At 38.2% G+C, this 72,089-nt stretch overlaps 3 protein-coding genes across 5 annotated transcripts; 2 read left to right on the top strand and 1 right to left on the bottom strand.

Annotated features, from left to right (window-relative positions):
* Positions 1–16,616: 16,616 nt before the first annotated feature.
* LOC107779866 (glycerol-3-phosphate dehydrogenase [NAD(+)] 2, chloroplastic) lies at positions 16,617–21,609 on the top strand. 2 transcript variants are annotated; one of them, XM_016600361.2, is made up of 9 exons: positions 16,617–16,974; positions 18,336–18,472; positions 18,779–18,884; positions 19,082–19,283; positions 19,354–19,441; positions 20,177–20,324; positions 20,628–20,777; positions 20,854–21,003; positions 21,124–21,609. In XM_016600361.2, exons 1-9 carry the CDS (start codon positions 16,684–16,686, stop codon positions 21,136–21,138), a joined length of 1,287 nt encoding a protein of 428 aa, XP_016455847.1. In that variant the 5' UTR covers positions 16,617–16,683; the 3' UTR covers positions 21,139–21,609. The 2 variants fall into 2 exon arrangements, with proteins under 2 accessions (XP_016455847.1, XP_016455848.1); XM_016600362.2 differs by having other exon boundaries at positions 16,638–16,974; positions 18,340–18,472.
* An 892-nt stretch (positions 21,610–22,501) lies between these two features.
* On the top strand, positions 22,502–25,921 carry LOC107779867 (pentatricopeptide repeat-containing protein At2g40720-like). The gene has a single exon (XM_016600363.2). It carries the CDS (start codon positions 22,667–22,669, stop codon positions 25,223–25,225), a length of 2,559 nt encoding a protein of 852 aa, XP_016455849.2. The 5' UTR covers positions 22,502–22,666; the 3' UTR covers positions 25,226–25,921.
* Positions 25,922–28,062: 2,141 nt separating this feature from the next.
* LOC107779868 (uncharacterized) lies at positions 28,063–45,659 on the bottom strand. Of its 2 annotated transcripts, none has more exons than XM_016600364.2 (21): positions 45,299–45,659; positions 41,827–41,925; positions 41,556–41,707; positions 37,882–37,954; positions 37,198–37,320; positions 36,757–36,865; positions 36,295–36,374; positions 36,117–36,198; positions 34,737–34,876; positions 34,538–34,648; positions 34,294–34,410; positions 34,051–34,140; positions 32,813–32,866; positions 32,644–32,718; positions 32,358–32,433; positions 32,088–32,187; positions 30,691–30,760; positions 29,931–30,001; positions 29,456–29,562; positions 29,052–29,300; positions 28,063–28,707 (listed from the first exon to the last, which is right to left on the bottom strand). In XM_016600364.2, the coding sequence occupies exons 1-21, from the start codon at positions 45,422–45,424 to the stop codon at positions 28,352–28,354; spliced, it is 2,460 nt and encodes an 819-aa protein (XP_016455850.1). In that variant the 5' UTR covers positions 45,425–45,659; the 3' UTR covers positions 28,063–28,351. The 2 variants fall into 2 exon arrangements, with proteins under 2 accessions (XP_016455850.1, XP_016455851.1); XM_016600365.2 differs by having other exon boundaries at positions 29,052–29,294.
* Positions 45,660–72,089: the final 26,430 nt, after the last annotated feature.

Genomic DNA, 72,089 nt, shown 5'->3' with positions numbered 1-72,089 from the left:
TCCGGGTGATTAACGAATTGGATTTTAGACTTAAGGAAAAACTGGAAGTTCTGGATGCTGGTGTTTTTGCACCTACGCAGGAAGGACCGCAGGTGCGGTTCCGCAGGAGAAGGCAGTGGCTCGCAGGAGAAGGCAGTGGCTCGTAGAAGTGACCTAGGTAAGACTGGACTGAGGTCGCAGGTGCAAAGATGTATTCCACATATGCGTGATTGCGGAAGCGGAATTGAAGGCGCAAAAGTGGAAGTGGGAAACTGGGACATTTTCACAGAAGCGGAGGGACCGGCGCAGGTGCGCCTCCTTAGGTGCGAATTTATGTCCACATATGCGGATGAGAGAGGCCTTAGGAGAACCTTAGAAGCAGAATTTTTGGCTGCACCTGCGAAACCGCAGTAGCGATCACAAGTGCGATGAACGCTGGGCAGAGGGCTTGTTTAAGTACATGGGTTTGTCTCATTTGCATTTCTTCCATGGGAGCCAGCCTTGGAGCGATTTTGGAGCGCCATTTTCATTGTCAATCATTAGTTTCAAAAATTTTGGCTTGGAGTTGAGTGTTTGAGTGGCGTTGGAGTCGGTTATGGAACATCGGAGCGAGGTCAGTCTCCTATCTAACTTTGTGAAGGGGAAACTACCCCCTAGGTGATGTAATTATTATGTGATAATAGTTTTGGGTGCTACGTACGCACGAGATGACGAGAGTCCGTACGTAGCTAAAGCATGTTTATATCCTAGTAGACTTAGGACTTCACCATGTAATATTTGAAATATTTGAACTCGTTATGCCGGCTTAATTAATTGAAATTTTAATTGAACTTGATTTAGAAATACATGTGTATATATTAGGCAGATCTTTATTACCTTGAGTTGTTGGCAAGTTATTTTAGAAATGGTAAAGGTTATACTTACCTTGTCTTCATAAACTGTATCATAAGCCCGTGTCTCGTAATTCGATAATTCCTTTCCTTTCTTGTGGAGCGGGTCGAACGCCTTGGCATGATTATGTACCACACTATCATGGGAGCGGGCCGTTCGCTTCGGTGGTATAATAGATGCATCTATGGTTTATGTCGCTCGACCCTCGACAGTGTACATGTTATGATGGGATCGGGCTGATCGCCTCGGCAGTATGTATCATACTCTTTCTGAGTTCTGGCCGTACTACCTCGGCATAATTGTGCGTCATATCACTAGCAATCTGAATATTTGCGAGATTTTCCTTCCGCTGATGCCTTGCATTTTATATGGTATTTCTTATCCATTTGTTATTGACACTTGATATTTTTGCAAGTTGTTGAGATAGAATACAAGATTGAGAAATTAATATCGCTAAAATAAATTTTGGAAGATTGTGTTAGTTACAGTTTTACCTCACTACTACTGTTGTGCCTCTTATCTGTTTATGATTTACCATGTTGATTTATAAGACCACTAGTAAGTGTTGACGTCGACCCCCGTCACTACTTCTCCGGGGTAGGCTAGATACTTACTAGGTACGCATTAATTTATGTACTCAAGCAGCACTTTTGCACTAAATATGCAGGATTTGGCAAGTTCATTTGTTGATTATCTTGGCGCGTAGGCGCAGCTGTTGAGGAGACTTTATGTTAGATACACTCCAGGCTACGCATCGTAGTGCATGGAGTCTCCATCGTATTCTTTAATTTATCATGTCTCATTTACATTTTAGACAGATATTGTATTATTATTGCACTCCTTAGTAAATGCTCATGTACTTGTGACACCAGGTTTTGGGGTATACTAGTTGATACTTATGGTTTTGTATATTATCACCGTCTTTTATTTCTCTTATAAACTACAAATTTTGTACATCCCCGTGGATTTAAAAGTGTAAATTCCCTTTCTTATTAAAATTTGTGATTTCGAAGGCAATAAAATGAGTAATTAAATTGATCAATCACCGTTGGCTTGTCTGACGGTGGCGTTAGGCGTCATCACGACCTATAGTGGATTCTGGGCCGTGATAGCTTGGTATCAGATCTCTAGGTTCACTTGGGTCTCACGAGTCATGAACAAGTCTAGTAGAGTCTTGCGGATCAGTACGGAGATGTTTGTACTTATCTTCGAGAGGCTACAGGGCTGTTTAGACCACTTCCCTTTTTGATTCTTCATTGTGCAATTTGATTCCCTTGAGGCTTGTGCCTTTATTTCCTTCTTACTCAATCTTTTGCGACGTGAAGTGCTTGTTATCTATTAGGCATCGAGGAGTTGTAGTAGTATTGCAGACGTTGTGCAGGATGTTTTTCCCTGCATGTTCGGGCAGGCTATTATCGTCACCTTGTGGAAGGATGTTCTATCATTTTAGCTCAGTATCGGTATTTCCTATGGTTTTGAGGCTATGCATAGATTGCTATGATGTACATGTTTTATTGTCACACAGTGTTGGTATAATAGTAGGGTTCTTATCTATGTGTCAAGCCAGTGAATGACACGAAAGAAGGATCTCTCAGTGCGCGGTTTAGGGGTTCGACATTTAATTCTAGCGGAGGGGGGAAGACAATTGGTCTATGGATGTTCAGGCTTTGGTTGTTGGTAGCGAGACTTGATATTTTTTAGCGTGGTGGAATTCCTATTTGTGACGTAGTGCTGTCGTCCGTGTTTGAACGCATTAAGGTTCACTGGTGTCATGGTCTTCTTCGATTTGCCTTCGGGGCAGGGTGTTGTAGAGTGGTGTCTAAGAAGTGGTTGTCACAGATAGCGGAGTGTAGCGGTTTCAAAATCGAATTGGTGTTTCTAATGTTGATGGATCGAGAAAGATGATCTTATAGGAGGTTTAGAGTTTGTAGCAATTTATTAGTTCAGGTGCTACAGGTATGGACTAGATTTGAGACAATATTTGGGCAGCGAAGTATGAGGAAGGACATGGTGGGAGGTGTCTCGTGGTGGTTTAATTACTAGCAAGTCAATTATGAAAAGTAGAGGTCGAGAAGTTGCTTAATGGAGATGGCTTAACCAAAGTAAGAGTGGCAGATTAGCATATGGATTCTGTGGTAGGATAGCCACGTGCCTTGAGAAAAGTCTAGAATGATTTGGGAATCGTGGTGGGAAGTGACTAGGTCCACAATATTTTATTTAAGATGGAGGCTATTGCACTGAGGAAGATTGAGTATGGCAAAGAGTAGTTTGCTTGCAATGAAGAGGGGTGTAAAAACTTGATTACTGTTTTTGGATGCAACGTAACTTCGAGTTTGGAACGTATTGTCGAACGTTCAGTTGATGTCAATGGGGAATGAACAGACTTGTACTGCTAATGGACGAGTATAGGCTCAGGGGGTTTACTAAATTCGTGGTAGTTGTACCCAGTGCAACTTCATTGGAAGATGTCGGTATGGAATTCCACAGGTGGGTTATCTCTTGTGAGCAGGTTAGTGGTTGTGTAATGTTGATGAAGTTTCTATGAAAAGTTCTACTTACTACCTAACAGGAAATCGAGTGTGCGATTGTGGCCGATAATTCGAAATATTTTATGAAAAGCTTAAGAAAAGATTTCGAGAAATTTGGTGGGTTAACAGTGAGAGATCATGGTAATTGAGAAGGAGGAATTGTTGTGGGCTCTACATTATGTGATGGTAGCTTAAAGCCAAGAGGGGGAGCCCACTGTCTACGATTGGATCGCGTGGTTGTCTGCTTGTGCGGTTTCTGGTTATCGGTGCATTGGTGGATTATTTACGACTAAGAAAAGGAAATATTAGGGGTAATTTGGGCAAAGAACTTGATGAATGTGTGCTATATTTGGCCTTATCGATTCATGTTTACGTTTTTGGGAAGACTCGGAGTTTATTCTTCATGTGGATGTGATGTACAAGGAAATGAATTCAGCTAGTTGCTTCTTTGAGAGTGTGTTCATGTGCTAACAGATCATTGGAGTTTGATTATATTCGGGACCAGGTCAGAGTCGGTGACTCTCAATAGTGGTTTTAATGGGTTTAAGGATGTAGGCGCGGTGTCTAAGAATTTTGGTTTTGTTGTGTGGCTGAAGACCAGAATTTTACAGCAGAGTGTGAAGAATACTTGGAGAATTTTCTATGTTATCATCAGGTCGGTGGAGTAGTATTAGGGGAATGGGAGAAATAGCTTCGGATTCACGGAAGGTCATTCAAAATGGGTATACTGGTTGGAGATGCTATTGTGCGCATAAGGAGGGTATGAGATGGTTCATGAGTATTGAGACGATGTGGTCTTGTGATTTAGGTCACTCAGGATGAGTGTTGATCGAGTTCGTTATGTTTTGAATGGAGCTATTATTATTTCTAAGGCAAGTCAAGATTAAATTGGAAGAGGTTGGGTCGACTAGTAATGATTTGAATCAGCGTGATAGTTGCAATGATCAGTTCATTCGGTATGTAAGCTATACATGTGATTCGTGGTTGAAAGTACGGGCTTGACATCCACCATAAATTGATTGATTTGGAGTTATTTGATTATAATGGCCTTGTTATCTGTAGATAGATCCCGAAAGAGTTATAACGGTTTAGACCACAACTTGAGGTTTGTATTTTCTGTGATCATAGGAATTCGGTTGCGTGTTGCCATCACTCCTCTGAAATGTGTGGAGTGAAAGGGTTCTATACGGTGAATTATTTATTCTAATGGTGGTTCAGGAGTTATGATGAAATTCTTGAATTCTCGCGTAGTGGCATGATAGGTGCAGTGCACGGCATGGGAATTGACAGTTGAGGATCAAGGTTGCGGTTCGGCGTTGACAAGAATGTCTCTAGCTCGGATGAGCAGGGAAAATTTTAGATGTTTAGAGGAAGCTGGCACTATCTTAGTGTCGCCTGATAATGGTGTCCGGGGTAAGAGGCAACATGTATTGATTTGCGGATTCCTGGTTGGCTTTACAGAATTAGTATGGTTGGTGGTGTGGAGGTGAAGACTTTGCTACCTGGTGCGGAAGGTTGTGGGAGTGTATCCCACATGAAATTTTGTATAAGTGTGACATGTTAGTCACTTGATTGTTAAGGATTGAAAGCAAGTATGGAGATTACGGTATTGTCGCTAATGTGAGAATTTATGCCTAAAGGCGCTTTATTCCTTTGGTTGTGGACTGTGGGAGTTTGTTTTGGATTGGACAGTTGTTCGTGTATGTCATGGATAGGGTTATTGTGGACCCTTGAAATGTTATTATCCCAGTATGGCATGATCAGAATCAGCTTGAGGTCCATTGTGGGTCTAATGTGAATGTGTGCTCTACATCAGGTCGGATGTGTTTATTCGGCATATCATTGCTTACGGAAGAGCCTTAAGGCATTGGATGTTATTCCCGTCGTCAGTTGTCCCATGTAAGAAATCTATTGTGCCATATGGGTTGTGAAACGACTTGATTATCCGCACATGTGTTGTGATCCCAAGTAGCTTGTGGTATTATGTGAGCAGGATGGCTCTCGAGATGCAGGTTATTTATTGCACCTTAGTCGTGCTTGGGTTTTATAGCGTATGGCATTATCCATCTCCCCAGGGTTGTATTTTTGCACTTGGCGTGCTGGTGGTCGATATCCGGGTATTTCGTAGGTATGAGTATTATGGCTTGATGGGCAATTCCTTAGTTACTGCTATGTGTGGATCGGGTGGCACGCCGCCACAGGTATGTTGTTTGGATCAGGTTGCACGCCGCAACAGTATTATGTTGTTTGGATCAAGTTATACGTAACAATGGTATCATGCATGGATCAGGTTGCACGTCGCAACAACGAGATGTTGAGTACGGTTTCCTATATCTATTCTTGTGCATTTTATTTCTCATTCTCTCAGAAAGGTTCGTAGCATCTTTTCGGTTGTTTTATTCGTTACAGGGGCTGGGTAGTTATTTTCCAGAGTTCGTTCTTTCTTATGTGTCATATTCGAGTTGTAGCTTGTTGGCGCTTTGATGGCATTGCATGAGATTTTAGACAGTGTGTGAGGTGGCTTATTGCTCGAGCAGCTTATACTAGGTGAGACGAGGTTATTGGACCTGAGGTCATTTTGATTGAATTTATGTAGGGTATATTAAAGAGAAAATATCGTTATTCAATTCAGAATGAGGTAATGATACTTGTCAGGAGGAGAGACTCCATGATTTGTTGATTCGGCAGGTGGTTATGAGTTTATACACATCTCTTCCATCATGGCAGTAGTGCGAGAGTTGGAATCAGGTCTTGTAGAGAAATTCGGAGGTAGGAATTTGGTTCTAAGGCTTATTGACCAAATAGATGGGAGAATCTTCAGTCTGGCTCGAGCTAATGTGCACAACTGGGTTCAGTGGCAGACCCAGGATTTTGTGCAAGCGTGTTTAATATTAGAAGTATATAAATTTAGTGGTAAAATAGTAGTTGTCAAGTGAGTTCAAATAAAATATTTATGCAAAATTTACACAGTATTAATCCTAATTTATACATATACACAGTATTATTTTTTGTGAAGCGGGTTCAGTTGAACCCGCTAGCCACCAATTGGGTCCGCCACTGACTAGGTTGTGGTGGCATGGGTAGGTGCACGAGGTGTTGAACAGTGATTTTGGACAACTCCGGAGCAGTTCTTGGCACGTTTGAGGACGAATGTATGTTTAAGTGGGGGAGAATGTAATGACCCGACTGGTCGTTTTGAGCTTTAGCACGTCGTTCGTCGGTTTGAGGCCTCAAGTAGCTCCACTTCATGTATTACGACTTGAAGATTCTAATTTCGGGAAGTTCAGAGTTGATTCGGATGGAAAATTCTAATTTCAGAAGCTTTAAGTTGGATGAATCGACTAAGGTTTGAATTTTGAGAAACCGACCTCGGAATCAGGATTTGAAGGTTCCAATAGGTTGTATGATGATTTCAAACTTGGGAATATGTTCGGGTTAAGTATCGGGTGGTCCTGAAGCATTTCGGCGCTTATTATGGAAAGTTGGCATTTTGGAAGTTCTGGAATTTCATAGGTTTGGTTTGAAGTGGATTTAGATGGTATCGATGTCCGTTTGGAGTTCTGAGCCTTGGAATATGTTCGTATCATGATTTGTGGCTTGTGCGTAAAGTTTGGCATCATTCTGGAATGTTTAAATGTAATTCGGACGCGTTCGGCGAAGTTTGGAAGTTGGAAAGTTGAAAGGAAGGTTTTGGCCATTGATTTGTAGTTTTGATGTTGTTAAGCCTAATTTGAGGCTTTGACTAAGTTCGTATCATAATTGGGGACGCCTTGGTATATTTGGTTGAGGTCCCGGGGGGCGCGGGGTGGATTCTAGGTGATCAACGGATTGGATTTTTGACTTAAGGAAAAACTGGAAGTTCTGGATGATGGTGTTTTCGCACCTGCACAAGAAGGACCGCAGGAGCGAGGCAGTGGCTCGTAGAAGCGACCTGGTAAGGTATGGACTGAGGTCGTAGGTGCGAAAATATTTTTCGCACCTGCATGATCGCGGAAGCGGAATTGAAGGCGCGGAAGTGAAAGCGGGCAGCTAGGACATTTCCACAGAAGCAGAGGGACGGGCGCAAGTGCGCCTTCGTAGGTGCGAATTCGTGTCCGCAGATGCGGATGTGGGAGGCCTTAGGAGAATCACAAAAGCGGAATTTTGGCCGCACTTGACGAACCGCAGAAGCGGTCAAGTGATCGCAGGTGCGATGATCACTAGGCAGAGGGCTCGTTTAAGTACGTGGGTTTGGCTCATTTTCATTTCATTTCTTCCATGGGAGCCAGCCTTGGAGCGATTTTGGAGTGTCATTTTCATCGTCAATCATGAGTTTCTGATCGTTTGGCTTGGATTTGAGTGTTTGAGTGGCATTGGAGCCGGTTATGGAACTTCGGAGCGAGATATGTCTCCTGTCTAACTTTGTGAGGGGGAAACAACCCCCTAGGTGATGTAATTGTTATGTGTTAATAGTTGTGGGTGCTACGTACGCACGAGGTGAAGAGAGTCCGTACATAGCTAAAGCATGTTTATTTCCTTGTAGACTTAGGACTTCACCATGTAATATTTGAAATATTTGAACTCGTTATACCGGCTTAATTAATTGAAATTTTAATTGAACTTGATTTAGAAATACATGCATATATATTAGGCCGAGCTTTATTACCTTGAGTTGTTGGAAAGTTATTTGAGAAACGGTAAAGGTTATACTCACTTTGTGTTCATATACTGTATCGTAAGCTCGTGTCTCGTAAATCGATAATTCCTTTTCTTTCTTGTGGAGCGGGCCAAATGCCTCAGCAAGATTATGTACCACGCTCTCATGGGAGCGGGCCATTTGCCTCGGTAGTATAATAGATGCATCTATGGTTCATGCCGCTCGACCCTCAGCAGTGTACACGTTATGATGGGATCGGGCTGATCGCCTCGGCAGTATTATACTCTTTCTGAGATCTGGCCGTACTACCTCGGCATAATCATGCGTCATATCGCTAGCAATCCGAATATTCGCGAGATTTTCCTTCCACTGATGCCTTGCATTTTATATGGTATTTCTTATCCTTTTTTTATTGACACTTGATATTTCCAAGGTGTTGAGATAGAATACAAGATTGAGAAATTGATATCGTTAAAAGAAATTTTGAAAGATTGTGTTAGTTACAGTTTTACCTCACTACTACTGTTGTGCCTCTTATATGTTTATGTTTTACCATGTTAATTTATTGGACCACTAGTAAGTGTCGACGTCGATCCCTCATCACTACTTCTCCGGGGTTAGGCTAGATACTTACTAGGTACGTGTTGATTTACGTACTCATGCTGCACTTCTATACTAAATGTGCAGGATTTGACAGATTCATTTGGTGATTATCTTGGCGCGTAAGCGCTGCTGTTGAGGAGACTTTATTGTGAGCTACATTCCAGGCTACGCATCGTAGTCCATGGAGACTCCATCGTATTATATAATTTATCCTGTCTCATTTATATTCTAAACAGATGTTGTATTATTATTGCACTCCTTAGTAAATGCTCATGTACTTGTGACACCGAGTTTTGGGGTATACTAGTTTATGCTTATGGTTCTGTATATTATCATCGCCTTTCATTTCTCTTATAAACTACAAATTTTGTACATCCTCGTGGATTTAAAAGTGTAAATTCCCTTTCTTATTAAAATTTGTGATTTCGAAGGTAATAAAATGAGTAATTAAATTGATCAATCATCGTTGGCTTGTCTGACGACAACGTTAGGCGTCATCACAACCTATAGTGGATTTTGGGTCGTGACAAAACGGGTCCTTATCCTCTATAAGATAAGATAAAGGTTCTGTAATATAGCCGCTTTCAAAATAGTAACCGAAAAATGTATATTTTTTGAATATATATATATATATATACATTATGTATGTTATATATGAAAATTATACAAATTGTATACACTCTTTTGACTACCAAATGTTAATAATTTCTGGCGTGAGCTGAAAGTGATATTTGTCCTAAATAATATCCCGTAGCAAATATTTAAATACTTTAACAACAAATGACCTCCTTCATATAAATTATTTTTCAATTTCAGTATACCATATAAAAGTCTTTGTGTCTGTAAGTGCGTGTATAAATTCAACATAACTTCAAAAAAAATCCTTTCAAGTACATGCTAATTTTGAAAGAAAAAGTACCCATCGGTAGGATTTTGCATATTTGGTTTTAGTTGAGAAAAAGAAGCTCATTTTCTACAATAAAGATTTTTTGGGGTCCATTTTCTTAGTGGAACTCATCAATTGGTATTCAAATTGAAATTGTCAATCAATAAATTTTGAAGGTGTTTGACTCTTCACCATTGACAGCCATTAAAAATCTTTAAAGTTTTGAATTCGAATTTTGGTTTTCAAAAACCATTATTTGTTTGAATTGGGTGTTGTTGTAAATTATTGAAAATATTGTTTGGAGTTTTTATCTTAATTTTGAGGGCTGAATTTCATAGGGAGAAGAAGAAGAAGAAGAAGAAGAAGAAGAAGAAGAAGACATAACATACAATATACTTGTGAAATTGTATAAAGTTGTATTATAATTGTATGTAAATTGTATTTAAGTTGCGTTGTAGTTATATATTTTTTTATTTGAATGTTGTATAAAAGTTAAAAAATAGTTGTATAATATATGAATCATTGTATGAAACTTGTATTTAAGTTATAAATACTATATTTTTACATAAAGTTGTTGATATGTATCAAAATTGTATTAAGAGAGAAAATTTTGATTGAAATTTCAGAGAGGAAGAAGAATACATCGCATACAAAATATATACAAATCATATACAAAATACATACAAAAGACATATTGTATAAAATTTGTATGAAATTTATATTTAAGTTGTATGATGTTGTAGTTATATTTAACTGGGTAAAAATAATGTATGAAAGTTGTAGATAAGTTATAAATTAGTTTTATACTATGTAATTAGTTAAATAAAATTTGTTTTTGGTTTACATATTGTTGTACATGTATCAAATTTATACGAAATTTATTTTTAATTTGTATGTTGTTGTACCATTACAAATTTATATGCTGCTGCTATCACTTAATCCTAGACAACTAACAGGGTCAATTTTATTTCCTGTATGCGGTAATACTGGACTTGTTTCAGGATAAACATGTATTCATGATGTTAGGTGATGGTCATTGCTCTTCTTTCCCTTTAGCTTTATAGTAAGGAGCAAATAACTGGCGAAACTAAAAGGAGTACACGCCCAAAAAGTAGGTTCCAGCAATTACATTGCTTGATCAATCTACAACTAAGAAAATGTTACAAGCAATTAAGGCGGCAGAAAAATAAGGAAAGAGGAGAGGAGAAAACTAAATCAATGATGTAACTAAATCCCCTAATTTAAGGCACTAATAATGGATTGTATATAATTTGTAAGTAATCTTTGTTTAGGGCGAGTAATATACAAAACTAAGATAATTTTGGTAAATAAGTTTCAAAAATTGTATAAGAAGAAAAATATTCTCAATCATATAACCCAATGACCCACAATGACTTTTCCTCCTTCGATACCCCGATCTCACACTGTTACTCAGCTAAATTCCTCATAAGCTCATGTTGTTCTAAGCATAACACATCCCAAGTTATCAACCTCAAATGCACACTCAACCTTATGATAGTCGCGCCATCTTCCTTAAACGATCCAGACCCACATTGTAGTACATGCAACACATTGGAAATAAGGTTCGTAGGAATTTTATCAGAAATCATGCAACCCCTAACCTTCTCATAGGAAATATCCCACCTGTGTAACCTCATATCGACATCCATGATATACATTGACATGGTTATAACCACTACGAAATCAGGTAATCCTCCTAAGTCCACACTCGTTCACCAGCTATAAGAATCTATTCATTCCATCGACATCAAATGAAAGTCCAACAACACGTTCAAAACATGAGACTGCATTGCACCACAAAATAATAATCAAGCATTCACATTTTCTCTGCATTCCAAACAACTCTCTTCATCACATTCGAACTTCCTGAGTATAAAAGCCACCATCCCATATGAAATACACAGACTTAGTCTTTTGTTCACCTTGACCCAAATCACGCTAAGATTTCTCAAAGTATGTGGCTACCTTATCACAAAATCCATATGATACGCTCCCACCCCTACTCCGATTTATCCATCTTTCGAAGCAAACAATTTGACCTCTTCTACTTGTACTTGATATGCTAACAATTCAACCACAGTAAGACTTATCCCCCCATGTTCGTTCTTATCCTTCACCACCAATAATACCACCACAAATCACGATCCATCTCTGTAGCAGCAGAACAAATGGAACGCCATTAACTCTAAGCCTCTTCAAGGTTCACCTCCCTTGAACCATCAACACCTAAAACACTGATTTGACCCGGAAGTCACAACACACCATCTCCGATAGCCGCTTCTTAAGTACAACTTCACAATATCGTGCCAGCAAATGAAAACCATTGTGCTGACGAGCCTTAATGCGTTCAAATGAGGATGACAAGACAACAACACATGCAAGAATCCTATCAATTTTGAAAATACACAATCTCGTAACTTCGTCGGTCAAAGCCTAAACATCTTTAGCCCAATGCCCCTCATGTGATGGAATTAAATGTCGAACTTCCAATCACGAACCTACTGATCCTCCTCATTCTGAAGCATTCACTTCCGCAATACGTAAGTAAACACCCTATCATTCACACCAACACTATATAATAACAACGCGATAAATATTATAATACACCGTGTATAGCCCTAAACCAGCGATTAACACTAAAAGTGGACTAAAATGACTGAACACCCCTCCACAAGGCGATGATAGTATCTTCCCGCATACGCAGGGAAAAGTATCATGCACCACATCTGTAGCATCTCCACAACCCGTCGATGCCCAACTGATATCGAATGCTTGACAACGCGTACGAATGAGTAGGAAGGAACTGAAGACATAAGCTTCAACCGAAATCAAATCGCACGATAAAGAATCAAAAAAGGGAAGTTCTCCTAACATCCCTATAGCCTCTCAAAGATAAGTACAGATGTCTTTGTACCGATTCACAAGACTTCACTAAACTTGATCATGACACGTGAGACATAAGTGAACCTAGTACTTTGATACCAAGCTGTCACGACCCAATTCCCACCATAGTCCGTGATGGCGCCCAATGCTGTCGTTAGGCAAGCCAACAATAAATCAACATCGATCGTTAGTTCATTATATATTTTGTTTGAACAAGTGATGAAATAAATAAGCAGAATCATTCTATTTACATAGTATAATACTGATGTTATCTTAAATGTTCGAGCATAGTCGAAATATAAATCTGATTATCATAACAGAAATACAACCAAAAATAATAGCCTAAATCCCTAAAATCCAATGTAAAAAGTGCATGAGCATCTACTAAAATATACAATACTACAACAACGACTGTATGGAATAGAAAATAGACAAAGCACAGTAAATGAATAGGAAGAGAACTCTGTGTGTTGTGGATCGCAACATAGAGAGAGAAGCTCACCACAAAGTCTCCTTAGCAGTTGTGCATACGCACTTGTGTGACCACCAAATATACTTGTCTCAGTACCTGCACAATTAGTGCAAAAGTATAGTATGAGTACATAAATCAACACATAGCGAGTAAGCATCTAGTCTAACCTCAAAGAAGTAGTGGCGAGGAGTCAATATCGATACTTACTAGTAGTCCAACAATCAAAGTACAGTAACAGTAGACAGATATGAAGCAAAGCAAATAAAAGCAATGAAACAGGTAAATATGCATAACATGATTCTCAACATAATAGTAATTACAAAATCACCAAATACCATGAATTGCCTGAAAGAAAACAAATATAACCAATATCAAATACAATTTCAAATCTCAAGTCAGAAAAACCCATAGGTCTGCTGACTCTCGATCGAATATAAAGCACGAGTCTACCGATGCGTATGGCCCGATCTCATAAGAATGTTTCATAGAACTACCGAGACGAACGGTCTGATCCCATAAGAGTGTGTTATATGATACTACCGAGGCGAATGGCAGAATCCTATAAGAGTGTCGCTGAGTCACTCTGCCTGATCCCATAAAAATGTGTTACATAATACTGTCGAGGCGAACAAACCGATCCCATAAGAGTGTTGTTGAGGCGTTCATCCCGATCCCATAAGAATATAAAACCTTGATAGGTCACTGGCCCAACTCATGAATATATGTGTGAGTTATGAAATTTAAGAAAACTTTCGGACAAATACGTGCATCGCGACAGAAATACGTAATAGGAAGTATATTTCGCGATTAATCAGGTAGCATGTCAAGTATCTAAAATAGAAAGGTTCGACTCTATGCAAGTCTATAATCAAGCTAAAATAGTAATTAAAGCATTTAAGTAGGCAAGAATAACTAAAATAGTACAATTAAAATATGGTGTGAGTCTAAGTCTACTCGAACATAATCAAGAATCTAACATACGCACGGACACTCGCCACCTCATACGTGCGTAGCTAGATCCCATAACACGTAACACGTAACAAATATAGCACCTACGGGGTAAATTTTCTCTTACAAGGTTGAGACTTACCTTACTGTGAAATGTGATAACCTGCTCCAACGCCTCTCTAACACCTCGAACACATGCCAAACGATCCAAAATTAGTCAAAGAATGTGCGAACCAATCAAAATATACTCAAAGACTCGTAATTTAACAATTAGAAATAAATTCCCAACTCTACACAAAAAGTCAACAAAGTCAACCCCCGAGCCCACGAGTCCGGATTTCGAAAATTCTCAAAGATAAAAATTACCCATAGCACCACGAACTCATATATACAATTTATTCCAAATTCTATGTCCAATTTTGTGGTCAAAACTTAAAAATACCATTTCTATATTTTCTTCCAAAATTACAAAATTTCTACCAATTTCCAAGTTAAAATCCATGTATTTAGCTCACAATGAGTAGGAATCACTTACCTTGTGATAGATAAAGAAAATGGCTCTCCAAAATCATCTCAAAATCGACTCTAATAAGAGAAAATGAAATAAAAATGCGCGAAGACCCGATTTGCAATCTTATACACTGTCTAGTCGTGCTTCTTCACGATCGCGAAGGCCAAATGTGCCACTGCCCAAATTCCTCTACCGCGATCACGGACATCCACTCGCGATTGCGGAGCATAACCCTCCAAACCTACACATTTGTGTAAGGCCAATTGCGTTAGCAATGACCAAAATCTCCACAGCCACGAGCCCTCCATCGCGTATGCAGTCTCCCAACTGCATTCGAGAAGGGAAATCTGCCCATCCCTTACTCCCCGCGTTCGCATAGAACAAAATTCCGCCTGGCTCTCAACTCTTTCTCCACATTCGCGTCTCTTCTTACGCGATCGCGAAGCACAAAATCAACAGCCCACAATTCCTTAATCGCGAACGCGTGCCTCCCAACTCGTTCGCGAAGCACAACACCAGCAGTAGCAAAGCACACCAACTTGGTCAGAATCTACCCCGAAACACACCTAAGGTCCCGGAACCCCACCCACTCAAACCACCCAGTCCCAATACCTTATTCAAACTTATCCAAAGGCTCGAAACATCACGAATAACAACAAAATCAAGAATCAGTGATCAAAATTCTTCCCTTTAACATTCCAACTTTCAAACTTCGCCCAACGCGTCCGAATCACACCGGATCACGGCCAAACTTCACGCACAAGTTCCAATCAACTAAATGAACCTATCTAAAGTCCCGGAATACCACCCGAAGTCCGATAACACCAAAGTCCAATCCAAGTCAAACTTAGCAAATTGGAAAACCTTCAAAAATGCAAATTTCGATAATAAGAGTTGAATCACTCCCGGACCACCCGATACTCAACCCAAATATACGACCACGTCCGAAATCACCTTACGAACATATAGGAACCTTCAAATCCCGATTCCGAGATCGTTCATTCAAAAATCAAATCATGGTCAACTCTTCTAACTTAAAGATTTCGAATTGAGAATTATTCTTACAAATCAACTCCGAACTTCTCGGAAATCGAAACAAACTGCACATGCAAGTTATAATACTCAAGGTGAAGCCACTCAAGGTCTCAAACCGCCGAACGACATACTAGAGCTCAAAACAACCAGTTGGATCGATGTTACAATAAATCAGGTAAGAGCATTTGTAGTCCTCAACCCTTGTTGAAAAGTTTCTATTATTTCTCTCTTACCAATTATAGTTTATAGCGCAAGCTAACACCATTTTATAAATCTAAGCCTTAGACTTTTTACCATTTGCAAAAACTGTCTCCGTCGCTTGCCTCCTCACACCTTGCCAATGTAGTAGATTAGACCAAACAGCCATTGAGTAAGGACATCTGAAAAATGCATGTGCTATGCTTTCATCTGCTACATCACACACTATACATGCCTGGTTGCTAGTGACACCTTATTCCATGATCTACCATCCTTATTGTGAATATCCGCTTAGGAAATTAAAGCCATAGTTATTATACACCAATCTTCTTCAAGGAACCTTGGGGAATGTTCTTCTTAACATATTTTATAGTTGCTTTATAGAAAAATAATTGAGGGTGATGACATCAGAGTATGTACTTATAATTAATAAAAATACATAATTTTCTAAAAATACAGCAAAGCTTCATTTGTGTTCACCATATATTAAGTATTACTCTTCGAGTTCAAGTTTCATACACTCTACTAGTATACAATTGTTTTACTATTATAAGATTAACTTAACCTATAATAGGAGGAATTAATAAAATAATGTAAGAGCATGCAATAAATTGTTCTATTAATTAATAGTGAAATATACTTCATCCGTTCTCTTTTACTTGTTCACTGTATTTTTTACGCTCCTTAAAAAATAATAATTGTAGTATATATTTTACCATATAACCTCTAATAATGATAGCATTTCAAAAAATTTTGAAAAATAATTTTGAAAATGAGTAATTAATGATAAGAGTAAAATAAGAAAAAAAAATTATTTTTTTCTTGATTTGCTAAAATGAATACGTAAAAGTCAAAATATTTTTTTAATGTATTGGACAAGTAAAACAGAGTATTTATACGACACCTCATTTATGAACGTGGACTGGACCCAAAACAAAATGAGAAAAAAAGTGATCGTGGAAAGAGCGCCACGTGAAAAGCAAAGATTGGATAGAACGCTGAAAAGAAACATCTCTAAAAAATGGAAACACCCAAAGGCTGAAATAAAGAGCAAGTATAAGCAAATTGTGTAGAGCAAAAGCAGCAGCAAAAATGACTTTGCTATTAGAGCCGCCTTTTGTTAATTCTTCAATCCCTTTTCATTCTCATCGCCATAATCTCTATATCCGAACCAACTCTTTTTTCAAACCCATTTCTGCCGCCCCCGGAGCTGTAGAGCATCTGTCGCCGGAGCCGGAGCCGGAGCCAGAAAGCCTTGCACTATCGCTTGATGGCCCAAGAGAACGCCGGAGAGTTGTCCGGTTGGCTTGGGAAAAGCTGGTTCGTTGGTCTCGCTCTTTGCGTTCTAAGGCCAAAACTGATGTCCTTGAACGTACTAATAAGGTATTTACCTCTTTTACTTTCCTAATTTCCCTGCATTTTTCACTCCATGTATATTGTATGAAAATACGCTTTTCACAATTTTCCATCTTTTATGGAATCTTCTAGTTTTGTTTTGTTGTAACTTTAAGATACTGGTGCATGATTATTGCTGTGTGAACTATGAACTTTTCTTGGTAGAAATAGGGGAAACCAGAATTGACCTGGAACTTATTGCTTTTCATGTTCTAGTCTATAACCTAGTATAATTTCTGAAGTTTGTGATTGTGAGGGATAATCATTTTTGCTGTTAATCATTTCGATTTTATTTTTCTGCTTCATTGCCTTTTATTATTATTTTCTTCAATGGAAAGATGAGAAGAGAAACTAGTTAGTTAGCAAATTTCCTGTAGTAACAAATTTCCATATATCGGAAGTGAGAATGACAAAATGAGACAGGAGTAAGTATCTCTCTCCACTGCCTATGATGAGCAAGAAATAGAAATTCTTTTTACTGATAGTATTTCCTTGAGAACGATTTTCATTTTTACTTTCTTATCCATTTTCCTTCTTTTATTCTTTTCCCCCTCTAAAAGCAGAAACAATTTATTAATTCTATAAAAAAGAAAAGCAACATAAAAACAAAGGTCTCCAACTCTCCATTAAGAGCACTGATGTATCAACATTGACATTAGAGCCAAGAAAAGGTGGCAGTAAAATAGCTTAGACTGACTTCTAATCAACCTAAGAGAATCACCACAAGCTAAATAGTAAATACTTGTTTGGCTTAGTTCTCGTATCTTCTTACAGAAATTGTATTCATTGCTAATATTGTGTGTACTAGAAGCATTGGCACCTTTGCTTCTTATTGTGTTTAAACATTGCACCCCCCCCCCCCCCCTCTTTAGGTGCCCTATTACGGTTTGACTTCTTTATGTTATGCTTCAGCATTGTAGTAATTTCCTTTCCCATTTTATGCACATCTTAAAATGCTTAGTCTAGAACATGAACATTTTTCTACTTATTTTCACTGGAGGGTAGAACTACTTTTGAATTTTTTCTGCTTAGATATGAAAGAAAGTTTAAAAACCAGAAAGGTTCCCTCTAGCCGCTCACTTATGATTTCTAATTCAAGAATACCCCTGAGAATCCACGACGAAAAGGGGGTATCCTTCTTTCAACTTCAATTAATCCCTAGATCATCAAGTAATTAGAAATGAAATGCCTCCCACCCCTGCTGCAGAAAGAAAGAAGTTGAAAAACTGTGTTCTTAAGTTTACTGGCTTCTTTCTTTTCTTCCATTTCCCCCTTGTTGATGGTTCTTGGGTTGGGTGAATTTAATTTTAGTGCTGATTGATACACTTTTTAATATCCGTTGGTCCTAGATAGTGGTTCTTGGAGGTGGATCTTTTGGAACAGCAATGGCTGCTCATGTTGCAACGAGAAAGTCCCAGTTGGAAGTGAATATGCTTGTAAGAGATCCTCAAGTTTGTCGATCAATAAACGAGGAACACCGTAATTGGTGAGCTTTTGACGTTAATTCTGGTCTTGTATATACTTTAGGTTTTTAACATAAACAGAAGCATAGCTATCAACGGGACCCAAACTCCCAGCTAATTCCACTCAGTCCATCAGATAAAAAGGGTGGCGAGTGCATATATATATATATATATATATATATATATATATATATAGAGAGAGAGAGAGAGAGAGAGAGAGAGATGTTCTTGATCTGCTGGGTTTTCATGTTAATAGGCAAAGCTTGCCAGTTTAGGTATTTCTTATCATTTTTTTGCTTCGTAACCTTTTCCTTTCTCTTTTGCTACAGTAAATATTTTCCACAGCACAAGCTACCAGAAAATGTCATTGCAACTACAGATGCAAAAGCTGCTCTGCTAGGTGCAGATTTTTGCTTCCATGCTGTACCTGTTCAGGTATATTTTATGTTTTCTTAGTTCAACGTTGTTTATAGTGCTATGAACTCTGCTGGAACCATGGAAGCAAAATTATTATCTCATGTCCTAGTTCTTATTTGCTTGGATTTGAAGCTGAAGCTTGTCCATTTATTCTGAATTGCTTGATCTCTCTAGTTTGACCTTGAGGTGCATTTACCAATTATATCTTATTGCAGTTCAGCTCATCCTTCCTTGAGGAAATTGCCAACCATGTTGATCCAGGCTTGCCTTTCATATCTCTCAGCAAGGGTTTGGAGCTAAACACATTAAGAACAATGTCTCAGATAATTCCCAAAGCACTGAAAAATCCTCGCCAACCCTATGTTGCTCTATCTGGTCCTTCCTTTGCACTAGAGCTGATGAATGAACTACCAACAGGTTGTTTGGACTGTTTTGAGAATTTATTTTGTCTTGAAGTTCAAAAATAAGCCTTGCTTTGGTTGTGCAGCAATGGTAGTAGCTACAAAAGACAAAAAGATGGCAAATTCCGTTCAGCAACTTATGGCTTGTAGAAACCTGAGAATCAACACATCAAGGTATTTCAATCAGTGATCAGAGCAGTAACATTTTGATTGCAAGTCTATCATAGAATCTTACCACTACAGCTAGGGGACTTCTTGACACCCCTTTTCTGTCTTCCCATATCTTCAAGAGAAACATAACATTGTAGTGCTCTAATAGGATATGTTTGATGGTTATCCTACCTTGGATATTTTGGGTGGATTTCTTGAACCTTGAAGGATCATCAGCTGGAAATAAGAATTCTTTTGTTCTATAAGCAACATTATGAAATATTATGAAGTATTAAAGTTTGATTCTAAAAAAATAAGTAACTCGTCAAAGTTTTTGTTTTGTTTTATAAAGTTTTAATTGTTAAAGCTCTGATGTCTTTTGTCTGATTGGATCTCATCTGTTTCGGAGGAGCATATATTTCAAACTATTATGGATTGTATTGAAGTTCTGCTGATAAATGAAAAAAAAAAAAAAAGAAGAAGATTGCTTTCTTCAGCGTGCAATGCTAGATCCAGTGTCACCCTTTCTTTCTTTTGGAGGGAAGGAGAGTTGTGCAGAGGGTTCTCCTCTGTACAAAATTAGATACACTGTAATTAATGCAATTTCTGCTGTTGGATTCCAGGGGGGATAAATGGTCTGGTTGCACCTAGTCCTGGTTACCTACTATGTGTAGAAGTGTCTGGAGTACGTTCAAACAAAGTTAACATTTGTAAAGGTTTTGCACTCCAAATGCTTGCTTGTAACTCCTGATGTTACAGTGATGTTACAGGGGTTGAAATTGCAGGTGCATTGAAAAATGTGTTGGCAATTGCAGCTGGCATTGTGGAAGGACTAAATCTTGGTAACAATTCCATGGCTGCTCTTGTTTCACAAGGTTGCTCTGAAATTCGATGGTTGGCAACAAAGGTTAGTTGGCTTTAATCACATCTTAGAAGTTTCTGCATTTTCCGTCTATTAATCTTCCACATGACTTTCAAACAGCTATTTGACTGATTATTATAATTCAAGCATCAATTCCATGTATGAGATATTAGGCACTGCTATAAAGGTTCCGTGTTCTGTTCCCAAGTATTTTTGCTGCTATCGATTCAAGCATCAAGTCGACGTGTTCATATTTTCTGAACAAGCTGTGATTTAGAACTATCAGCTTGAATGCTTGATTATCTTTATCCTAAAATACTGGTTGACACTAATCTCTTTCCATTAAAGATGGGTGCAAAGTCAACAACATTAACTGGTCTATCAGGAACTGGAGATATTATGCTCACATGCTTTGTGAGCCTTTCAAGAAACAGAACAGTTGGAGTTCGTCTGGGATCGGGCGAAAAACTTGACGATATACTTAGTTCAATGAATCAGGTATAAAAAAATATTGATGCTGTGGCATTTTGTGGTTTTGTCTGTTCTATCTCCTTAACAGCTACTACATTTTTAGGTAGCTGAAGGGGTTACAACAGCTGGAGCTGTGATTGCTTTAGCGCAAAAGTACAAGGTTAAAATGCCAGTTTTAACAGCAGTTGCAAGGATTATCGACAACGAACTAACGCCCACAAAAGCTGTTTTTGAGTTGATGAATCTCCCTCAGGTTGCTCTCATGCTTAATAATCAATTTCTAAAAGGGACATTTTCATGTCAATATGACTCTAGAAACACTTTTATACAACCTGTATTACTGACTGCCAATTGTTTTGATTCTAATATGCAGGTTGAAGAAGTTTAAACAAGGCACTGGCATTAGAAAGATGACGATAGCTGCTTAACACAAATACAACCCGTGAATGGCGTAGTTGCTCCCTGAGGCTCAAAATTAAGATGCTATCATAAGGATCTTTGCCTGTTTAGTGGCTGCACAGTGCGGACAGTCAGAGGCGAACATAGAGCGTGTTCCATGGGTTCAACTTAAATCTGAATCTATTGCTTTCGGCTCGCCATAAGTACATATGCAAAAATTTTAACGTTTGTGCGAGTATTAGATTCATTCTAAACCATCTAAGTATAAATCTTAGATTCGTCTCAGCTGACAGTCTCCAAGTTATATGGTTGTGACCAAATCTGTCTTTGAGTTCTTTCACCACGTTAATAGTTATACATGCCCAAGTATGATTTAAAAATTCGAGTCAAGCTGGAGCTTGTAATTAGTCATCAATAACACTATTTGAATGACTATATTTGAAGGAACTTACAATTCTTGATTTGTAGTCTCAATTTTTTTGCATAAGAGTGTTCTGTCAGCTGATTTTTTTTTCTTTTTGTAATCTGATAGTACGCTAATGTTAGTGTAAAACCTTAGGAGTTAGGACTATGCTTTCACATATTTAAGGCAAATATAACTTGTCTTAGTTTTCCTTAACCAAATCATGTAGATTTACCTTTTGGAAGTTATGTTTTCTCCTTTGTTATAATCATTTTGAACATTAGGAGTTGTCATTTAATTTAGTTTAGTGAATTATTGAGTAGTATTAGCTGTCATTTAAATTTGAGGCCATTATGTATCTTTTCTTATAATAAACCAAATCACTTTAGAAGTATCAAGACGCATATTATTCTGTGTCAAGCGATTTTATGACATTCAATGACAAACCTCTTTGTTTTTTCCCCTCTGTTGTTTGTTTTTCTTTGAATTTGGAAGAGAAAGTTAACCTTAAGGCTGTAATGCGTTGTATTTTTTATAAAGGTTCTCTCTATGCAATATATGATTTCCTGTCCGAAAGAAAGAGCATTTCTATGAAAATTGAATTAGCCAAAAAAATAAAAAATGACTTTCTATCTTTCCTGATGTGTCTACAGTCTACACTATACTGCCAGATAAAATTGTTATAATGATGGATTATCTTAGTTTCTTTATTACATAATTTTTTGTTAACTCACAATATTTTATCTAATTATATTGGGTCATGAATTTTTTTTTAAGTCAATTGATGGAAATCTGAAATATAACAAACTATTTTTAAAAAAATTCAAATCACCTAATGTTCTATCCGTAACATATATGTAAAAGTCGCTAAATTAAAAATCTTACTTGATACATACTATTCTCACCATATGTATTTGCACACTGTATATGTTATAATTTCAAAGAAAACCATTTCACACACGCATATCTATATTTTTTTTCCTTTTCACTTAAATCAATCTTTACAACACACAGAAACAAATTAAAACATATTTTCCGCTTGAAGCGCAGAGGAGAAAGTCCACCTTCTCCCGTTTGTCAGTGACATTTGCTGAACTTAGGAGGATGAGATGCTATGCGTTTCCATTGCTTCAAATACCGTGTATTTTCCACTCTGAATCCAATCCATTCTCTTGTTTGGCTTAATTCAAAAATCAAAACTTTTATCCAACAAGGAAACCATTTTGAAGCTCTCTTAGCCTACTCTAAAGAACCTCATTTTCCTCTCAACACCTCCAAATTCACTTTTCCTGCTCTCCTAAAAGCTTGCGCCTTTCTTCCAAATCTTCATACTGGGAAAACAATCCATGGCACAATCATCAAAATGGGTCTTCAATATGACCCTTTTATCATCACTTCCCTCGTCAACATGTACGTGAAATGTGGGTCACTTTGTAGTGCAGTCCAAGTGTTTGATTTTATTTCTGAATGTAAAGATTTGGTTCAGGATGTAACTATATGGAATGCTATGCTAGATGGGTATATCAGAAATGGGCTTACTGAGGAGTGTATGGGTTTGTTTAGAAGAATGCAAGAGCTTGGTGTCAAGTCTGATGAGTACTCTCTTAGTATTCTTTTGGGGTTGTTTAATGGTCGTGTCAATTTTGCCAAAGCAGAGGAAGTTCATGCTTATGTTGTTAGAAACTCTTTCGGTCATGATCCTTTTGTGGTTACTGCATTGATTGATATGTACTCTAATTGTGGTAGGCCAAGAGATGCTTGGTGCATTTTTGAGAGTGTAGAAGACAAGGACAATATTGTAATGTGGAATGCATTAATTCGGGGGTTATGCGAGAATGGATTATGGAGAAAGAGCTTGGAATTATATACTTTAGCTAAGAATAGGGGCTGCAAACTTATGTCAACAACTTATTCTAGTACTATAAAGGCTTGTTCTGAGGGTGAAGATATAGATTTCGGCAGGCATGTTCATTCGGATGTTGTCAAAATGGGTTTTGAGGATGATCCTTATGTCTGTACATCGGTGTTGTCCATGTATGCAAGGGTTGGAATGTTGGAAGATGCAGACAAGGCTTTTGATTCTGTATTAGATAAAGAGGTTGAAGTGTGGAATTCTATGATTTCAGCTTATGTAGGCAATGGCAGAGGCGATGATGCTCTGCGTGTGTATAATGAGATGCAATCAAGAGTCATTCCTTCTGATTCTTTCACCCTGTCAAATATTCTTATATCATGCAGCATGACCGAATCTTATGATTTAGCTAGGGCAATTCATGGTGAACTGATAAAGAAACCAATACAGAATAACATTGCATTGCAAAGTGCTCTACTGACTATGTACTCAAAATGTGGAATGTTAAATGAGGCTCTTGAAGTTTTCAGTAGAATGGAGGAGAAGGATGTGGTTGCATGGGGCTCGATGATCTCAGGTCTTTGTCAAAATAAGAAATTCAAGGAGGCATTGGAAACATATAAAGAGATGGAGACTGATAATGCTAATCCAGATGCTGATATAATGGCAATGGTGATAAATGCTAGTGCAGGACTAGAAAGCTTACAATTAGGTTGCTCTATCCATGGAATCACAGTCAAGAGTGGAGTAGAATTAGATTGTTCAGTAAGCAGTTCTCTTGTAGATATGTATTCTAATTGTGGCGAGCCGGAGATAGCTGGAAAGGTTTTCACTGGTGTTCCTAATAAGAGTTTGGTGCTTTGGAACTCTCTGATCACTTGCTATTCGAAAAATGACTTACCAGATCTCTCTTTAAATCTGCTTCCTCAACTTGTGCAGCAAGGATTGTATCCGGACTCTGTTACACTTACTAATGCGCTTGCTGCTGTTTCATCTTTAGCGATACTGATTCAAGGAAAGGCAATTCATTGTTACCAAATAAGGCATCAAATTCTAGAAGACAATCAAGTGGAAAATGCACTAATTGATATGTACATAAAAAGTGGATGCTTAAAGTATGCAGAGCGTATATTCCAGTGCGTGTCCACAAGGAACATAGTAACATGGAATACAATGATTGCAGGGTATGGATCTCACAGTAAGTGCACTAAAGCTATCAACTTGTTCAATGAAATGAGGAAAGACGGAGTCAAGCCTGATGGCATAACTTTCCTTTCCTTAATTTCCTCTTGCAACCATGCTGGTTTAGTGGATGAAGGCTTTAAACTATTTCACTTAATGGAAGAGTATGGAATAAAACCTCAAATGGACCACTACATTAATGTGGTGGACCTTCTAGGCCGTGCTGGACGCTTGAATGATGCATATAATTTCATACAGAATATGGTGGTGGAACCTGACCGCGGCGTCTGGCTTTGCCTTTTGTCTGCCTGTCGGGTCCATAAAAACGTAGAGCTTGGAGAAATAGCTGCCAACAACCTTCTGAAGATGGAACCTGACAGAGGTAGCAATTACGTTCAACTTTTAAATCTATATGTGGAAGCTGGGCGGAGGGAAGAAGCAGCAAGTTTGAGGGCTTTGATGAGGCAGAAAGGTTTGAAGAAGAGCCCTGGATGTAGTTGGATTGAGGTGAAAAATAAACTTGATGTTTTCTTCTCAAGTGATTCATCATCCCCTAGGACAATTGAGATATATGAGACACTCCAAAGTCTCAGAATTATCATGAAAAACGAAGGAGATTATGAGACTGAGGCAATATGAGATAAGCACAGGAAATAGTTTCTTTACCTAGTTAACGGACATGTGCGTTAACTAGGCTGTAAGAGGGAAACTTGCATTTTCAAAATTGAGGTGGACTCGAGTGTCACCCTATTGGAGCATTGATTTGCCATGTTGAATGGTTAAGACTGCTGATCAATCTTACATTTCGCGATACATTAATATTATTGACAGACGATGCACCAATTCCCACTGGGAAAGCTAAGTCAGAACTTCCTAAGATCGGGGATTGTTGTGGTCTCTCCTGCTCTATTTCCAAGGCTAATTCATTTAACAAGAGTCACTGTCGCAGGCAGAGGCTGATTCAAGATTCGTTCTCACCGGCCACAAGACCGAATAAGGGTGTCAATCCGGTTGGTTCAGTCAGTTCGATTCAGGTTACTAGATTTTTGGATCGTAGGGAGACAAACTTTTGCTGAACCGAAATACGTTCAATACAGTTTTTTATCTCCTGGTTCATGTTCTATTAACCGATGTTGATAGAAGGTAGTAGCTATCCGATGAAATAGTCGAGGTACACACAAGCTGGACGGACACTAGCATTATAAAAAATATTAGAAGACAAATGATAAAGAAATGCTAACAACCCAGGAAACCATGCTCCTCAATCAGATAATTTGGTGGAAGAATAACTTTATTTCGAATATATTCTTTGTTTACCTAAATTGTTATATTAAATTTCTTGAGATATTTTTCCATGTTAAACTTCAAAATTTAGACAATTCTTCGTAGATGCCGTTTGTTTTTCTGAACTCTTTTTTTCTTCGGAAGATTGAGAAGTCTGCATACAAGAAAAGAAGTTAATTTCACGGTTTTGAGTTCCACCAACTATAATAGTAAAGTTACAATCATTTTTTGTCACATCAAAATAGCAAAATTTACCCGCTAAAACTTAACCTTATAATAGTAGAATCAGCTTGATGGGCAGGTGCCAGGTTTTATCGTTATAATAAGTAAAATTTGTGATTTTATTGTTATAGTAAATAAAAGTTCAATTAATTTAATGTGAAAATGTTTTGTGAATTTACTATTATAGGGTAAAATTTAGTGACCTTACTATTATACGAGGTAAAATTTGCTTAATTGACCTTACTGATATACTAGGTAAAATTTGTTACTTTAATTTGACAAATAATAATTTCGTGACTTTACTATTACATTGACAAATTACAAGCAAAATTCATGTGTTGCGGGTAGGGGTGGTTCGGTTTGGGTCGGTTTTTCCATAAAAAGAAATCAAATCAAGTAAGTTGGTTTTCAAATATTGGAACAAAATCAAACCAATTAAGTCGGTTTTTTATTGATTCGATTTTTGTCGGTTTTTCGATTTTTTCGGTTATTTATCGGTTTTTTTCTTAAATATGAGACATACGCTACCAAACGCATATTTCGGCAACTACATTTTCAACGTAACACTATCAAATCAATTGTTCTTTGAGAAATCTATCATTTACCAAGATATATTGATGATAATTGAATCAAATAGTGATGAATAATTGAAGTACTCAATTAAAAATCAATTATTTTTTACATGATATAAATTCTTGTACTTAGCAAAAAAAAATTACCAATCAAACTAGAATGTAAAAGCAAAAAATTAGATTATTATAATAGCAAAGAACTAGATTAAAAATACAAATGAGTAATATGTACCATAAAATTTGAGAAATTTTATATAAAAATATACATGTGTGTAATAATAAATTTAAAAGTCAGTTGGTTCGGTTTTTTCGGTTATTTTTTTTATTAAAATCAAAACCAAACCAAACCTAAAAAGTATCGATTTTTTTGGTCGGCTTGGGTCGATTTTCGGTTTGGTTCGGTTTTTTGAGTTTTTATGAACACCCCTAGTTGCAAATATGGGTGCTCATGGTTCGATTTGGATCGGTTTTTCCCTAAAAAGAAACCAAACCAAGTAAATCAGCTTTTTAAATATTAGAACGAAATCAAACCAATTAAGTCAGGTTTTTTACAGATTCGGATTATGTCAGATTTTTTTGGTTTTTCGATTATTTATCGGTTTTTTTCTTAAATATGAGACCTTCACTACCAAACACAAATTTCGACAACTACATTTTCATCGTAACATTATCAAACCAATTACTCTTTTAGAAATCTATCAGTAACCAAGATATATTGACGATAATTAAATTAAATAGTGATGAATAATTAAAGAACTCAAAAATAAATTATTTTTAACATGAAATAAATTCTTGTACTTAGCAAGAGAAAACTACCAATCAAGCTAGAATGTAAAGGCAACAAACTAGATTATTATAACGGCAAAGAACTAGACTAAAAGTGCAAACCATTAATATATACCAATAAATTTTAGAAACTTTGTATAAAAATATACATATATAGGTAAAATAATAAATTTAAAATAGCTACTTCTATAATATGTTTGATTCGATTTTTTCGGTTATTTTTTGATTAAAACCAAAACCAAACCAAATTTGATCGGTTTTTAAAATTCAAATCCAAAACCAAATCAATCCAAAAAAGTATCCATTTTTTTTGGTCGATTTGGTTCGGTTTTCCGGTTTTAAGATGTTTATGAACACCCCTAGTCGCAGGAAAAAGGTTCGCCATCAATTACAAATTGCCTTAACTTGAAATTGGAAGTAATGTGTTCAACATTCCGACCAAGGTTCACCATAATGTGAGTCTTTTGGAGACTGGTAAAATTGAAAAATAAAGCTTACAGGAAAAAGAACAGACAACAAAACAAACAACGCCCCCCACCCCCACACACACAAATAAAAGGGGAAGGGGTACAGGAGCGATACTGCGGAGTAATGACGAACAAGCGATATAGATTTAGTCGCCATCGGGCGAAAGAAAATCACCAATCTTTCAATATTAATGCCCAAAAGTAATGACATCTATCTACAAGGAATTGATTACTTCTCTTACGAGAAGAAATTCAGTGTTTTGACCAGGAGAAAATTAGTACTACACATCCCATTGTCCTTGAGGAATCTAATGATACAACACATCTATAGAACTTTCAATCATATATTTCAGTCGGAACTTTAGCCGCCTGGGGGGCAAAAAAATTTACAGGATTACCTCAAATACTGCTGAGCCTAGTTTTACTTTTGTAACTTACATTCCAGATGATGTTCGGTTTACTCTTTGCGCACCCAATCTAGGAGCCGCAGGTTTGGTACCTCGGCCTCGCCCAATTGAAGGTCTCGCTGTGGCAGTTGGTACAGGAGCTGCAATAGCAGCCCAAGGGTCATTGTCATCAAGTGCTCCACTTCTCTTCACATTCAAAGGTTTTGCCGAAGGAGCTGGGGCTGCTATTGCAGCCCAAGGGTCGTCATCATTAACTGTTCTGTTTGCCCTCGAGTTTGATGGCTGAGAAGTTGCTCTTGGAGCAGGAGCAGCTACAGAACCCCACAAATCTTCATCATCATCTTTACTGATCTTAGAAGTGGTTTTACCCCTCAAACCAGTAACTGAAGCAAACATTAAAGAAACGAAATTAGTTGACCTGATGATCAAATCATATGCTTCCAATTTCTTGTCTTTTATTTCCTTTTCTAATTTTTGCATTCTTTTCTCTCCTTCTCTTTCCTTATTATTTGGGGGGGGGGGGGTGGGAGATGCAGTCAAAATCCTCCCAGTCATACGCAATTTGATACCCAGCCAAACCCCCAGGGATTTTTGATTCTCACTGTATGTGGATACGCATGCGTTTGCCTTTAGTTATACACGAACCAAGGAATTGAATCTTTCTAGAGACGTATATATTAGATGTAAGCTTTTGTTTGCACTCGAATTTATCAGGCATTATTACTACCTTGTGGTTTTGGTTGAGAGACAGGACGTCTTTGAGCAGCTTGAATATTTGCCAGAGAAGGAGATGGTTTTGGCTCTTCTTGAGGCTCAATGTCATCCCAACCATCTTTGTCACTGCCATTACCCTCATGAATTCCATTTTCAAGTTCTCCCCATCCATCAGTTGACGTTGGGGATACAGGTACAGGATGATCTGCCACATCTGCTCGTGAACTTATATGGACCGGTGTTATACTCGAACTATCTGCAACTATGTGATTTGGAGAATCAATATCAATAGCAATTCCAGAGACAAAGGCATCATCATAAGCATAAAACTCATTTTTGAAATAAGCAATGTGACAATAATCTCGGTTATCCACTAAGGGCAGTAGCATAATTAAAAAAAATTGGCAAGAGGCATACTTGAGCTAGCATCGGAGACTGCAGAAGCAACAGGCACACTAGCTGGAGCATTGGAACTCTGTTCTGGGGTTTTGCCACCTTTAAGGGTCAGAGAGCTCATAGCCCAACTGCATCAAAGCAATGAAGGCATACTATTGAAGAAGACAGGAAAGAAAAATGCAAACTGCATAATGGAAAAGGAAATTGTACAGCTTGCGTAACCATCACATTGAAATTCCACAATATTTCATTACATCGTCATTTCTAGTAGTAATTCTCACTAAAAATTCACTAATGCACAATCAATGCCCTTCAAATTGCCATAATCACAGCAAAACGCTGGAATTACAAGTTAACATATTCTTTTGCCATAATTATATCCAAATTCAGGTGAATAAGCTCTAAGATTTGATTGTTTCAGCTTGTATCCAAATCAGAGTTATGGTGGTCAAATGTTGAAATAGCAGCAACATAACACATAAGAACAGAAGCATACCCAAGCAAACCCGCATTCCCAGGAATTGATGAAGTTCCCATGCTTGTAGTGCTGGTATCCCCGGTGCTTGTCTGTATATGCCCAAAACAAAAATATTATACATGGTCAGGGGAAGGGAGGATTGACTATAAGTGAAAATGCAACAAAGAATCAGTGATGGGGCACTGATGGGAGGAGATATTGACTACCATGAAAAGAAGTAAAGAACAAAATTCATACATATAGAAAACTCATGCAAGCCAGTAATATAGTTCTGGAATAGTCATAACAGCAGAAATATATGTTGATTTTACCCAAAAAGTCCACCAATGTGGTAAAAGGTTAGAGTTCAAGAGAAATAAACAAACATGAGCCCCTAAGTTGAACGTAAAAAAATATTTCTGAACAAACGCGAAAATTTTCACGCAGCTAAAGGCAGCCTAATGTCAAGGTTTATCCAGGTAAACTGCAAAAAGCTCCCCAACAAATGGCAGAACGACATGGCCCGCTGAGCAGTTTATGACCGCATGGATTAACAAGAAGAAGAAACTGTTGTTCTTCTGGATAAGAACAAGGGCAGTCTATGCCAGCTGAACAGTTCATGACTTCAAAGGGGAAATCCTTTTTTCTTTTTTGCCCTTTATGTGGTTGCGCAAAAGTTAACCCACGAGGTAATATCATCTAGTGATCTCTCACCATAACTTCACAGAAAGAAAGCTTTTAAACACAAGACTATAGAAAACATTATGTCCACAAAACAAAAATCAAGAAGAATATATACCTTATCATGGTGCTGCTTGACTATTTGCAAAAATTGGTCAACCGCTTGGAATGCTTTTGATCGGACATCGCTGTTTCATCAAAAAGGGAGCAGTGAAACCAGGAGTGTATGTGCAGAGATACACAGAACGAGTTGCAGAAATATTCAGAATGAGTCATTCGCTCAAACACAATAAAGGTTCAAAAAGTAAGATCAAGCAAATAAACATCAAATAATCTTCAATGCCATCTGGGCAGGGGAAAATAAATATCCCACGCAAATACTCCCTCCTCCTAATTTCTAGACACTTACCAGTTTGAGACATTCCAAAAATGTTTGACAGCATTCCATCGATATTATTTGATCCAACTTTTAAGAATGCACATTAATTTATCTGTTTAACTAATTACCTTTATATGTGATGTTTCTTTATCAAATTAACTTTTCAATCATTATCCTAATAGCCTTAAACTACCAGAATAATACAAAGTCAAACTAATGGAACAGACGGAGTAGAAGAAATGGAAGAAGTTTTGAAGTCCCATCTGTAGATTCAGTTTGGCTTTGGCACTAGCACAGTAGCACAAGCTAGAGGCTTCACAAAGTAAACACAGCTAAACTTTATATTTGATAACCAACAAATCCATATTGTTCCAGGCATCCAGCTTCAGAACTTGGTGGATAGTAAACCGATCCTCTACTGCAAATGTCTTGTTTTCTTAAAGTTTTACCAATACGGCAATGTCTATAAGCATCACGACAGCCAAAGAACACATAATTGCGCCACTAATTTAGATTGGAGAACTGACTCAACCAGTCTAAACATTAATGTATCCACAAAGGATACAAGCAATCACAGCAATCCAATACCAATAGCCTAAACCAAGGACTCCCATAAGAAAACATCCAAACTGAATACAAACAACAGAAACACATCCATGGAGTTCAAGCATATAGGCGTTTAAAGTAGCTCCTGGCATCATAATCACTAATTCATAGCAAGCAAGACCAACAGAGAAGACAGACAGGGACCACTGCCATTTTAAACTGCTAGCTCGCTTACATTCCTAAATTTTGAGCATTAACCAAAATACTCTTAAACAGCATCACAGAGTAACTATTACAAATTGCAAGCTGTATTTAACTACTTTTAAGCATAGTACATTTTGATATATGATAGCAATTTCTGACATCTTTTGATATATGAGAGCAACCTCTGACATCTCAAGAAAGTAAGAACAAATCATATTTAGACCCAGCAAAATAACTCTATTATCAGGAAAAAGGGAAGAGTTTCATAAATATTTTTCCTTAACGGTACGTGCTAAAATAATCTGGAAGAGAAGTGCTAAAGTAATGTAGTATAAACATAAGGATTAAGAAAACAACAAATATAAACTACTAATACAGAAGAATACCTGTCTGGATCAATGGTAAGTACGACAATATTAGGTAAAATTCTAGTTGCAATCTCAGTCACGTCATAATAAGAACTAGTAGCACTCAACGCCATGACACCTGCCACAGAATATTTACATCCATTAATGTGAATAGAGGAAAGGAGGAATACAAATGGCAATCAAAGTTAAAGAAGTTCGTCGCAAGACCGACAAAAGTTCTCACTGAAAAATATCAACTCAAGAAGATTCATTCAGCTAAGCAATATGAAGTCAAATATATGTTCCTACCTGCTCCTCGAGCAGGTGAAAATGTATCACGCAAGGCACGAACGGTGAACGCATTTATTAGAACTCTTTTCCTCGTCTACACACAAAAAGAACCATCAGTTGCCATCACAACGGAAAAGAAGCCTTGGAAAAGTATTAAAATGGAACTGTAATAGAATCTGCCCATTAATGTTTTCTTTACACATAAGTGTTATCAATATAAAGCAAACCCCTTAGACATTTGAAAATATCTATTCACTTATATGAATTATGCACTTGTATCAGAATCAAACAAGTAACTTCTTACCCCCTCATTGAGGTAACTGGCTATGTTTCCAAGCAATATGGTAGTGTTTGTTCTAATTGCTGGTTCTTCATCAACCTAAATGAACAACAAATAGAACAAGAAACTATGAGGCAAAGAAATTAAACTTGCACAAAAAAAAAAATAGTTGTTTTGCACCTAAGATGCATACCTGTAGCTTGGAGAGATACTTCAACAAAGACCCCGATATAGTGCGATGTGACAGCTGCAATGAAAATTTAAAGGAACAATATCAGTTCGAAAGATCCTAGGAAATTAACACAAGATGCAGCTGCTTATAACTGGTAAAGCATGAAGATTTTAAAAACAACAATATATCCGTGTCAGATACCATTTGATAGATCAAGTGTTGGACATGTGCTAGAAACACATTGACCAACTTCTGAATTGTTTTTGTTGTAACTGTAATTAGCATGTTTTAAAAATGACCTTTTTCCTTCAATGCAAGGACGACATAACATATGATCATTTTAGTTTTGTAAAGGATGGATACAAATTTAGAGAAGAAAGAAGCATAGGTTAACGGATGGAAGAAGTGTGTCATGCAATATTGATTGTTTATTATGCAACATGCATGTTATATGCCGATATCACATCTTCTTTTACCCGAATTCATATTTTTTAATCCGGAATTAATTGTAGTACACAGTCCAATAACCATTCTAAAGATCAACATCTTACTTTTTTTGTGGCACTCCACAGAGGCGGATCTAAGATTTAAGTTGTATCATGTATAGGTTCAACCTTTAAGATTTTTAGCATTGAACTCATTGTATTATTTGAAGTTGTGTGTTCATATTACTATTTATTGCATTATTAGTGAATTTTTATACATAAATATGCTCCGCCTCAAAAGTACTAGGTTCAGTTCAACCCGTTGCCGATACATTGCATATTTGCATCCGCCTCTGGCACTCCATATAGGTAGTGCTTTCTTTCATTTTTCTTTATAACTGAGAGATCCCTGTAGCCAGTGGTGCAAGGTTCGAAACTCGGTGGATAATTGACCCCTGCCTCTACCTTCTCCACTATAATACCAGGTTTTTGTCTATAGGTTCGAACCCGTGACAGGCGCCTAACCCAGACATCACGCCCTGCGCTCTAGACCAAAGACCTGGGGGCGTAGGTAGTGCTGTTAGATGACCAATTAAAGTAATATAGATATTTAGAGTGGCATGTGGATGCTTAGAATCAAGAAATACTTATTGCCCGGATGAAAACTACCTCGAGGAAAGTGTCAAGTTATCAAGCAAATAAATGCTTCAGTTCAGGTACCCAGTTATGTGTTAACATTTTGTTCTGACCCATTTGTAAAACTTATCCCAAAAGTTGAAAAGTTACCAGCAATTTGAAATAACAAAAAAAGGACATATTAGAGAATGCACATACCTTAGGAGCTAACACAAGCATAGATTTAAGCGTCAACTCCCGAAGAAATGCAGATGTGTCAGAGAACCCAGTAGCCACATGAGCATACACCTGATCAAAAGTATTATCAGCCATACCCATGGTATTATCAGCCATACCCACGATGTAAGTGCAAGAGGTTTTTTGCCTCTTGGACATGTGCTTCAAAAAGGGTAATTGTGTGCTCGAAATGTATCAACAAAAATGCATTCACTAGTCCCATACCTGCTCATCAACGATTTGTGAAGATAATGACTCCCCGTACTGATCAATGTGCTGCAGTAGACTGACTCGGATAGCGCGATCATTGGCAGCAAAGAGTTTTATAATAGTTGGCAGCACCTATATTAGAGGCATAGCATTGATATGTAAGTCAAAAGAAAACCCGCGAGAGAAGATGTGATCATTTTGCTGGATGAAGAAAATACTTAATATCAGGAAGGAATGGGAGAGATGGAAAGTGTTCAACCTTGATACTAAACTCTTCATTTGAAAGCCAAGAACCCATTTTTAACAACGCCGTTAAAGCAGGTGCAGCAGCTGAACCAAATTCTAATGCAGAAGCTAGCAAAGGAAGCAACTGCAACAAGACATTGTTTGATTTGCTTTCATTTCACACACGTCACATTGAACCAAAATGTATCGTGCTAGAAAAAAATTGGGAATACCTTCTTCAGCACAATTTCACGCGGAAGTTGCTCTGCAAGATTCGGAAGCTTACGGAAGAAAGTGTCCTTTTCAACACTGTCTTTGAGATTAAGAATTTCCATGAACTGTATGGTCTCCAATAACTTATTTTGGAAATATTCTGCCGATGTATGATTAGCAACATTAGAAGAGATCCAACATGTGAATGATACATTAACATTAGAGAGAGCAGAGTAATGATAAGACTTCAAGGAAGATACATATAAGAAAAGAAACAACACTTGGGATAAACCCAGAGGGATAACTACAAAAGCATACCAGATGAGCAAAAGCAAATTTTGTTCACATGCTGAATGAACAATTGTATTGAAAAAACAGCAAATTAAGAAGAACATAGGCATAGAAAATATTGTTCACGTGATGAATGAATAATGGAAGCACCAGCTGATTATGAGGTATAACACAGGCATAAGAAGCTGAACTTCAGTAAGACAACTCAAATAAAACTAATCTGATTCAGCTAGACTAAAAGTCCAGAAAGAAAATACAATAGAGTTCAGAGACTTGTCAAAAAAGAGGAAACAGAATAGGGTTCAGAGAAGAAATTAAAACTCGAGGAATAGACAAAACTTGGAAGATAAGATACAACACACACAGACCAGGAGAGATATATACATTTAAGCAAATGTGTAAGTAGAAATTCCACTTTCATTTAGCTATCTCCACTGGCTATAAAGATTTACAACAAAAAGTCTCTGTGAGAAGGTCAGTAGGCTAAACCAAAATTGACGAGAAATTAAAAAGGAATAGGTGACATGATTAACTTTGTTAATGATAGATATTAATTAAAGGTTAGGACCACACCATGACTACCACGTCATAAAATCTCCACATTACTCTTTAACCATGAAAACAACACACAAATACAGCTGTTTCATGTGAACTATGCAGAATATGTTGACCTTTTCTTCATATGTAGTGGAGGGTAGGAAGTTAGAAAAAATCATAACAGACTGCAAATACTACATTCCACCTCCTGACAATTTTGATTGACAAATTAAACAAAAGTGATCGCTAGACATTTTCCGATATCTAGAACGATAAACCCACTTCAATGTGAGTCTCTGATGGGAAGCATTAACTCAGAAGCAAGTCAAAGCAAAGTATCAGACGTATCTAGAGCTAATATCCGCAGTTAGAAAGACTTAACCCAGACCAGCACAGCAATTATATGGCGTGTAACATATATTGATGCACATAGAGCAATCATAACATCCATTGGGAAAAATAATAATTAACAATATAGCAAGTTAGAGTTAATAGTGATACCATGTAAGCAGTTCAGAGAGTTAAAGAAGGAAATTTAAACACCAAACTCAAATCAAAACAAGGATAATTACCACCATTCTCCAGAAGTTTTGATGAATTCAATCTGCGAGCAGGCATAGAACTTAAGAGACGTTGATAATCTGGAAGTAGAGACTGTGAGACAGGAACATAAGCCAATTGTGACCGGATACAAGAATATAACAAGAGTCAAGAGAATACAAATGAAAACCAGAAACTTAGCAGCAATACCTTTGGAATGGATGCAGTATTCCGCAACTCCTCTGTTTTGCTCAACTTTGTACAAGAGAAGAGTTCATAGATAAGACAGCCTAACAATACCCCCAGAGCAAAAGATTAGTTCATGGTGGAAGAAAGAAATTTAAGAACCTATGCAGCATTTCAAAAACTACTCAAAAAGCTGACATCCATTTGCATCGAAAAATTGTGATCCCCCCCCCCAAAAGAAAAATAAAAAGTAAACAAAAACTCAAAATGCATCGCAACAACGATCTGAAAGAGGGTATGGAATTTAGTCATTAACCAAGTGCTTTCTAGTTTTAAATGATAAGGCCAGTAACATTGACAGGCCACCACAACAATGTTTGAATGCCCAAATGTGAAACCTAAGTGTAGAAATATAAACTAATGACTTGTCAAATTAAAGAAGATATCTAGCTTGCACGATCTGAAACCACAGATACAGAGACTAACCCAAACCCCAAGAATCTATAGCCCAAGGAGGAGATTTTCTGATTGACATCCAATCAGACTTGAGCATCTCCATGGGTTTGTACTGTGCACCAATAAGCCAATCATATTGCTGAAAACAAAAACAAAAGGTAAAAAAATAAATAATTTTTAAGTCATAAATGTTACAGCACAATTTGGTCAATAAGAATCAATGCAACTGAAGAAAACTGCACGAATAAAGAAAACTACAATTCTTCAGCTAAGAGGAAAATAGAAAAAGATATTCATATTTAAGGATAATTAATTCATTATGTACTTCGCTTGAACAGAAGAAAGTAAGTAACTAACAAGTGGCAGGGTCTAGAAAGAACCCTTGTTATTCTGTTCAGAATTTAAATTGAGATAATATGATATGAAGACTTAAAAAGAACTCCACTAATTTAATCCTGAATCAGAGGTTACCAGCATTGGTCCAACAGAAGACTCATTATTCCCGTCAAACTCAGAAAGAACGTCAAAGGCATGCAACTTCCAGTCTAGAGTTTGAGTAACGACGACACTAGCCACGCAAACATTGCCATGAACCTGCAAGGGTAAAGCACACGTTGAAACAATCCATCAAACACAAGAGTAATCAGGTAGAGTTTGCTTTTATGGGGGGAGAGGGGGGGTTGACAGGCTCTGGGAGACTGGGACACACCAAGAACCAAGGGTGGAGATTGAGGCAGCGGATGGCTTACCCCAGCTTTTCAATTTTTTTAACATTTGGTCTCTAAAAGTCTACGTCTTTTGATAATATTCCTTGAGAAAAATACCCTAGCTCCAAAAAAATTTGAAAATTTTCCTGTAAAGTTTCCCTTCCTCCAATTACAGTATAAGCTGGCCCCTCTTCCAATATCCAGGTTCTGCCATGTCCAAGGACTAAATTATAAAGCTTAAGGATACAACAAATGCATCTAAACATCTAATGTACAGAGCCACTGCAGTTCAACCATTTCAATATTCAGATGCATCAATAAACAAACCTACGGAGCAATATCATATTTAGCCAAATAGTCAAAACATCCAAATCACTTCCAGAGAACATTGGTACATGTGATCCTTCAACAGGGAAAGCAAATCAATTCCATTAGATAATTGACTTACAAGTTTACAGTCGTTATTCAAGAAGCTAACAGCTTTGGCTATTCGATGCAAACCCCATGCGTAATACTCATCTCTGCCACATCAAATGAGATGCATTAAACAGACGTCAAAAGTAAATAGCATGTTGAAGAGACATGGGGATTACAGTGGTATCCTAGATGCCAAGGGATTTACAAGATCAAAATATGAAGGCATAACCACACACAAGCACACAACTAAACAGCCAACCAATCAGCAGTCTGTCTCAGTTACAGCTAATCCAACAAAAAGTGCCGCAATACCATGGTGATTAATAATATCAATTGAGATTAACCCTTCAAAAGTTGATTTGTTTAACATCATTTGACCTCAATTCACCAAAATTAAAATAACTCAAACCAAAATCACATTAAAAAGATAGTAACATGCCCAAAGATTTTTTTTTTCTTTCGATAACTGAGAAATCCCGAGCCAATCGCGCAAGGCTCCGGGCAGTGGATAATGGGCCTGCCCCTCCACCCTTCTCCACTTAAATACCAGACTTTTTGTCTATGGCAGGGTTTGAACCCGTGACGTGTGCCTAACCGACACATCAAATGTTGCACTCTTATCACTAGACTAAGCCCCCGTGGCAGATACCCTTTTTTTAGTCTGAAGATACCTAATTCACTTAAAATAATTTTTCAAGTTTAAAGAAAATGACAAACTACTTCTTCCCCTTTCCTTTAGGCTTTCCCATAAATGAATAAAGTTTGTGGACCCCAGAACTTCCCCAATCTAACAATAAAGAATATGTATTTTTAAGTATTAACTCGATAATCTTAGCGCTAGATCTCTGATTTTAATATAAGTACTATCTTACCAGTTCAAAAAACAAAATATTGACTCAATAATCACTCCCAAGTGAAATAAGATTAAAAAACGGATAGAGCATATAATTTATATATTATTAAAAGGAGAGGAAAAAGCCCTCTCCTTAAGCCAAGTGGCAGACCAGAAAAAAGCCACATGGCATAAGTAATTAATAATTAGTTATTTAGTTAATAATTAGTTATTGGTTATTTTTTTGAATTTAAATATCTATAAAATAATAAAATAAAATATTTTATAATAAAAAACAAAAATTTTAAAAAAAAACAGTCCATTCAAATTGGAGAGTAGTTTCAAGCTGGAGTTTTTAAATTTTTTTTAAATAAAAAACTAAAATTACAAAAAATAAAAACTGTCAATTCAAAATTTCTTTGTTTTTTAATATTTTTTGTTTTTCTTTTAAAAATAAAATTTTTATTTTTTTCAAAAACTATTATTGAGAATAATAGAATAAAATTAAAATATAAAAATATATATATCTTCTATTATATAAAAAGAAAGTAGAAAGTAGCATACAAAAATATTAAACAAAGTCATATGCTAATAAAAGTTTCTATTAACAATGCAATAATACTAAATATTGAATAATATAATAAAGAAAAACACAGAACAAAAAAGTTATTCGATGCCTATATAAGTCTCTTTAATTTAATTGAGATTTTATTCATTAAAATTCAGATAATATTATTGAGAACAATAGGATAAAATTTAAAATAAAAAATAGTTCAAGAGTAATAAAATATATATCTTCGATTATATTATAAAAAGAAAGTAGTAGACAAAAATATTAAACAAAGTAATATGCTAATAAAAGTTTCTATTAACAATGCAATAATACTAAATATTGGATAATATAATAAAGAAAAATACATAACAAAAAAGTTATTCAATGACTATACAAGTCTCTTTAATTTAATAGAGATTTTATTCATTAAAATTCAGACAATATTATTGAGAACATTAGGATAAAATTTAAAATAAAAAATATATTTCAAGAGTAATAAAATATATATCTTCTATTACAAAAAGAAAGTAGTAGACAAAAATATTAAACAAAGTAATATTCTAATAAATATTTCTATTAACAATGCAATTATATTATATATTGGATAATATAATAAAGAAAAATACATAAAAAAAAAAAGTTATTCGATGATTATATAAGTCTCTTTTATTTAATAGAGATTTTATTCATTAAAATTCAGATAATATTATTGACAACAACATAATAAAATTTAAAATAAAAACTATTTCAAGATTAATAAAATATATATCTTCTCTTAAATTACAAAAAAGCGAGCAGAAAAAAATATTAAACAAAATAATTTGCTAATAAAAATTTCTATTAACAATGTAAAAATACTAAACATTGGATAATAGAATAAAGAGAAAAATATAGAACAAAAAAGTTATTCAATGACTATATAAGTCTCTTTAATTTAATAGAGATTTTATTATTGGGTATATCATATTGATAAATAAGATAACAATTGAAATTTATTAAAGCGATACGATCTAATATGTTCAAACAAGCCCGATCACAATTTAATTTAATTAATATTGACCGCGCATCGCGCGGGTACGACTACTAGTATTTTTTGTAAGTGTTAAAACCAATCTATTTTGGAAATATTATTGTAATTGTTAATACAAATCTCTTTTGTGACTCATTGTGTCTTGCATGTGTGGGAATAATTATTTTGCATGCCTCTTTTTTTTTTTTTTGGAGGAAGTAATGTGTTTCATTAAAAAGGCATCAAGGGGATGCAAGGTCACAAGAGGCAGAATTACAAAAGAACAAAATACAAGAGTGCATTGTATGCCCCAATACAATGTCTCAATATAGAACAAGAGAGCTAACAAATTCCAAAAATTGGTCAGTACAAATTACTGGGGATAACTTTGTTGCATGCCCAGGTTGAATCACCCCCTCCTATGACATAGAGTTCACAACATTAATTTTTCAAATAAAGAGCATGAATCATGAGCAAAACTTACGACCAACATGCACAACCACAAAAACAAGAAGCCACTTCAATTGTTCGTGATATTTTGATTTCCAAGGCCATAAGAAGAAGGATGATAAAAATATATACAAACACATGGGTGAGAAAATATGATAACCCCAACTTGCAAAAAAACTTCCACTCCCTAGCATCCTTGCATAAATCGAATAAAATCCAGAACAATTTTTTAACACCAAAACTAAGGGAACTTTACAACAACAAAAAAACGGAACCTTTAGCACTTCTTAAAACCGCCTGACAAACAATTCTGTGGGTCAACATCTCAACCATTCTTTTACATAGAAAATGTAACCTTGCTCAAAGAAGCAACAACTTCTCAGAAAAATACCACTAGATACATGATTGTCAGTCTAAAACCACATTCATTCCTCATGAATCTGGGCTAGATGCCAAATAAAAGAATATAGATTCCAGCACCCAGGGGTGTGGCCTAGTGGTCAATGAAGTGGGTGAGAACCATGAGGTCTCAGGTTCAAATCCCAGCGGAGGCAAATACTAGGTGATTTCTTCCCATCTATCCAAGCCTTAGTGGATAGAGTTACCTGGTACCTGTTGCTGGTGGGAGGTGGCAGGTATCCCGTGGAATTAGTCGAGGTGCGCGCAAGCTGGCCCGTACACCACGGTTATCAAAAAAAAAAGAATATAGATTCCAATTATAGGCAATAAGCACATAACATCATATATTCCGATAAATTGCTGTCACAGAACTACCATATTTCCCCATTATTGGAACACAGAGAGTCAGGCAATCAAGCATCGGAATCGTAGAGTGGAAAAGAAGCCAAAGTACATTCATACCTCTGGGTACCTTTTAATCCTAATTCCTTTAGCTTCTCCGAGAGTGGCATGACAGGTTCAGTAACAATATAGATGGTAACCTTGGTAGTAGAACCATCAAAATTTTCTGCTTCGGTGCTGTGAAGAAATGACAAAATATTTGGATGCCTAACCTGAAAAGAAAAACAACTGGCATTTAGAAGAACTCTGATGAAAGGGAAAAGAGTACTCCAAATACAATATAATGCAAAGTCTAATTGTACTCCCAATATACAACCAATAATTAGCTTACAGTGCGAAGTCGCTTGACTCCATTTCGGCCAGCAGCTAAATGTCCATCGTTTGCATTACTCCCCGTAAGTGCAAATATTGAGACAGGAGTGCCATCATCCTGTTATAAGAGAAAAGATCAACTTCCCTATTTGCATGCAGAAGAGGACGACATTCATTTTTTTCTCTTTTGGGATAAGCATAAAAGCATTCTATATGCTACCGGTTCATTAAGGTATTTAAGCAGAAGGAATCTCACGGGTCACAATTCCATCACATAAGGATTTATTATTCATGGCTAAGCAACAAGCATTGATCCATAAGACTAAGTCGAAATAGAACATATTGGAAGTAACTTTTCGAAGAAAATAAAATAAAATAGAACACATTAGAAGCAAAAGATTCATATAGGCGATATCAACTAATTGAGATAAGGCTTAATCATGATACACCTATTTCGGTCCAGTTTTTGCTAGGAATTTTTAGTCAGTTTAGAGATGGTATGTCAATAGAAATCTAAGAGAAACTCTTGAAATAGAGAAACCTAAACTATTGCAGAGTGAAATGAAGCGGGTACAAATGGGAGTGGAATGGATAGTGAGGATTCGTATATCCAATTCCAACTAGCTTGGGGTTGAGGCACAATTATTGTTGATGCTTTAAAGCAACAAGGATTATGTTGCATAAACACCCTTTCTTATGGAGCTCACTCACTAAGCTGTTATCCTTCGGCTCCTCCTCCTCTCTTTTTTTTTTTCCTTTACTTCTGAATGGAACAGGGGAAGAGACTGACATGTTTATTCCAGAGAATTTCATAAGAATAATCAAAATAATATCATACAATCTTCCATTAAAAAAATTGTAATATGGTAGCAAAGTATTGTTTATGATTAAGGTGAAAACCTTTTTTTTAGTGTTCCTCGATATGGTCCATTTAACAAATGATCATACACTTTAGGCACGTATTAATTTTTAGTACCGTCATTACACAATCTAGTCCCTGAGATATTATAAAATGAAATTGTGATCTGTTTCTAGTGGGGTACATGGAAGAATTAGATTAATTAGTAGATTGTGTCTCACGCATATATCTTTAATAATTCATATCATATTCAAAAATACGGCCATAAACAAAACAAAAAATTGAAAATTATTGTAGTAAGAAGTGATAACCACCCAGCATCAGCATAGATTCGTTCTAAACACTATGAGAGTTCATTTTTGAAAATTTCATTTCCAGATAAGAGGCTTTATTCGTGGACCATTTTGAGAGAAATAACTTTCCTGTGGATTATGTATCTTTGCAGTAATGAAACATCTATTAGCTGGATCCTAGTACTGGATAAAATCAAGAAAAATAAAATACAGGCAGACCAAATGATTAAGAATTATTTTTTCCCTGCACACCTCGTTTCATGCATAAAACTACAGAATGAACATATTTGGAGATTCTAAAGGCCACGTTATAACGTCTCTCTTGTGTCGTCCTATAATTGTTAAAAAAACTACATGCAAGAATATTTCAAGACCATGATGACAGTAATTAGTAACTAAATCAGTAATCATCTAAAATTCACTTATGTCTCATTGAATTTATCAGAGCACCAAACTTCAAGAAAAGTGTGGGGAGATGAGATTACCGAATAAGAAACAAAACATCATCTTTTTAACTGTATGCGTGCGTTTCATGTAATTTGGAAGAAATATTATTCTGAAAAGTAAGAAATGGATAAGGAACAGGTAACGTGCCGTCTCACTAGATGCAGACCGGATGCATCACTTTCTTTTGACCTCCAAGGACTTCAACAAACCATCTTAGAAGACATGTTCAGATCAAAATGGCAGCGAAACAATTTAATCATTGATGAGAAAGTTAAAATATCCCCAAATGGTTAGGCATCAACACATCCACCAAAGGCTCCATAAAGAAAACGACCAACATCGCAGCAACGACTAATGGACAGTGGACAAGTAAGAGTGTACAATCTAGCCTAATGTAGAAGAGAAGCTACTCATTCGCCCCGTCTTAGACATTTATCGTCGCATCTCTCAGAATTTTCGGTTGAAGAACTTTAATGCCTTAACAATAAAAACATTTCTTTCTCAAGATAGGCAGGCAAGGAAGGTCAATTCTCTCATGGTCTCTGGTTGGTCCTAAGCGATCTAAAAGGAGTGCAACAACAGCCATGAAAGCTTCCTCTCAGATATGCGCGAATGAGGAATATCGATCAAGATTTTTTTTAATGACTGAGATCTATCTAGGGCAAACCCTTAGGACCAACCCGCAGCCTTCAAAATCTCGAGGACAATGGGTCACCCCTCTTCTCCACTTAAATACCAGGCTTAGTTCACATTGCGCAGGGCTCGAACTTGTGACCTAAGTCACAAGTCCCTCAACCTTTGCCACTTGAACTATTGATCTAAATATTATCTTCAAATAATTAATATATAATCAAGGTTAAACCAAAATTTTCTATTTTTTCTTTTTTCTTAAGCTTGGAGAGTGACATGCGATGACAGGGTGTGCCAAAAACATTATTCGTACCTAAATAATATGGAAAAAAAATATGAAAATTGACTAGAAATCTCAAATTCAATTCCAAGGCTAGAGTTCCCAAGTGGAGCCATAGATCGTACAAATTCTTTATTTCTATTTTTGTTTTTGGGATAAATAGGTTGAAGAAATTCTTATGCATTAGGAAGCTAAAAAGAACCCTCAACATTTCCTAGAGTACATACCATGCGAGCAGAGAAAACAACAGAAGATCTAGAACTGAGTCAATTTCACAAGTTACATGGATGAATATGATCTCCAAAAAGAGCAAGCACAGGAAACTATCCCCAAAAACTGTGCACAAATAGAGTTTGGCATCTAATGATGCATGAGACCACATAAGTGGCTTGAAGATACTATTAAGTGCTTTGCAATATGATCATGTGTTTTTTCTTCACTAGACAGCTTAAAGAAGATCTCTCAGTCAGACTTGTTTATCACAAGTATAAGACAGTTTTCAGCAATCAGATAATGCACTTGAGCAAAATGCAATTCAAGAGATGTCCAAGTGAAAACCAGAATAGATCTACCCAACTAGCTGTGCCACCCTGAGTATAGTGGGATAGTGCCTTTTTATTATGAATCAATCCAGCAGCTAACCTGTAACTCCTAAGAACTAGCAAAGTAACAGAAATAGAGTATAAGTATACTCCTAAATTCTGCCTGAAAGATCTCCTACGTTCCATAATTTAAAATTCCAATGCATTCGTAGTCTTCAGTACGATCCATTATGTAAAACAAAATTAATCTTTTCTTAAGCATGTTCAGAAGTAAACGTGATAAATTCCACAATTAAAACTATAACACTTGCGGAAGGGCAGTGCACTGATAATAGGAAACTGGTAATAAAACATCAAACCAAAGCAATTATCAGCTCGGATAAATGAAAATGAGATAAGATAACTGCGTAATTGAGTAGAGGAAAACGGAGAGAACTAACCTTGGAGGTCCCACGGCAGTGAACCCAAGATCCCCAAGCAGAGGAATAAGGTTCGCCGATGTTGTAAGGCAGATCCTTGAGTCCCGTTCCAGATCCGCCGACGACGCCTTTCAAAAACTTGAACATCCTCTTTACTTCCGATTAAACGCACCGATCTCCGATCGATGAAAGAGGGAGACGGGCCGGTAAACGAGCGAGGATTGATCTGCTGGTTTTTCGAGAGTTATTTTGTGCAGCAAAGGAACTGAAAAAGTGAAAATTGATATGCTTGATTCTGTGCTCCGTGGATCTATGACAGCGTGTGGTCGCTCGGATCCTGCACCGTTAACGTTGTCGAGGGGAAAAAAATTACAATTACAATAAAGAAAATAAGAAAAACCAAATAAAATAAACTAAGTGAAATAAAAGAGGAATATTGCAAAGAACAAGAGAGAAAATTCTATTGATTTTGAAATCAATTACAATGGGATAAATTTATAGGGGAAAAATGACTTAGTCACAAAGTAACAAACTCTTTAAAATATAGACATCCACCTATAATGCAATTCTATTCATAACACTTCCCTTGAATAACATTTAATATGCCTCGTTAAACCCTTAACTAAAATAAAATTCAGTGAAAAAAAACTATAGTGAATGAAAAAGAGTAAACATGTTTAGAAATGCGCCTTTTAGTTGCCTCGTTAAAATCCTTGAAAGAAAAATCCAGTGGAACAAAACTTTGTAAGGAAAAAAGAGTACAACGCGCATTAACTTCCTCTGAGGAGAGCATCATTTTACATCCTTGAGCCTTCGCATCCCAATCTTGTATACTAGCTTCTTGAAGGTTGAAGTCGGTAGAGATTTGGTTAACAAATCGGTCATATTATCACTTGAACTAATATGTTGCACATTGATATCACTATTCTTTTGAAAATAATGTGTGAAAAATAACTTTGGTAAAATATTTTCTGTCATATCTCCTTTTATGAATCCTCCCTTTAATTGGGCTATGCATGTTGCATTGTCTTCGTACAAAATCGTGGGTAGTTTGTTACACTTCAAACCATATTTTTCTCGAATAAGATATATTATAGACCTCAACCACACACATTCTCGACTTGCCTCATGAACAGCAATTATCTCAACATGATTAGATAAAGTGGACACGATTGATTGTTTAGTCGATCGCCAAGATATAACAGTATCTCCACATGTAAACACATAGCTTGTTTGAGATTGTGTGGGTCAGATAAATACTCAGTATCGGCATAACCAACAAGATCTGGATTGCCTTTATTTCTATAATATAAGCCCATATCGGCAGTCCCTTTTAGATACCGCAATATGGGTTTGATTTTGTTCCAATATCTTATTGCAGAAGCAAAGCTATATATTGCTAAGACATTAACTGAAAAATTCATGTCAAGCTTTGTAGTATTAGCAAGATACATTAGTGCACCAATTACACTAAGATATGGTACTTCAGGACCAAGAAACTCTTCATTCTTTTCTTGAGGTCGGAACGGATCCTTATTCACATCAAGTGATCGAACAATCATCGGAGTACGTAACGGATGTGCTTCATTCATGGAAAACCGTTTCAATACATTTTTTGTATAGGCAGATTGATGAACAAAAATTCAATTTGCCAAATGTTCAATTTGCAAACCGAGACATAATTTTGTCTTTGCGAGATCTTTCATCTCGAATTCCTTCTTTAAATAAGCAATTGCCTTTTGGAGTTTTGTAGGAGTTCTAATAAGGTTTATGTCATCAACATATACGGCAAGTACAACAAATTCCGATATTTTTTCTTTATAAAACACATGGACAAATGACATCATTTATATAACATTTCTTAAATAAATACTTATTAAGGTGGTTATACCACATTCGTCCTGAATGCTTTAGATCATACAAAGATCTTGCAATTTGATTGAAAATATTTTCTAGGACTTTGAATTATGTGTGTCACGCATTTTAAATCCTTCGGGAATTTTCATGTATATCTCATTATCAAGTGAACCATAAAGGTAGGTTATAACCACATCCATTAAATGCATGTCAAACTTTTCATGGACAACAAACTAATAAGATAACGAAATATTATTGCATCCATAACAAGAGAATATGTCTCTTCATAATCGACATCGGGTCTTTGTAAAAATCCTTATGCAACAAGACATGCCTTATATCTTTGTACCTCATTTTTCTTATTCCTCTTACGTACAAAGACCCATTTATAGCCAACATGCTTAACACCATTAGGTGTTTGGACTACAGGCCTAAAAATTTCATGTTTTGCAAGTGAATCCAATCTTAGATTGGATTGTTTCTTGCCATTTTGGCCAATCACATCTTTGTCGACATTTTCCAACAGATTGAGGTTCAAGATCCTCACTATCTTGCATAATTCTAGATGCAATATTATATGCAAAGGCATAATCCACCACTATATCCAATCGATTCAAGTTCATCTCAATATCGATTGGATCTATTGATAGCTCCTTATTTTCTTGGGTCTCAAGCTCAGTAATTTTCTCATGAATCTCAAAATTGGTTAAATCATGAATTTCTTTATGAGACTCTTTCATAGTGTCATCTTGATCATTTGTTTTATAGGATTTCGATCCTTAGAACCCAATGATCTGCTACACTTTATGCGTGCTTTTGACTCATTAACTATAGCACTATTGTCCAATAGGGACATCAATATGGATTGGAATATTCTTTTGAGGGATATGTGATTTTGTTATCCTTTTCAGATCCGTAAATACGTCTGGCACTTAATTTGCTATTTTCTATAAAAATGGATAATCTTTTTCATCTCTTTTTCACAAACAGAGGCATGTGGATCAAGATAAGACAATTATGGATTTTTTTCACAAAAAAATTCGTTTGGTCTCACCATTTTATCCCCCTAATTTTGGGGAAAAAGTCTCATCGAATTGACAATCTGCAAATCGAGAAGTGAACAAATCTGCTATTAATGTTCCGAGGTAGCGAATAATGGAGGGTGATTAAAACCCAACATATATATCTAACCTTCTTTGGGGACCCATCTTAGTGCGATGTGGCTGTGCTACAGGCACATATACTGCGCATCCAAAAATTCTTAAATGGGATATATTATGTTCATGACCCAAAACTAACTGCAATGGGGAATATTTATGATAATTTATCGGTCTGAAACGAACTAGCATTGATGCATGCAAAATGGCATGACCCCAAACAGAAGTGGGCAATCTCGTTTTCATGAGTAACAGTGTTGCTATCAATTACAGACGTTTAATCAAAGATTATGCAAGGCCATTTTAAGTGTGAACATGAGCTACAATATGTTCTACTTTTATCCCAATTGATAAGCGATAATCATTAAATGCTTGGGATGAAAACTCAACAGCATTATCAAGTCGAAAAGACTTAATTGGATTATCAGAAAATTGTGCCCGTAGTCGAATTATTTGTGCCATTAATTTTGCAAACGCTAGGTTGCGAGATGACTATAGGCACACACGAGACCATCTAGAAGATGCATCTATTTACACCATAAAATATCTAAACGACCTACTAAGTGGGTGAATTCCATAAATATCCTATTGTATACGTTTCATATAGGCAAAACGGCCTCCTTGCTACTTAAACTTGCACCGGATTGCCAACTCGGTAAACGAACTTATAATTTTTCCAATTTAGCACCTCTACTTCACAGAATAAGGAGTAATAAACACATAGGTCTGAGCGTGTCCCTCAATTTCTATGACACAATTGACATATCATATGATTAACCTTTCATAATTTGACATGTGTAATTTTTAGGTCCCACCTTTTTAATTCTAATTTGTCAAAGTTTTAATTTCTTTTTTTCTTTTTTTTCTCCTCCACCACAATTGAGACCCGTAAGAAACTCATAAACTAGCAATAAACTTGTAATGTCTCTAGTCGGCGATGAATAGTTCGCTCTCTGTGTTGCCTACTTATTTTGTTAATCATATCTGCCCAAACATCTTATTCTATTTGATTACAATCACCTCAATCACTATCTCCGTCAAAACTTCCTTCCCACCCAGCCCATTGTCACAGATGAAACATATCAGAAATGATATTTCACCCCTACCGCTATTTATTTTTCTAAAATAAGAAAAAGAGATGAGCATTGACCAGATCGGAAAGCTTCTAATAGTGACCTTAACCATAAACCACAATCACCCCCTTCGTTGACAAAACCATACTACAAAAATAAATACTCCAAACACTTAAATGTGAAGAAAAGAGCCTTTTTTCGCCAGAACTTCGTCACAAAATCATCCATCACCATCAGAGTAATGACCAGATCGAAGAAATCGATGCGATTTTCTTCTACCGAAAATCAAGTTGTGAGTTACCTTATTCTCTCTAAAACTATACTCGATTGAAAAAAGAAGCTCTTATTACTTTCAACTAAAGGTTAATAACGAAAAGAATGAAGAGGCATGGGGAGGAAAAGTTGGGGTGAGGGATGGGATAAGAAACGTAAAGAATGGCGTAAAGGGGTGGGAATGAAGGAGGTGGGAGGAAGTGTTGGGATCTGAATTTTTCTTTTTTATTATTTTCTATCTTTTGTTATTATTTATATATTTTTGTTTATTTTAAGACTTTTCTATTAAAATTACTGCATTCACGCGCCATTTAGGTGTGATTTGCACGTAGTTTGGCCATATCAACAATATTTCTTCTATGTATGCATAGTCAACGGTCAGAGGCATTTATTACTCCTTATTCTGTAAAGTAGAGGTGCTAAATTGAAAAACTTATAAGTTCGTTTACCGGATTGGCAACCCGGTACAAGTTTAAGTGGTCGGAAGGCCGTTTTGTCTTCCAAAAATGTAGGGGACTCAATTACAACCTTTGTTGGTGATGGTCTAATAATTAATTTTCCCTGATAATAAGAAATGCAAGTAAATTCATTAATTAAAAGAATCTTTAAATTCTTTAATGGATGCCCATTTGAGTTTTTTATAATTCGTCTCATCATAATTGATCGAGAATGTCCCAATCGATCATGCCAAAATACAAAAGTATTGGAATCGGTAACCTTTCGGTTTACGATAGAATGTGCCTCAATTGCACTAATTCTTGTCCAACACAGGACGCACGACAAAGATGAGAACTTCTCAATAACCCTTTTCTGGCTAGAGACATTCTTGGTAACGATGATATATTTAAGATTATTCTCATCTATTGTCTCAATATGATATCCATTTCGGCGGATATCTTTAAAACTCAACAAGTTCCTCCTAGGAGGAGAATATTGCATTATCTATGATAAGTATTGTTCTCCTAGGCAGAGTTATAGTAGTTCTTCCACAACCTTCAATTAAATTACTGCTACCAGAAATTCTAGTAACATTTGCCTTACACATTTAAATGAGAGAAATATTTCTTCTCTTTGAATATTGTATGTGTCGTACATGAATCAATTAAACAAATATTTTTACAATTGAACTTTGATCCAAGTTTACTTTGAGAGATATCCATAATTGCTTCCCATGGTTTGACATACAAAAATAAATGTTCGAATAAACATTAGTATTTCTATATAAAAAGGAAAAGAAACAAAGTTAAATCAATTGTTCAATAATGACCTTTTAATGTAATTTCGAGCAAACTCTGATTATGTACAAATAATTACGTAGCTAAAAATAATGCAATTATAAGTACACTACACATATGGCTAATACAACTACAGTAAATTTATTTACATGTATAAGTTATTTACTTTTATATTTACCACAAATTGTATTTCACATGCATGGCCTATTAGTTCAACATAACAAAATAAAACTGAACAATGTATAAATCGTTAAAATCAAATACTTTCGATGCACATTATGAGTCATTAATTATACAAAGTTTTATATCCCATAATGGTTTTTTCCTGAATTCATAACAGCAACTCAAAAACGTTCCTTTTGTTTGAAAAAGTAATTAATGAAAAGGAAACTACCAGCTATGTCCATTTATAAGTAGCTCATTACAAAAATTGGCCAATTCATAAAATATTAATAATATTAGCCAAATATAACTAATATTAGCCAATTAGCTATTTATAGCAAAAATTATGTCAAATATTTTGCTTTCTTTTGAGTGGGTGTTATTAAAATAGATTGGGTACATCTTAAGGAGCTTGAATCTCAGTTTTGGGATGATTTGGTGAAGTTTTGAGATAGTTTGAATTGAAAATTCGAAGTAAAAACTGAACATGAAAAAAATGATATGTGTATCACATATGTATCATATTTGTATCAATTGTGTATCACATGTATATCCATGTATACATGTGTGTGAGATACATGCGTGATACATGTTTGATACATGTGTCACAGAAGAATTTTTTGAACTCGATTTAATTACGAATTTTGATTAAAAAAACCCAGTCCAAATCACCCCCAATCTTCCTCAAATTTTATATATTGACTTATTTATATGTTTTCAATGAATTTCAACTATACCCATTGAAAAAGTTCCTTTTTTGCTTAGATTTTTGAAATATTGTATATTTTGTTTTTGTATTTCATCACCTTATTTGCTACCTCATCCATGAAATTTTCTTTCCTTCTTGCAGCTAATGTTGCTAATCACGCTTAAAAATATGGAAGGTGATTTTTGCATGTGGTTCTTTGAGAGAAAGAACCTTATTTATTTGGTTTTTCAATTTTTATATGTGCTTGACTAGTTTTGGTAAGTTTATGACTAATAGCTAGAGGTTGGTAAGTTGAGACTTATTTGGGACATTTGTGTAAGTTTCCCTTAATGAAATCACTTTATTGTAAAAATAGCACGGGCTAGCCAGTTTTCGGACTGGTCATTCAAAAATAGCCAACATTTGCAAAGTCATTGAAAAATAGCCGCTATTTTGCTGCAACACAAAAATTCCAGCATAATATACTGGAGATCGGTGCACCTATGTATGGACTTCCAGTATATTATGCTGGACCGGTATATTATACTGAAAATCCAGTATATTATGCCGGAAGTCCAGTATATTATACTGGAACTCCAGTATATTATGTTGGAGTTCCAGTATACTTATGCTGGAACTCTAGTATAATATGCTGGAGTTCCAGTATACTTATGCTGGAACTCCAGTATAATCCAGTATACTTATGCTGGAATTCCAGTATATTATTGTTTACCCTTAAAATCGGATAACAATTAAATTTGTGAGTGATTTTAAGGATATGTGATTTCACTTGGCACAAACTGAGAAATATAAGAATTGAAGTTAGAAATTAACTGTAAAATAAAGCAAACCAATGTAACGCGCAACTTTGGCCCTCGAGCTAGGTCGCCCTCGAACCAACTGAGTTTATTATTGAAAAACAAGAACCGAATAACTGAATAAGAGAGCTTAAGAGAGAAAACGTAATATATTGCTTTGTTATGCGTGAATATCCTTACAAAATGATTGGAACCCCCTTTATATAGTAGATGAGTTCTACATATGGTACAATTATAAATACAAAAGAAATTTTTCTGATTGGCTAATCAACCAGTCTTGACTTGATATATGCCGAGATCTCCGCCACAATCCTCGCCCGATCACGGATTCCTCGATTTTCTGTTATTCGACTTAGCAGGCTTCCTTCGATCTCGCTAGTTCCCTATCCTTCTCGGTCTCGACCTTAGCTGATCTCGATCTCGATCGATCCTTGAATCACAAGCTAGGCAATATTTATTCATTTAACGATCTAATATAACTTGGGATTGAACCTCAGTCTACCACCCCGGTCTCGATTAACCATATAAAATCGGGTAAGCACGATTTTGACCGTATACAGAAAGTCCCCTCATTTTTTGGATAGTAATGACAAGAAACAATTTGAGCCTTCGATCATGACGTAATCGCGTGACATAAGCAGTAGAAGTGACAAAACGTCTCGTCGGTACAGTTTTCCAGGTATTTAATGCGCGTCAGTCGACGGTCGGCCACTACCAATTTTGAACCGTCGTTGTGAAAATGATAAATAGCCTCCTTCTTCATTATTTCAAACTTTACTTTCAAATCTTCTTCATTCCAATCTCCATAGTTCTTTGCCTTCTTTAAAGCTTCCTTCAAATTTTTGAGTTTCTTTGTTTGTTCTTCTTAAAACACCAAATACTTCAGTCTCCATTCTTCTTTGCCTACAAAAACTAAATGGCCAAAACTTCTAAAACTGTTCTGCAAAAAGAGACTGCTTCCTCATCTCGGCCGGCCGGCGAGAAACTAGTGGTGGAGCTACGCCTTGAAGAACTTATTCTTGGGGTGTGTGTCATAGATTCCGACTTTAGGGTCGAGAAAACCTCATTGGTTCCTGGTCGATACGAGCCGATATCGATATATATATATATGCTCGATACCCAAAAGCCTCCTCGACCAGGTGAAGAAAGATTACAACTGGGGAAACAAAGAGGTTGTGATACCGGCACCAGAAGAAGCGATCACCACCCACGTGGAAGGGTTCCTGAGTGTTTACACTTATCCTTTCACGCTGGGTCCCCTCGATCAGATTATCGTAGACTTCTGCAAGAAATACCAGGTGACCCTCGGCCAAATTTACCCCTCTTTCTGGACGATCGTGATACTGCTCCGTTTCTTTGTGAGCAAAATCTACGGGCTTTCCTTCACCCTTGACCACCTCATAAGATTATATAGCCCTCGATCGAGGTGGGCTGATAAAACTTCAATGCCGGGCCATCAAGGCGCTCATCTCGGGTATAAATGAAGACAAAGATTGGGGATGGATGGGCCGGTTCATTTGGGTGAAGACCACAGACCTAATCCCGGTTGAGAGTATGCCATTTCCTGAGAAGTGGAATATGAAGCGTAAGTATGATTCCGTCTTTAATTTCTGTTCGTTATTTTTACTTCTTCATCATTTCTTATCAGTGTTTTTCTCGATGCACCCGTTGCTTAGATGCCGGGTGCGGTTCCCCACCTCGAGAACTGGGTTAGGAACCTGGTTTCGATGTCAACATACGTCGAGCGCACATGGAGCGATTTGTCAAAAGGTCGGTGGGAGGCTCGTACTCATGGTAAGCCTTCTTCCTGATTTACCGATTTGCCTATTATTCAAGCATCTTTTCAAACATGATTTTACTTACTTTCTCCTTTTGTAGGTCTCGGAAAGGATACGATTATGAGACCCCTGCCCGGTGATGAAGAACTTTCACCATCTATTTTGAATCCGGTGAAGGAGAATAAGAGGAAAAGGGCCTCGAACTCCGAGGGTCAAAAACCTAAGAAGAGAACAGCCTGTAAACCAAAGGGGAACACAATGCCATTGACTATGGAGTCAGTCCAAAGACTAAGGGAAAAAGAAGAAGAAGAGAAAGAAGATGATTCCGGGTTGGTGGCCCATGCGTGAGCTAGCACCGAGATTCGGAGATCTTCAAAATCGGTGGGAGTTGATACTGCTCTGTCTAGTATTGATGAGGTCGAGGAGGAGACTTTGGCCAAAGTCTCGGAGCTGAGAGAAATCGAAGATGCTTTATCTCGGGGCGAAGAGACCGTTGAAGAGGCAGTGGATGCCGGTGCAGAAATCGGGCTTGAGGCTCCCCAAAACGGAGGGGCCGCCCCAAAAGACCCACTTGGGGCAATAGAGATCGGGGATTCCCCCTCGTTTCTTTCATTTTTCGAGTTGATGATATGCGACGCTCAGGCCGTGGAGACTTGTCACGGGGAGGGAGCCCATGGAGAGGAAGATCCTTTCCATAGTTATTTTGTTGGGGTAGAAGATGTCACCGGTCTGAATGACTTGGAGGCTCCGAAGAAGAGCTTGGGCGAGGCTTCCTCGAGTTTTAAACTGACCAATCAGTTTCTGGCCTCTAGTGCCGATCCCGGGCGTAAGAAAACAATTGTTATCACGGTCCCGAAGGATGCCTGGGTTCTTGCTGCCCCCGTAGGGGTGGCTAGCTACCTCCGATGTTTGATCACGGAAGAAGACCACGCCCAGATGGACGAGGTGGGACCGCCTTGTCTTTTCAACAAAGCCCAACAGGCCCTGAACCGGGTAAGTTCATATTTGCTTTGTCAATTTTCATACTTTTACTTTTCTCCCCTTGTATAATTCCTTCTTTTTATTTTTGTAGGCTTATGTGCTTCATCACGAGGCTTTCTTCCTATCCCGAGGGGAGCTAAGCCGGTACGAAGCCGAAAATCGAGGGCTTACTGAGGAGAGAGATGCCTTCAAGCTTCTCAGTGAGTAGAGAGAAGGGGAAGCAAAAGGACTTTGGGTTGAGCTAGAAGCATCTCAGAAAGAACAAGCTGATCTAGCCGAGCAGGTAAAAAGAATCTTTGAAGTTGATGACACTGACTCGGGCGTAGTGGCTAATAGTTCGGTCCCACAGGTCCAGCAAAAGCTTGATGCGATCGGGTAGCTTCGTGAGGAAGTGGACGCAATGAAAGCAGAGGCCGAGGCATGGAAGAAGAACATGGACCGCCTTGCCTCAGAAAAGAAAGCTGCTTGAGCTCAACTGGCCTCGATTGAGACCCCACTCCGAAGCTTGAAAGAGAAAGCCTTGGTGCAAGCCAAGAAAATTGAGGAGTTCCAGTCTCGGTTGGGTTCAGTAACTTCCGATCGAGAGAGGCTGGCCACAGAACTTGCAGCGGCCAAATCGGAGGTCAAAACGGCCACGGCTAATGCTGATGCAATGGTGGTCGTCTACCGGTCCGATGCTGAAGCTGCTCAGGTTCGAGCAAGGGAGGTTGCCGAAGCTGCTCAGGCTCGAGCAAACTGGGTTGTCGAGCATGCTAAATGCCAGTCTCGAAGGGAGACTCTCGAGGAGATCCATGCTCGTGGCTTCGATCTTACAGCCGAGATCGAGAATGCTAAGGAGCTCGAAGCTGAAGCCAGAGTGTTGGCCTTTCCTAATGATGATGATTCTGGGAGTATGAGCGGATATAAAAGCGAAGAAGGCCTCGAGAGCAAAGATGTTGTTCCTGGAGAAGACTAAGTCCTTTAGTATTTTTTGTGTTTCTTTTAAGACCGTTTCGGTCTTTTGTAGAGAAATTCGATCGGGCCATGTTGCCTTTGTAAATGATTTTTGATGTGTATATATATAAAAACTTTCTTCCTTTCTACCTTATAAAATTATGAAGTTGTATTCCAAGGTCCGAGGTTTAGACAATTTGATTGAAACCAAACTAGTATAGCCCTTAGACTTTACAATCGAGTGAGTGCTTGCTCGAACTCGAAGTAAGGTAACCCTTAGGTTTTTTATTTGAGCGAGGATCATCTCTCGAACTCAAAGCAAAAACAGTCCTTAGGCTTTTGTATTAGGCCGATATAGCCTTTGTAAAAATATTGTTTATGGCTTTCTCCCCTTTTCGGCTTGAAAAAGTTTTTTATCATTTGCATTTGTAAAACTTGTAATGCCTTAGCATGCAATAAGGAACTGTTCGGGAGTTCGAACAGTTTTGTACTCATTAGAGTTTTCGAGGCTTGATATTATCGAAGCCTTTTATGATTTTGCCGGGGGTAGCCCTTTTAACCGGGTTTATGAGGGAATTCAAAGGCATATTTTGTTACGGAATTCAGACGTCTCCGAATCATGTTAATTCGGCCATAGCCTTTTTAGTTCGGGATTTGCCCCTTGGGCTTATTTTCCCATTTTACTTCGAGCTTGCCCGAAGTGTCAGTCCCTGAGTGGGGTGGCCGTGTCCTATAAAAATCGAGGGTTGCCTAAAAGGTCTTATGATCTCGGAGTTTTAATGATTCAATCTCGTTTATTTTTCGGACGGAAGTCCCCGAGAGTAGGGGTAATTATCTGAACTCTGGTTATAGTCGGCCCTTAAGCCTGTTTACATAATAGATCGAGAGTATAAAATTGTTAAGTAGAAAAATTTTTCTAAGGCATGAGATATCGGCAAATAAAAATAATTTTCTCTATAAATGATTATACATGCGTACATGTTCTGTGCCAGTGCTTGAGCAAACTACGCGGGCATGGTTCATTTGACCGTTTGGCCCTTGCAAATTTTTCCTATCGAGACCCTGCTGCCATGAAGTAATTTCTTCGCATCAAAGTTGACATTCGACGGTAATGCCCCCCAGTGTTCGAGGTTGATTGTAAAGAAACCTCGGATACTGTTGAATTGTTCTAAGTTAGCACGATCAATGGTTGCCTCATTAAAAACCTCACCGGAAAACCCATTTGGGACAAAATCGGTCTAAGGGAAAAAGAGTACAACGCGTACTTTCAGACCTAAAGGCTTCGTGTCGAAGAATCCATCGTTGTTTCTGGTCGAACACCTGCAAGGGTTTGTTTAAAATATAAATGAAAATGAAAGGGGTCGTACCTTAGCAGTAGTATTGTTTTAGGTGCGATACGTTCCAATTGCTTGGCAGTTGTTCGTCATTCATCGTGCCGAGCTTGTAGGATCCTTTTTCGATGATTTCGAGAACCTGGTACGGTCCTTTCCAGTTTGGACCCAGTTTTCCTTCATTCAGATTTCGGGTGTTGAGGGTGACTTTTCTTAGCCCCAAGTCCCCGATGTTAAAATGTCAACGATTGGCTCTTCGATTGTAGTACCTTTCGATCCGCTATTTTTGAGCAGCCAATCGGACGAGAGCGGCTTCGCGTCTTTCGTCCAATAATTCTAGGCTCATGTTCATGGTCTCGTTATTTGACTCATCTGTTGCATATCGAAACCTGATGCTAGGTTCTCCGACCTCGACCGGGATCAGAGCTTCGATGCCATAAACTAACGAGAACGGTGTTGCTCCGGTGCTGGATTTCGATATTGTGCGGTGTACCCATAGAACCTCGGGTAGTATTTCTCTCCATTTTCCTTTGGCGTCTGTCTATCTCTTCTTAAGATTTTGGATGATGGTTTTGTTGGTTGATTCGGCTTGTCCGTTCCTGCTGGGATGATAAAGTGTTGATATGATCCTTTTGATCTTGTGATCCTCGAGAAATTTTGTTACTTTGCTACCGATGAATTGTTTTCCATTATCACATATAATTTCGGAGGGCATCCCGAATCGACATATTATGTGGTCCCAAATGAAGTCTATAACTTCCTTTTCTCTTACTTTCTTGAAAGCCTGTGCTTCAACCCATTTAGAAAATAATCAGTCATAGACAAAATAAATTGAATTTTACCTGGGGCGGACGGGAGAGAGCCAACGATGTCCATTCCCTATTTCATGAAGGGCCATGGGGACAGGACCGAGTGGAGTAGTTACCCGGGCTGATGAATCATGGGCGCATGCCTTTGGCATTTGTCGCATTTTCGAACGAACTCCCTTGCATCCTTCCCCATATCGATCTAATAGTACCCTGCTCTGATTACTTTGTGGACCAGTGATTCGGCACCGGAATAATTTCCACAAGTGCCCTCGTGAACTTCCCGTAAGATGTAGTCAGTATCTCCCAGTCCCAAACATATTGCCAACGGGCCATCGAACGTCTTTCTAAACAGTGTTCCGTCTTCGGACAAAGTGAACCGTGTTGCCTTTGTGCGCAGAGCTCTCGACTCCTTTGGATCTGATGGAAGCTTCCTGTTCTTTAAGTACTCTATGTACTTGTTTCTCCAATCCCAGGTTAAACTTGTGGAGTTTATCTCGGCGTGACCTTCTTCGATTACCGATCTCATCAGTTGTACGATAGTCTCCGAGTTGAGTTAGTCGTCTTCGACCGATAAACCTAAGTCTGCAAGAGTGTCGGCCTCGTTGTCTGTTCTCGAGGTACATGTTACAAGGTCCATTCTCTAAATTGATGTAGAGTCACGTGTAGTTTATCCAAGTACCTCTGTATTCGGTCTTCTCAGACTTCAAAAGTCTCGTTAACTTGGTTTACCACGAGGAGGGAATAACACTTAGCCTCTATGACCTCCACCCCCAAGCTTCTAGCTAGTTCGAGATCTGCAATCATGGCCTTATACTCGGCCTCATTGTTAGTCAATTTTATAGTTCTGATAGACTATCTAACTACATTACCTGTGGGTGATTTTAGTACGATGCCTAATCCGGACCCCTTCGCGTTCGAAGCACCGTCCGTAAAGAGGGTCTAGACTCCCGAAGACGTACCCGATTTTATCAGTAGTTCTTTTTCAACCTCGGGTACGGGGGCCGACGTAAAGTCAGCTACGAAGTCTGCTAAGATTTGAGACTTGATGGTGGTTCGGGGTCGATACTCAATATCGTAACCAATGATATCTACGACCCATTTCGCCAATCGACCCGAAAGCTCGGGTTTGTGTAAAATATTTCGAAGAGGATAAGTTGTTACAACACATATTGGATGACATTGAAAATATGGTTTCAGTTTTCTACAGGCGCTTATTAAAGCAAGCGCTAATTTTTCTAAGTATGGATATCTAGTTTCGGCCTCACCTAAGGTCCGACTAACATAATAGACAGGGAATTGCATACCTTGTTCTTCTCGGACTAGGACTCCACTTACCGCTATCTCCGAGACTGCCAAGTACAGGTAAAACTGTTCGTCCACTTTCGGGGTGTGAAGCAGCGGCAGGCTCGATAAATACCGCTTTAGTTCCTCCAAGACCTGCTAGCATTCCGGAGTCCATGCAAAATTGTTCTTCTTCTTAAGCAGCGAGAAGAATTGGTGGCTCCTATTTGAGGATCTCAAAATGAATCATCCTAGGGCGGCTATCCGCCCCGTCAGCCTCTGCACAACCTTTACATTATCCACTACCGTGATATCCTCGATAGCTTTGATTTTATCGGGGTTGATCTCAATTCCCCGATTGGACACCATGAAACTAAGAAACTTGCCCAAGCCAACCCCAAATGCACACTTTTCGGGGTTGAGCTTCGTATTGTACTTCCTCAGTATATCGAAAGTCTCCTGCAAATCCTTTAAATGGTCCTCTGCTCGCAGGGACTTAACTAACATGTCATCAATATAAACTTTCATTAGTTTTCCTATTTATTCTTCGAACATTCGGTTTACTAGGCGTTGATAAGTTGCACCAGCAATTTTTAGACCGAATGGCATTATATTATAACAGTAGGTGCCACATGTCTTTTCCTGATCCTCCGGGTTTATCTGTATCTGATTGTACCCGGAGTAGGCATCGAGAAAACTGAGAGTCTCGTGGCCGGCCGTGGCATCGATCATACGATCAATATTAGGCAAAGGAAAAGACTCCTTGGGGCATGCTTTATTCAGGTCTTTATAATCTACACACATTCTAAGTTTGTTTCCCTTCTTAGGGACTACCACTACGTTTGCTAACCATTCGGCATACTTTATTTCCCGAATGGATCCTATTTTGAGAAGTTTGGTTACCTCGTCCTTGATGAAGGCATGTTTGACCTCGGACTGGGGCCTTCTTTTTTGCTTCACCGAGCGGAATTTAGGGTCCAGGCTCAGTTTGTGAGTGGTAATTTCTGGTGGGATCCCTGTCATTTAAGGAAATGAATAAGTTTTTTCTTGAGCTCGGGGGTTAGCCCCGTGCCCAGGTATACCTTTCGTTCGGGCTGATGCTTGGACAGTGTGACTTGTTCCAGATCTTCGACCGTTGATTTGTGGTGTCGGAGTCATCAGGAATTATGAAGGATCGAGGGATCCAATAGTCGTCATCCTCGTCGATCCCTTGCTTCTGTAATTGGGCCAAGGCCGGTGTCTGTGGTTGCTATTTGGCCTCCTGCTTTCCCTTTGAATCTGATCCCTTCATTGATAATAGCGTCGATACCACTATCACTTCATCGACTGCAAATATCTCCTTGGCGGCGGGTTGTTCCCCGTACACTATTTTGACTCCCTCTAATGTCGGGAACTTCAGAACTTGGTGAAGGGTCGAGGGTACTGCCCTCATGTTATGGATCCAAGGCCTTCCAAGCAGGGCATTATACCTCATGTCACCTTCGATCACATGGAACATTTTTTCTTGGTTGGTCCCGTCCACGTTCGCTGAGAGTAATTTCACCTTTGGTAGTTTTGCTTGCCATGTTGAAGCCGCTAAGTACTCAGGCTGCGGGCATAATTTGATCTTGTAGGCCGAGTTGTTCTACGACCCTCGATCGAATAATGTTGGCCGAGCTACCTGGATCAATCAAAACACGTTTAACTTGAATTTTATTCATAAGGACAGATATTACCGGTGCGGCATTGTGGGGTTGTAAGGTCCCATCTACATCCTTGTTATTGAAAGACAAGGTCTCTTCCAGTACGTAGTCTCGAGTCCGCTTTTCCCTCGTGATCGACACCTTGGTGTGTTTGAATATGGCCCCCTGAGGAATAGCGATTCCTCCAACAATCATGTGGATCACGTGCTGCGACTCTTCTTGCTCATTCTGTCTAATCTCTGTTCTTGAAGTGGTTTTTAGCCCGATCACTTAAGAATTCTCTAAGATGCCCTTCGTTAAACAAACAGGCTACCTCCTCCCTCAGCTGTATGTAATCTTCTGTTCTATGACCATGGGTGCCATGATATTTGCACATTTGATTAGGATTTCTCTGGGTCAGATCAATATGCAGAGGTAGGGGCCACCTGGTGTCTTTGATGCGCCAAATGGCCGATACAATAGTTGATGCATCAATGTTGAAGTTGTATTCCGATAGTCGTGGTGCTTCTTTGGGTTCGACATTTCTGTCAAAACTGCTCTTACTCATGAGCCTCGAGAGCTCTATCCTCGATCATTTCTTCTATCAATTCAAACGGGGTTACGTCCAGGCCCATTGTTTCTCCGATCTCCATCGTATGGCTGATATCGATCTCTGTTTGACCGTGGTTCCCGGTCAATATCCCTTTTAACTCTGTCGATGGTCCTGTTTGGATAAACGGACCCGGAAGGAGCCCCCAACTAGTCATCGTTGACCCTAATCTTTGACTGGTACCAATTATGCAGATTGGCCCAAGTTACAACTGGATATTCGATCAAGTTCTGATTTAACTGTTGTGAGGCTAACGAACTTCGTACATTTAGGCCTTGAGTGAAAGGCTGAATGAGCCAATCGTCGGTGACCAGGGGCAGATCCATACGCTCCATTTGGAACTGGGATACGAATTCTCTGAGCATCTCGTTGTCTTTCTGTTTTACTTTGAAGAGGTCCGACTTTCTAGTCTCGACCTTTATCGCTCCGGCATGTGCTTTGACGAAGGAATATGCAAGCATGGCAAAAGAATCAATGGAGTTAGATGGCAAGTTATGGTACCATATGATCGCCTCCTTTGATAAAGTTTCTCCGAATTTCTTCAGCAGTACAGACTCGATCTCATCATTCTCTAGATCGTTCCCCTTTATTGCGCATGTGTAAGAAGTGACATGCTCGCTGGGGTCGGTAGTTCCATTATACTTGGGAATTTATGGCATGCGGAATTTCTTCGGAATAGGCTTAGGAGCCGCGCTCGGGGGGAAGGGCTTTTGTACGAACTTCTTTGAATCCAAACCCTTCAAAATCGCTGGTGCCCCCGAAATTTGATCAACTCGGGAGTTATATGTTTCCATTTTTTTGTCATTCGCTTCAATCTTCTTCTCCCCCGATTCAATTCTCTTTGTCAGCTCCTTGAAGATTTTCAATATAGCGGGGTCGGTCCTTGACTCATTCACATTTGACCTCCCTGGCACTGGTTCGGCCCTGCGAACAACTTCCTGTGATGGCTCGGGTTCGACCCTAGTCAGTGCGTGATTCTGATTATGAAGTTGCGCTATTGCAACTTGTTGAGCCTGCAACATTTCAAATATTATTCAAAGGTTGATTCCGCCTTCTTCGCCGCCCTGTGCGTTCTGATCGAACGTCTCTGCGGATGCTATTTTCGGGGTCGACGCCCAGATTTGCATTCAGGGAAACATGGGAACTGACGTCGATGGGGTCTGCAACTGGTACTCCCTCGAGATCAACTGGAGGCACTTTATTTCCTGGGGCGGCTACGTTGTCGTTTTTGCCATGAAAACCAAGACCATTGTCGATGTGTGCGGTTACTGCTTGAGAGTTCGACATGCTGATCCTAGAATAAAAAATGCTTACAAGAACAAGTGTAAAGCAGTGTGTGTTATGAAAATTAGCACCAGGCAATCACTATTATCCTTAGCCTCACGGTGAGCGCCAAACTATTTACCCTTAAAATCGGATACCAATTAAGTTTGTGAGTGGTTTTAAGGATATGTGATTTCACTTGGCACAAAGTGAGAAATATGAAGCAAACCAATGTGACGCGCAACTTTGGCCCTCGAGCTAGGTCGCCCTCGAACCAACTAAGTATATTATTGAAAAGCAAGAATCGAATAACTGAATAAGAGAGCTTAAGAGAGAAAACGTACTATATTGCTTTGTTATGCGTGAATCTCCTTACAAAATGATGGAACCCCCTTTATATAGTAGAGGAGTTCTACATATGGTACAATTCTAAATACAGAAGAAAATCTTTTGATTGGCTAATCAACCGGTCTTGACTTGATATATGCCGAGATCTTCGCCACAATCCTCGCCCGATCACGGATTTCTCAGCTTTCTCTTATTCGACTTAGCAGGCTTCCTTCGATCTCGCTAGATCCCTATCCTTCTCGGTCTCGATCTTAGCTGATCTCGATCTCGATCGATCCCTGAATCACGAGTTAGGCAATATTTATTCATGTAATGATCCAATATAACTTGGGATTGAACCTCGATTTGCCACCTCGGTCTCGATTAACCATACAAAATCGGGTAAGCATGATTTTGACCGTTTACATCTGAAGATTTTTTTCTGAATTTTGAACAGTATTTTCGTTCAAATTTATATTTACATAAAAAGTGGCTAAATTTTGATTACTTTTAAAATTATGACTATTTTTGAATGACCACTTGTAAATCTGGCTATTTTTGAATTTCTCCCACCGAGTTGAAAAAATAGCTAACATCCCCATCCTTAAGTATCCGATTGTAGTACGATTTATTTTCTTGGAAATTAGCTAGTGCAACTGTTGTGTACTTTTATTGCTACACATTTACCATTAGCTTTGTTGGCTTGCTACCGCACACATGAACATACTAGTACTTAGTCCATTCCAACATAAGAAGCGATAAGAAATGTATCTGTACCTTTAGTGAAACATTATTTAAAACGAATACTAGAGCTATTTAATCAAAACGAACTAACACTATTCCATAAAATAAATAATACTAATTAATACTAATGACTATTACTCATGTAAAGAACTGTAATTACATGATGATTATTCACTAGCTACTACGGCAAAAATAAAAATCAAACTACTAAATCATCTTTAACCACGAATCCATCACCGATCAAGTGGTCTATTTTTCCTTCAGAGTACTCAAAAAATATCTGCCACATCCAAGTGGGTGATGTCAAATTCATTGTGAGAGATGAAATTAGCTTCATGGCCTTTATTCTTTAGAGATGCTTGATAAAGCTCAACCAAATGTCTTTGTGTACGATAAATATTTGACCAATGCCCTTTTTTACCGCAACGATAACATTCAATTTCTGAACCCTTTGCTTTTGGTTTCTTGTCTTTCCCTTTTCACTTTTGGTGATTATTATTCTTTGGGAGATGATTAACACCAGAAAATATTTTTCCTTAGCCACGACCTTTTTCACGTTTAGCATAATGGGAATAAACCTCATTCAGTTCGAGCAATAGTGTAGACCTAGTGGGTCGATTATTTTTATTTCTCTTGAGCAACTTATTATTTCGTTTAGCCACAAGGAGAAGAGAAATCAACTTAGAGTACTTCTTGAAACCTTTCTCTCGATACTGCTGTTGCAGGACCATATTGGAGGTATGAAACGTTGTGAATATTTTTTCAAGCATATCATAGTCACTGATATTATCTTGTCACGACCCGAAATTTCCACCTTCGGGACCGTGATGGTGCCTAACATTTCACTTGCTAGGCAATCCAACACTAGCTATATCTTTTAACTATTTTTAACAATTCTAAATTTAATAACAATAACAAAACTGAACAGTCTAAAATAAGGTGATAAACTAATAAACGATAAGATCCAAATACAATCCCGGATCTGGTGTCACGAATACATGAGCGTCTAGAGTACTACAGATAATGGTATGAATAAACATAACTGTTTGAATCAAAATAAACAGCAAAAATGATGTAGAAGGGGACTTCAGGGTTGCGAACGTCGTGTAACTATACCTCATATCTCCACTGATAGCAAGAGCCTAACCTCGACGAAGTAGTGACGCGACTAAGGCGGGTCACTTACAATAACCCGTACGCAATAATAAAAATAACAGAAAAGATAGGAATGGAAATAAAGCTGTTAACTAATAACAGCGAACTCAAAATTCAACTACCACAAAGCCTAGAATAACAAGTCTTACAAGCTCATCTTAAATACCGAGGCCAATCCAACAGTCACAAACAAATACAACTTGTACAGTCCGTTGTGGCGCGCAACCCGATCCCACCATATCATCATCTGCCATTATCATAATCCATCCTTATTCCGCCGTTTTAATTCATTACCTTTCAATTTTTATTGCGGTGTGCAACTCGCTCCCCAAACAATTTCAATCAATAATAGCAATTCAACAACCAAAATTTACAAGAAACTTTACATCAAGAGAGTAAATGTACAAGAAAATGAAGAATCACATAATACTCAAGGAATCTCAAATAACTCGAATGCTCAACTTTACCAACTCATCGATAACTACCAATTACCAACTCATACAAGTGGATCTACATTATACAAGGCAACAAATCTTACAAAACTATAAGACAAGCAAGACATAAGGCAATTTTGATATGCAAGAAAAGCAAATAGAGACAAGTTGCAAATAAGCATGAAATTATGGAAGGGATGGATAATTTAATACAAGGATAACTAAATGACAAGTAACAATTATGGCATGAAAGTCAAATAAGCATATAGAAATTAAGGCACATAACAAGATATACTAAGAAGCAACAAAGATAGGGAAGCAAGTAATGTAACAGCGCATATACACTCATCATCTCGCATATACGCCGTTTCACACGTAATTCACATAACATGTAGTTCCCTCAAATCAAGGTTAAACCCAACATTTACCTCACTCCCAACCTAAGTGATCAATCAAACACGGCTTTGCCTTTTGAACAAGTCTCCAAACCAACCAAATCTAGCAAATTATTGACGAAATAATTCAAAATAAGCATTAAAAACTACCCACAAATGAAAGAGGTTCAATTTAGATCATTTTTGAAACGTCAACAAAAGTCAACCCCAAGCTCGCTTGATCAAAATCTAGATTCAGACCAAAATCGATAACCCATTCACCTCCGAGCCCGGTTATGTGATTTGTTTTGAAATCCGACCTCAATTCGAGATCTAAATCTCAATTTTATAAAAATTCCCAATTCTACCCAAATACCTAATTTCTACCATGAAAATCCTAAATTTGATGTTAAAATTTCATAAAATATAATGGGTAATTAAAAAGAAATGGATTAAAGTCACTTACCAATGAATTTGGGAAGAAACGTCTCTTGGAAAATCGCCTCTAGGGTGTTTAGGGTTGAGAAATTGTGAGAAATGAGCTAAGTTCCGTTTCCCCCCTCTTTTACCCAGTTGCGGATGTCGCAATTGCGATGTCTTATTCGCAATTGCGAACATCGCAAATGCGAGACAAGGGTCGCAAATGCCAACTTGTCTCAGAGCCACAGAAGTCGCAAATGCGAACTCCCAACCTTTGCAAATGCGGACCATTTCTTCGCAAAATGCGAAGACAACTCAAGGACATACTGAGTAGCAAATGCGACTTTGATATTGCAATTGCGATCAATGACAGTTCGCAAATGCGAGCATACTCTTCGCAAATGCGAAGCTACCTAATTCAGCGCATGCTCACAAATGCGAACACTTATTTGCAAAAGCGAGGCTCATAATTGCGAGCCAGACTTCACAAATGCGAGATCTGTAGCAGAGCACCAGCAACATAAGTGCACCCGCAATCCTAGCATTAACCAAACTCATCTGAAACACGTCTAAAACTCACTCGAGCCCCTCTGGCTCCAAACCAAACATGCACAATAGTGTAATAACATCATACGAACTTGTTCGCGCAATCTGATCACCAAAATAACATCTAAATCTATGAATTAATCCTCAAAACAAATGAAATTTCAAAATGGAACTCAAGAACTCTAGAATCAGTTTTGTAGACAAGTTTCAAATAGCAATACAGAACTATTCCAAATTTCCACATTAAATCCGAACCCGTTAGCTAAGAAGTCAACTTACGGTCAAACTTAGTAAATTTAAACTTTCAAAAATGCTAGTTTTCGGCAAAATGAGTCAAAACAAGTTAGGGACTTCTAAATTCAATTCCGGGCATACACCCAAGTTATCACGATTTAGACCTATCGAGATCGTGAAAATATCGATCTGGGTCCGTTTACACAAAATGTTGACTGTAGTCAACTCAAACCATTCTTAAGACAAAAATTCACATTTTCTCTAATTTTTCGCATAAAGACTTCCTAGAATAAGACATGGACTGCGCACGTAACTCGAGAAGCATTAAAAAGAGCTAATCGAGGTCTCGAAACACGGAAATAGAGGCTAAATCCCAAAATGACCTATCGGGTCATCACATTATCCACCTCTAAAAGAAACGTTCGTCCTCGAACGGATATAGAAAAGTACCTGAACTAGTGAAAAGGTGTGGGTATCTACTCCGCATATGGATTCAGACTCCCACGTAGCTGCCTCGATCAGCTGACCTCTCCACTGCACTCGAACTAAAGGGTAACTCTTAGACATCAACTTCCGAACCTGCCGTGCTAAAATGGCCACTAGATCCTCCTCGTAAGTCAAATCCTTGTCTAATTGGACTGAGCTGAAATCTAATACATGGGACAGATCATCGTGATACTTCCGGAGCATAGACACATGGAACACCGGATGGACTGCAGATAAGCTAGGTGGAAATGCAAGCTTGTAGGCCACCTCATCCACCCTCTCAAGAATCTCAAAAGGTCCAATATACCTAGGACTCAACCTGGCCTTCTTTCTGAACCTCATCACACCCTTTATGGGTGAAATCCGGAGCAAAACCCTCTCTCCAACCATGAATGCAACATCAGGAACTCTACAATCAACATAACTCTTCTACCTAGACTGAGTTGTGCAAAGTCGATCCTGAATCATCTTAACCTTTTCCAAGGATTCCTAAACCAAATCGGTGCCTAACAACCGAGTCTCTCCCGGCTCAAACCAACCAACTGGCGAATGACACCGCCTCCCATATAGTGCCTCATAGGGAGCCATCTGAATATTGGATTGGCAGCTGTTGTTGTAGGCAAAGTCCACAAGCGGCAAGAACTGATACCAAGAACCCCCAAAATCCATAACATAGGCACGAAACATATCCTCCAATATCTGAATGGTGCGCTCAGACTGACCGTCCATATGGGGGTGAAATTTTATACTCAACTCAACTCGTGTGCCTAACTCACGCTATACGACCCTCCATAAGTGTGATGTGAACTTCTTGCCCCGATCAAAAATGGACACTGGCACACCGTGCAGGCAACCAATCTCGCGGATATAGATCTCAACCAACCGCTTTGAAGAATAGGTAACTGCTATAGGAATGAAATGCTCCGACTTGGTCAACCTGTCCACAATTATCCATACACCGTCAAATTTCTTCTGAGTGTGTGGGAGCCCAACAACAAAATCCATGGTAATACGCTCCCACTTCCACTCAGGAATCTCAAGCCTCTAAAGCAAACCACCAGGCCGCTAATGCTTGTAGTTTACCTACTAACAGTTCAAATACCGAGCTACATATGCAACTATATCCTTCTTCATCCTTCTCCTCTAATAATGTTGCCTCAAATCCTGATACATTTTGGTGGCACCTGGATGAATGGAATATCGCGAACTATGGTCCTCCTCAAGAATCAACTCATGAAGCCCATCCACATTGGGCACACAAATCCGACCCTGCATCCGCAAAACCCCATCATATCCAATGGTAACCTGCTTGGAATCAACATGTCGCATAATGTCTTTAAGGACAAGCAAATATGGGTCATCATATTGACACTCTCTGATGCACTCATACAAAGAATACCGAGAAACTGTGCAAGCAAGAACCCGACTAGGCTCCGAAACATCTAACCTCACTAACTAGTTGGCTAAAGCCTAAATATCTAATGCTAGCAGCCTCTCACCAACTGGAATATACACAAGGCTACCCATACTCACAACCTTTCTACTCAAGGCATCATCCACCACATTGTCCTTCCCAGGATGATAAAAATGGTGATATCATAGTCTTTTAACAGCTCCAACCACCTCCGCTGCCTCAAATCGAGATCATTTTGCTTGAACAAATACTGAAGACTTCGATGATCCGTGAACACCTCACATGACATGCCGTAGAGGTAATGCCTCCAAATCGTCAATGCATGAACAATGGCTAGAAACTCCTAGTCATGAACATGGTAATTCTTCTCGTGAACCTTCAACTGTCACGACGCGTATGCAATCACCTTGCCATCCTGTATCAATACTGCACTGAGCCCAATATACGATGTATCACAATACACCGTATAAGATTCCGAACCTGTGGGCAATACCAACATCAGAGTTGTAGTAAAAAAAAGTCTTGAGCTTCTGAAAGCTCACCTCACACTCATCCGACCACCTGAATGGGGAACCCTTCTGGGTCAATCTAGTCAATAGGGCTGCGATGGATGAAAGCCTCTCCACGAACCGGCGATAATACCCTGCCAAACCTAGGAAGATCCGAATCTCTGTAGCTGAAGTAGGTCTAGGCCAGTTCTAAACTGCCTCAATTTTCTTAGGATCCACTTTTATGCCCTCGACCGATACAAAATGCCCCAAAAAGGCGATTGAGTTCAACCAAAACTCATACTTTGAAAACTTGTCATATAATTGACTATCTCTCAGAGTTTGAAGTACAACTCTAAGATGCTGCTTATGCTCCTCTCGATTGCGGGAGTAGATCAAGATATCATTAATGAATACGATCATAGAAAAGTCCAAGTAGGGCTTAAATACCCGATTCAGCAAGTCCATGAATATTGCTGGGGAATTTGTCAAGCCAAATGACATCACTAGGAACTCATAATGGCCGTATCGAGTCCAGAAAGTAGTGTTAAAGACATCCAATGCCTAATATTCAACTGATGGTAGCCAGATCGCAAATCAATTTTCGAAAACACTTTGGCACCCTGAAGCTAATTAAATAAGTCGTCAATTCTCGGCAACGAGTACTTGTTCTTGATAGTCACTTTGTTCAATTGTCGATAGTCTATACATATCCTCATCGAACCATCCTTCTTCTTCACGAACAACACGGGCATACCCCAATGAGAGATACTAGGTCTAATGAATCCCTTATCAAGCAAATCCTACAACTGCTCCTTCAGTTCCTTCAACTCAGGTGGCACCATACGGTATGGTGGAATAGAATGGGCTGAGTGCCCGGATCCAAGTCAATACAAAAATTAATATTCCTGTCGGGTGACATCCCCGATAGATCTGCAGGAAACACCTCTGGAAACTCACGGACAACAGGTGCTGAATCCCTGGGAGGAACCTCCGCACTAGAATCACGAACATAGGCCAAATATGCTAGACATCCCTTCTTGACCATATGTCGAGCCTTCACATAAGAAATAACCTTGCTAGTAGAATGAGCAGGAGTCCCCCTCCACTCTAATCAGGGAAATCCCGGCATCGCTAAGGTCACCGTCTTGGTGCGACAGTCCAATATAGCATGATAAGGTGACAACCAATCCATATCAAAGATAACATCAAAGTCCACCATATCAAGAAGTAGGATATCTACACTTGTCTCAAGGCTCCTGATAGAAACCACACACGAGCTATAAATACGATCTATAATAATGGAATCTCTGACATGCGTGGACACATATATAGGAGCACTCAAAGAATTGCGAGGCACAATCAGATATGAGGCAAAATAGGATGACACGTAGGAATAAGTAGAACCTGGATAAAATAGAACTGAAGCATCTCTATGGAAAACCGGAATAATACCTGTAATGACCACGTCAAATGACTCTGCCTCAAGTCTAGCTGGGAATGCATAAAAATAGGGCTAGGCCCCACCACTCTGACCTTTACCCCTTGGGAGACCCCTAGCTGACTGGCCTCCCTCTCTAATGGCCAGACCTCCACCTCTAACAATCTGACTCCCGCCTCTAGCTGGCTATGCGGGCGGTAGAGAAACCGGTGCTGGCATGATGGCATGAGAACCCTGCTGAGGTCTGCTACTCGACAATCTAGGGCAATACCTCATGATGTGACCTATGACCCCACACTCAAAGCACTCTCTTGGATGTTGAGGCTGTTGAAGCTGAGACTGACCCTAACGACCCAGATAACCGCTGTAGTAACTCTGAAGCGGTAGTGCATTGATAGGAGCTGAAGGTGCACTGAATGATGGCTGCTCAAGACGAGACCCATAAGAACTATGACCGCCCAAAACACTATGGGCTACCTGAAGAGCTGACTGAATCGACCTAAGAGGATGGCCTCTACCAAAAGAACCCCTGCCTCTAGACGAGGCACCACTGAAATCACCGAAATAACGGGGCCTCTTCTCAGATGTCGACCCTATATCCTGACCACGAACCATCTCGATTTGTCTAGCAATCTCTATGGCCCTCTGGAAATAAATATCATCCCCCGTCTCCTTGGCCATCTGAAGCCTGATGCCGAAGGTAGACCATCAATAAACCTCCTTACCCTCTCTCTATCTATAGGAATCAACATAGCTACTGACGGGCCAGGTCCACAAATCTGGTCTCATATTGGGTGACGGTCATACCACCCTACCGAAGGCGCTCAAACTACCTATGG

Source organism: Nicotiana tabacum, chromosome 4 (assembly GCF_000715075.1).
Source record: "Nicotiana tabacum cultivar K326 chromosome 4, ASM71507v2, whole genome shotgun sequence".
NCBI lineage: Eukaryota > Viridiplantae > Streptophyta > Magnoliopsida > Solanales > Solanaceae > Nicotiana > Nicotiana tabacum.
The sequence above is the reverse complement of the archived record's forward strand: the minus strand, read 5'-3'. Positions and strand labels throughout refer to the sequence as shown.

Coding starts and splice junctions, on each gene's coding strand:
- LOC107779867 (XM_016600363.2), top strand. CDS start 22,667: ATGCGTTTCCATTGCTTCAAATACCGTGTATTTTCCACTCTGAATCCA.
- LOC107779866 (XM_016600361.2), top strand. CDS start 16,684: ATGACTTTGCTATTAGAGCCGCCTTTTGTTAATTCTTCAATCCCTTTT. Junction 18,473..18,778: donor AACGAGGAACACCGTAATTG/GTGAGCTTTTGA, acceptor CTTTTGCTACAG/TAAATATTTTCCACAGCACA. Junction 19,284..19,353: donor GATGAATGAACTACCAACAG/GTTGTTTGGACT, acceptor TTGGTTGTGCAG/CAATGGTAGTAGCTACAAAA.
- LOC107779868 (XM_016600364.2), bottom strand. CDS start 45,424: ATGTTCAAGTTTTTGAAAGGCGTCGTCGGCGGATCTGGAACGGGACTC. Junction 41,708..41,826: donor GAGTCAAGCGACTTCGCACT/GTAAGCTAATTA, acceptor TTTTCTTTTCAG/GTTAGGCATCCAAATATTTT. Junction 32,719..32,812: donor AGTATCTCTCCAAGCTACAG/GTATGCATCTTA, acceptor TTGTTCATTTAG/GTTGATGAAGAACCAGCAAT.